A 72,089-nucleotide genomic window follows, 5' to 3' on the forward strand; every position below is an offset into this window, starting at 1 on the left:
GCACGGGTTGATGGATTAGTATATTTAAAGATGTACCAAAAATATTGATATTCTTGGAAATACTTAGAAATCAACGTAGATCTACCCATGACTCAGTTGTGGATAGGTGTGGAACAATGACATAATCTAAGGTCAGTTGTGGTGGGCGACAATAGTGGCGCCACTGTTGCCTATTGGAGGTGGTAGCAGCGGGGGCACTCGAACATGCATGATGGTCGCGTGGTTGGCCGGATTCGAGGAAGCCTACAAGATTGGGAACAAGATAAGAGTGTCAATGTGGGACCCACCCTCTCGATGGGGATGGAGGGCATGTATCTAGACGGTCTACGGTTATCAGTAAATGCAGCGGTCCAAGCCGGCATGTGCATATGAATTAGGGCCTTTTTAATATATGAGCTAATGTGGGACCCTCCTTGAGAAAGTTTTATGTAGTAGGGTATCTAGCTAAAAATAGTCAAAATTAGCTATAATGCATCAAATAGGAGGGCCATTAGGTGAGCTATTTTTTAGTCATGTCTTTAACTAGTTGTTGTCCAACCACAGCTAATTTGGGCTATTTTTTTAGCCACAAAAAGTAACTAGGCATGTGTATCAAATAGGCCGTTAGTACCTTAGTTTTGCCATCCCAGTCATCAAATGGGGCTATCATCGACCAACCATTAAAGCAAGCGTTCCTGTTTGCTGCCAAAAGAACTTCCCATCAGTGTTCTTTTCAATGTCCTTCCAAGGACGTTGAAATTTCTTCTACCTATGTCACAACAAATAAATTGCCGATGGAAAGCAACAGTCTAACGATTATTGGGGTCCTTCATTACTATATGCTTGTGTGATATCCATTACTACCATACCCTGGACGGACGACGGAAGAGGAGACTTGCCTGGTCAGCTCAATAATGCATATGCCGTCTTCCTCATAGAAAGGTCAGGTTTTCGCTGGAGGCTGGACTCCTCCACATGTTAAGTTGCTTGATGGTGATGGCTGAGATAATTACATGTTTCCAGTATATATATTCGTATTGTGATTAGTTAAGATATACATCGGGTGGTGGTGCTGAAGTAGAGCAGAGGCAGCACACAAACCCTGCCTATAAATACTACTACGAGTACTCTGTAATTCGTATTGTTTTTTGAAACCGACAGAGAACTCTGCTTTGCAAGAATAAAGAGAGGACCCCGGTCCTTTTTTCCTCCACCCACTGCAAACATCAGGCGATCCCAAGAAACCCCTCACTGTACTGAGGTGCATACTCTCTCTCTCTCTCTCTCTCTCTCCCTCTTTCTTTATCTCTGTATGAAATGAGGAGATGTTTCAGCTCCTTGGGTTGAAACCACTTATGTCTTTTCATTTGGTAATTAGTGCTTTATTAGATTCGTACTTTCAATCAACCTTTATCAGTATGAGAAACTGCACGAGTTGCATCACCTGCCTCACCGGTAAAGAACAAGCAGAGAATCAATATTTTAGCAATTATTGAACTTTTCAGTAGAAGACATAAGATGTTTCACTGGATCAGTGTACTAATTATTTTAAAAAATGATTACTACTCACAGAGTACAGCCATTCTAATAGCCGCCTGTTTGGATCACCTAGACTATATCTTAGCCCAAGTAAAGTTTAGATGAGTAAAGTTTAGTTTTGTGCTGACTATATATAAAGAGTCTAGCAGCTAGTTGGGCTGAATTAAAAATCAGTTTCCCCTGTTTTGATAGCCTATAATGACTAAACTTTACTTAAGTCTTGGTATCCAAAGAGGCTTTAGTCTAATTTTTTTACAGAGAATCCCGAAGCTACCTAGCTGCCGATAATTTTGTTACCCCGTAACATTTTTTCTTACTTCTAATTCTCGTAAAGAAAAAATTCTGCACAAATGCCTTATAGTGTCCTTTCAAAGAGAAATATATATATATATATATATATATACATACATACATATATATATATATATACATACATATATATATATATATACATATAATGTATTGAGGATTGACCCTGTGCGCAAGCCGTCTGTGGTCTATTTTAGTGTGTGCATATACTAATATATTCAGCTAAACAACCGAAGCGCGCTCCACACAGGAGGATTAATGTATAGATAAGCCGGATGGTGAAGCGGCTCAGTTAATTGGCAGACACTTGAACAGCCTTGCATATCCTAAGTTAATTCTCTCTAACCATTAACCACTTCCACTTAGCACACGGTTACCGCCTCATGGAACTGCCCTTTGCTGAACTGTTACGTCTCTACAACTGTTTATGCATAGCTAGATCTGTGTATTGTTATGTAGTTGTATCAATGGTTTCTGGTTTTTTAAGGACAAGGAAAAAATATGCTACGTATTTTCTTATTAGTATGGTTCTAGATAACCTAAATATGGGATCCCGGTTTCTACCAGATAAGAATGTGACTTTGTAATTAAAGAGTACTAGAAAGTAGTAGTTTCCCCATGGCTGCATTTATAGACGGCAGATGATTGATATCTTTGCTGTAGGAAATTAAAATACGATGATGGTGTTGACATTTGTTCTGATTTTGTTTCATAAAAAAAAAACAAAAAAAACAAATTGCCATTCATGGTGGGTGTCCTAGATGCTTTGGCCCTGATGCCGGATCTAGCGGATCCACGAGCCCCGACGCCGAATCCGCGAGCCCCGACGCCGGATCTAGCAGATCCACAAGCCCCGATGCCGAATCCGTGAGCCCAGCCCTGTGCTCCGCCGCCGGAGGCCCCGTGCCACTGTCGGAGGACGGGAGCCGTGCGCCGTGCCGATGCCGGAGAGAGACGAGCGCCTCCACACTACTACATAACGGGTAATCACCGCTGCCACATTCACCGCCGGTTCGTATTACAAAGCATTGGTGAAATAATTTTCACCGTCGGTTCGTGTTATGAACAGTTGGTGAAATTTTGGGCGGTTATCACCGCCGGCTAGTAACACGAACCGGTGGTGATAAACCTATCACTACAGCCGGTTTGTGTTACCAACCGGTAGTGATGGTCGACCCATTTGTACCATCGGTTTGTGGTACCAACCGGTGGTAAAAATCATTTCACTAATGGTTCGTAATACGAACCGGTGATGATGAGTTATGCTGCATCACAATAAAATTCATAACTTTTACAAAAAAAAGTCGGATCAAAACAAACTTTATATCGAAGTTGTCGATATCTACAACTTTGTAGTTGATGATTTTTTTTATTTGAAATTATTTACAGTCCCAGAAATCTGTTTGAAGCTCTTATATTTTAAAATTCAATTTTTTTGAATTATACAAACAACCTCAGATGAAAAATGATCAAAAGCAAAGTTACAGATCTCGCTGTGATCTACAACTTTGTATTTGATAACTATTTCATTAGAAATCATTTAGGGTCTTAAATTTCTATCGTAAGTTCAAAAATTTTGAAATTCAAATTTTGCAAATAACCTCGGATGTAAAATCAACAAAAACCAAAGTTGTAGATCTCGATGACTTTTTCATTTGAAATCGTTTGATGTCCCAACAGTATGGCTAAAGTTTAGATGATTTGAAATTCAAATTTGTCAAACGACCTCGGATGGCAAAACCACCAACATCAAAGTTGTAGATCTCGATCAAAACAACAACTTTGTATTTGATGACTTTTTTATCTGAAGTGGTTTATGGTTCTAAATATTTATTTTAAAATCATGAGAAGTTAGTACTAAAGGAATATACATGTTGTATGTACACAAGTGACTTAGGGGTGGAGTGGTTAGAGCAGCTACGTGTGACGGCATAGGTCTCAGGTTTGAATCCCAGCACCGCGCAGCGTGCGGATTTTCGCGCGAAAATCGCGTGACTTGTGACAATGGGCATTCCCGGGATTAAATCAAATTTTTTTTGCTACTTTTTTATCTGATTTTGGAATTTCTGAAAATCCCTATCACCACCGGCTGGTAACGTGAACCGGTTGTGATAACTTTGCATCATGGCTGCTTAGGAAACCGACGGTAATGACAATGGGCATCACCGCGGACTTTCACTGCCTAGAGCCAAAACCATCGGTAAAAGGGGGGTCTTGAGCCGGCGGTGAATACCTGTTCTGTAGTAGTGCCAGAAGCCCCGCCCCGCCGCACTCGCAAGCCGCCACCGCCGCCTGGCGTGAGCAGCCTGCCGGGGTGCGAGCACCTCCCACCGCCTCCAGGGAGCGCCCAGCGCGAGAGGAGAGAGGGAGCGCCCGCTGGTGAGAGACGAGAGAGAGGGAGAGAGCGGGCCATGCATGCACGAGAGAGAGACGAGAGGGAGAGAGCGTGACATGCATGCGCGAGAGACGCGAGAGAGACGAGCGCGTCCTCTCATGTGAGGACCGAGCCGAGAGAGGAGAGAGAGTGCTGTGCGGCGGCGGGTGAGGGAATGAGAGAAGGCTATGGATAACCCGAATTATATGATGTATCTATGCGTGTCAGGCCGAGATGGGCTGCTTGCTAGGCACCATTTTTTTTTGGAGGCGGCGCCTTGGTTACTATCGATTAACCGAGGCGGTTGTGTTAGGGCAACCTCCTCGGTTGCATTATTGGAAGCATGCGAGCCGGCCACTGCCAAGTTGCATTATTGGTCTGTTTATCCTACCAACGCTGTGAGCGAGTCTTTGCTTGTCATCTCGTGCGATGAGAAAGCATCTTGCAGTACCCCCGCGCTACTGCACGCAAATGCATTGGCCGCCGTTTCACGTGGTGGCTTAGAGCTACTCTAGCATCCAAGGCTCTGCTGTGGAATTAATAAGGCAGGACGCCGTCCGAAAATCCATCGAAGGCAGTCTTGCTGGTCGTGTAGCCGGCGACCAAGATCCCAAGCTTGGGGGTCGTGGCCTTCGTTGGCTTGGTTGGCCTTGGAAGTCAAGACCGTAGTCGTGAGCCCCATCCCGCAGTGGGTGTGGCCGTACGCCTGTCCCGTCGGGCTGTATTTGGACAGTGGGTTACCGTACCCGTCGTCACCGCCTGACGGTTCTGTCTTGTTTGTGGTATGACGCAGGCATGGCGCCTACTCCGAGATGGCTGCCCCTCGGTCATGGCGGACTGAGTAGGCGTGTCTGTCCTTGTCAGAACAGGCGTACTTGGTGGCGCTCGATCCCTCCCCGTCCCCCCCGGGGGTCGGGACGAAGGATAGGTCGTGCGGCTCCGTGCGGTGTGTGGTGAGTGGGAGAGGTCGTGTCCCACCACCTGCCTTGGTGTTTGGACCAGATCGGCACGGCTTTCATGGGCCACGGTTGTTGGGCTTGTGCTAGCTTGTTTGTCGTTGGCCCCCTGAGCGGCTAACTAATGTCTTAAGATTCTTGGGGGTATCATAACCCCGACAAGAATGGTGCGGCGAACAGGTGCCCCTTTATGGATCGCCGTCGTGGCTGCCGCCTCCACTCACCATAGAGCAGCGGCGGCAGCCAGGGAGCAGCCGGTGGTGGGGATACGGTTCGGTGGAGGGCCAGCGTACCCGAGTCACCTCACGGAGGAGACGAGGCGGGGTCCGTTCAGGTTTGGATAGTTTTTTTTAATATATATAAGAGAATAGATGGCTATTATTAGAGATGATGATTGTAGTCTACCAAATTAAAATTTGGACGTTCTTGACTATTGTGAAATTTCTATAATATATCTTTTTTTATAGCGCGTGAATTAACTTCTCGGTTGAAGCCTCCGATTACTAATAGAAAGATAAGGTTGCTCTTGCCATCTTGTGCCTGTACGTACTAGTGTGCTCTGCTCAATAGATGAGTGTGCGACAGGTGCGAGTCGCGCGACGACTTGGTGCCTTCGCCGCTGGTCGTGCCGTCCTCCTGAGGCGAGCAGGTCTCGGGGCTTCCGCTACATGCCGTCCACCATTATTGCCTTGCCGGTGGCTTGTACAGACAGCTCTAGAATTGCTGGTTTCAATGAGTGCTGGTAGACAAGGCATCAATATATGATGGTCCGTCCTTTTGGTTCGTTGGATCAATAAAACCACGTACTAGGAAGTGATTGCGACAGATACTATGAGTATGAAGTCCATTTGTTACTGCACTTGGTGATGGCATCAGATTCAGATAAATGAGGAACACAAAGCGCAGCCAAGTTGTTAGTGTTTGGTTTACCAGTTACAACATTACCGACCTTTCTCATGCCCGCGATATAATATCATCGTCGTGGATATCATTGAGTATATTTTCTTATCCGCAACGTCCCTGGTATCTCCATAATCATTGCTGAGCAATGGCCTCAGTTCTTAGGCGAACGTACAGTGTCGCTCACACACCAGCTGGCCTCCACCACTCTCTGTAATTATTGTTGGGCAGTGACCTTAGCTTTTATCCGTACGTCAATCATGCATACTCCGTACACCAATCATTCTATCCGAGCTGCCACCAGCAACTCTGGGCGGCCATGACCAACAATAAGGTCGCCTCCGTTCCCCATCTCATAGCCCGTTTGGTACGCTGGCTGGGCTGGCTGGTTACCTCGCTCACCAGCGTAGTTACCTCGCGATCCTCCGTCACAATCCTTTACCACCACTGCCGCTGCCGTGTGCCTCCGACGCACACCGCGCCAGCATCCGTTCCTGACCGTCACTGAACTCGCCGGCTGCCTCGGTTAGTTTCCTACAGTTTTGTGGTTTTAATTTCATGCATATGGGTACCGTACGAAAATTAGAAATGTTGTAGATAGCCCATAGCACCTATCTTTCTGCTAGACAAGAATACGACACTAATCTATAATGAATAATCAGTACTGCTTTCTAGATCGAGTCATCTTTGTTGTAAGCAAATGGGATATTTGGGGATGACATTTGCTCTAACTTTACAGCAAAAACCGAAGTTCCCATCTCAATTCACAAGCAGCCACTTCATTCATGGCTAGCTGAACTCCACGCGATCCTCCACCGCCACCAGCCTTCACCAGGCAAATGCATTTGCCGCCGTTTCACGTGGTGGCTCAGAGATACTCTAGCATCCAAGGCTCTGCTGTGGAATTAATAAAGTAGGACGCAGTCCGCAAATCCGTCGAAGCTGTCACGCACTTTCCTGCCCACCTTGCAGTGTTATTACCACGACCTACGTACTCCAGTCCCCACCTTCCCTGAATCATCAACAATTCCTTCCTAGCTCATACACCCAAAACAAGCCACCAAGCAGCTACTCCTCATTTCTTCACTCACTGGCGTGCCGCAATCCAGCAGTAATATGAGGTGGGCTAGGTCGACGATGTCCATGCCGATGCCTGTCTAACCATTAACCAATAGATCCTGTTCCACGACCAAGAACAACAACAGTGGCACCACCTCACCGCTTCTGGCCATTGCTCAGCTCGTCAACCTCTGGTTCGTTCCTTAACCGTTACGTTTCTGCAGCTGCTTATGCGTAGCTAGATCTGCGCATATAGTGCCCACTGTGATGTAGTTGTTAGGTTTCTGCAGCTGCTTATGCCTACCTAGATCTGCGCATATAGTTGCCACTGTCATGTAGTTGTATGAATGAACGAGAAGTTATTAGTAGTGCCGCGATGGCTGCAATAATAGATGGCAGATGATTGAATCTTTTATGTATAAAATTAAAATGCCGTGTTGAAATCAATATCTGTTCTCATTTTGTTACAGCAAAAATCGAAGTTCTTAATCATGGCCGGTGTCCTAGATGCTTTGGCGTCCTACATCCAAAACATGCTCATGCAGATGGCGGCAGATGAGGTGCTTATGTTGCTTGGAGTGTCCGGTGAGATTGATAACATGGACGTCAAGCTTCGGGATCTGAAGAACATCCTTGCTGATGCTGATAGGAGGAACATCACAGACCAAAGTGTCCAAGCATGGGGGATAGAGCTAAGGAACGCTATGTATGATGCCACTGACATCCTCGACCTGTGCCAGCTCAAGGCCATGGAGCGAGGCCAAAGGCATGATGCCCGATGCTTCAACCCGTTGCTCTTCTGCATACGGAATCCCCTACATGCCCACGACATTGGAAGCCACATCAAGAACCTTAACAAGAAGCTAGATGACATCAAGGCACGTGGTGCATCATTCAACTTCATGAACCTTGGTACTTATGAGGACCGTGGAAGAAACGTCGTATCGTATCCTTCTGGTACCTGTGAGACATCAGGGGGGCTTGACGAATCTGGTTTGGTTGGTGAGAAGATCGAAGAAGACACAACAAATCTAGTAGAGATGCTAACAAAGAAGTATCCAACTGACGACGACAAATCCAACAAAATAATCATTTTCTCCATTGTGGGAATTGGTGGGATTGGTAAAACCACCCTTGCTCAAAAGATCTTCAACAGTGAAGTCATAAAACATGAGTTTACAAAGAAAATATGGTTGAGTGTCAACCAAGACTTCAACAATACTGAAATGCTAAGGAGAGTTATTATCGAAGCTGGTGGAAACCACCATGCTTGTGGAATTTCGAAGGAGGCACTGGAACAGACTCTAATAGAAGCTTTGAAGGGACACAAAACCTTATTAATAATGGATGATGTCTGGGACTACAGTATATGGGAAGGTGTGCTTAGAACTCCCTTTGTCAATGCCATGCTAGCTCAAGGTAGCCGTGTGCTGGTCACCACAAGGCATGACATAGTGGCACGTCAGATGAAGGCTGAGGAGCCCTACCATCGTATTGACAAACTTGGGCTTCAAAATGCATGGTTGCTGCTCAAGAAGCAGGTACAAGTTAATCCATACATTAATTACTTTTCTTTAATTATGCATTTTGTTTTCTAGGTGCATCACTTTAGTTTTGCTTCTATCTTAGTAGTGGGAACTAGATTCCCAGTCCTGGCAACAACTTCTATTTTTCTTATTTGTTTCAACATCTAGTTCTACGGTGGTGACCTTCGAAATATATTATAAAGAAACAAAATGCCATACTTCCATATGTTAGTATTGTAATATCCTGCATATGCAGTCATGCAGACTCCACATAGGGCAGGTATTCACATTTTTTTGTTAAAGCAATTAAAATTTGGACATTGTATTACACTTCCTCAATTTTTAAAAGAACTTGAGATCTGTAGGTTCGATTGGATCTGTCATGGGCTGTAACGTAGGCAATACCACATGGCGAATTAGCAATTAAATTTAATTCACAAACTAAGGCAACCATAATAAGTCTGTTTAGCACTATGCTTTTTAGAGTAAAATAAAAAAACAGTTTTCGAACTTATTCTGTATGATGTCATCTGGGTCCCTAGACTCTCAAAATGCATGCACTGTGAGGTTAGCGAAATTGTCTTTGGGTGTAATGTAAGTCCCAAGCTCTTATAATGCTACTTTCATGCCCCCCACACTTATACTAGAATATCATTAGGATCCCCAGACTTGTCACATGCTATCTTCTAGTTCTAAATGAGCCCTAACACACTACACATCCTTATGTGGCAGGCCACAATTGATCCATTTGTGGATCGGTATTGACCAGTAGTCCAACGCGAGGGTATGTATGTCACACATATTGGGCTGCTGCACAATATCAGAGCGAGAAGAGAGAAACAGAGAGAGAGGGAGGGAGGGGGAATCGAGACGGTAGGCCAAAGGCCAACATATATGTGTGGTTCCCATGGGTTGGATCCACTAGTAGAGATATTATGAGACATATAGATAGCATTTGGTTGGGAGATAAGGTGGGATGGCATGGTCTTGTCTCTGGTTTATGGGATGCGGCGACCCTATTTGTTTTCTGGTTGGGGAGGGATGGGATCAACCCGTTTTCTATTTGGTCTTAGACATAAAAGTGGGATCCGCTACTGACATGCGGGGCCCATTTGGCAGTTTTTATTCATTCTTTTTCTTCCTTCTCTCCATCTCTCTCTTTCCCCAACCGTAGCCACCCCAAAGGGCTCGCAGCGTGACGCCCTACGCCTCCTCCTAGTCAGATCGGCGCCCACGCCCCACGCCTCCTGTTTCATGCGGCCCCCCGAGCTCGCACGCAGTGGCTCTTCAGAGGTTGCACGACGACGGCCTCCCAAGCTCGCGCGCGGAGGCTCCTCATATCTCGTGCACGGTGGCGGCCCCTCGAGGTCACGCGTGGCAGTGCCCCCCCAAGCTTGAGCGACGGTGGCCCCCGGAGCTCCTCTTCTTGGTCGACCGCCCCTACGTGCACCTCCTCTCCTTTTCTTCCTCGCCAGCAAGCGGGCTTGTCCCACCTTGGGCGACCCCCGTCCGTCAAATATCTAGGGACTGGCCAACCCGCATCTCACGGGAATATTCCCATGTGGGATGTCCTCGCCCCTTGTGGCCTCCCAAACAAACACCACTCATCCTGGAGCCATCTCGTCATGTCCCTGCTTGTCCTTGCATCCAAACACACAGATAATGTTCCACCATGGCACGCCATGTTGAGGAATGGAAAAGGTCTAGGTCTGTTTGGATGTGGATGACATCGTGTTACATATTCTAAGGCTATAAATAATATTTTGATGAGTAAACTCCATGGTTGGTCCTCCAACTTGTGAGTTGTGTCATCCCGGTCGCCAAACATAAAAAGTATGTCATTCTGGTCTTTAAACTTTGTTTGGGCCTCATATTTGTACAAACGGGTATGGATTCAGGCCCGCGTGCAGAGAAAAGACTCGCTTGCTTGAAAATAAAATATTGGCGGGGGTTATATAAAAAATCACCCAGATACATAAATTGCACAAATATTAACAAATTTCATGAGGGACTATTTTTTTTAAATATCTTCTTCCACATTAGAAATGCTACATGAGTTCATCTCGCTGTCAATGCCGCCACTGCTGCCGAGGAGCGCGAGAGCATGAGCCATGGCCACGGTTGCACAAGCGAGCCGCCGCCGCCGCTGCACAAGCACGAATGTGAGCAACCGTCGTGGCCGCGTAGCCGCCGTGGCTGCGCAGCCATACAGAACTGGGGTACTTAAATAGTTTAAGGATCTAAATGTGCAATTTTATATTTAGTGATATGATAGAAGGCGTAGTAGTTTAGGGACCACGGTGTAATTTACTCTATAAAAATATTATTCTCCACTGTACCAATTATCATATGACTGGAAGTATACGTGAGAAGGCATCACATATGAAATTGTCTACGTCCGCATTTAAAATTGATTTTTCAACGTGAACCTAGTGGAAGCGTGATATAGCAAAGAATCCACATGCCAACACCAAACTTTTGGTGGCAATTAGGCCCCGCTTGGTACAGGTCAGCTTCACTAGTGATTTTTTTCAGCTCAATGAGCAGCTTTACAGGTGAAGCTGAGTTGTTTTATTCACACCGTTTGATAAAAAAGCTTCTCAACAGGGAAAAAAGAATAAAGTACCAAAATACCCCTAGCCTTTTTCCTTTTCTCCCCCTGTTGCCATCTTTTTCCCATGGACGATGCCTGATGCCTAACGTCCAATCCCGATCTCGGATGGCCGACCGCCGAGCCCCGGGTGCCCGCGTCCCCATCCCGGCGGCGCATGACCCCTACCCCTTGCATCCCGGTGGCTATGGACACTAGCCCCGCACATCCCGGTGCCCCAGTCCAGAGTCCCAGGCGTGCCGGCTGCATCCGCGCATCCCGGCGGCCGCGCGTGGCTCCGGCAAACGCGCCCGCACATCGCGACGGGGACACAAGTCTCTTGGAGAGTTCTTTCCCCGGCGGCCGGTGCGCCTCCATCCCTCTACGGTGCTCGAGCCCGCACTCCCGACGCGGGCCGCGCTGGCAAGGGTCGTGCTCGTGGCCGGAGATGACGGAGCCCGCGCTCTCGGCGGCGGCCGCTCCCGACCATGGCCAGAGATGACGAAGCCCGCGCTCTCGGCGGGGGCCACGCCCACCCGCGGCCGGCGAAGATGGAGCCCACCATCCGGGTGGCTGGTGACGATGGCCCATGCTCTTGGCGGGGGTCGCGCCCGCCCGCGGCGGGCGAAGACGGAGATTACATGCTGTCACTTGTAATTGAAATATTTTTTATAATATTCTTGCTTGGCCATACCTTAATGCGCACCCTGTAATGAATATTTTTCCTTATTATTCAGTTTTGTTTTCATGAGAGCACTGTAACTTCATTATACAGATTTTATAATGACTGATCACAGCAAGTAGTGAATCATTCCGGCGGGTTCAGAATTGACGCAGTGGCAACTACTGTGCGGACAATGTTGCATCAGATTAGGAAAGGCCGTACTTCCATAGGTCATAGGAGCAAAGAAGGGGAATTCATCACGATTCATGATCACTTCTTTTGTCCCCCAAGCGACATTCGTGCCTTTTTTCTTTCTTTTACTTAGTTGCACATGCATAAAGTACTAAATCCGTTTCAAATTATAGTTCGTTTGACTTTTTTTGACCTCAAGTTTGTCCACTCGTCTTATTCAAAAATTTGTGCAAAATATCACTTCTTTTGTTGCGGCTTGCTTTATTAACAAAAGTTCTTCAAGAATGACTTAAATTTGACTATGTTGGCACAAATTTTTTGAATAAGACGAGTGGTCAAACTTAGGGTAAAAAAAGTCAAACGAACTATAATTTGGAACGGAGGGGTATAATATAAAAAAGGCTGACCAAAAATTATGTGCTAGAGACCGCATAGGTTTCTTTCTTGATGTGTTTTGCATTGACAGGATATCACGACACTACACAATAAATTATTGTCTGTCTAATTAGCCTAAAATTCTTGCAGGTTGTTACAAACGTAAATGATGAGCCCCAGGTTGAAATACTAAAGGATATTGGAATGAGACTTGTTGAAAAATGTGATGGTTTACCTCTTGGGGTCAAAGTAATGGGAGGTCTCCTGCGACAGAAAAGGATAAGACGAACCGACTGGCAAAATGTCTTAGATGATTCTCTAGGGTCAGTATCACAAATGCCTAAAGAGCTAAATTATGTAGTATATCTTAGCTATGAAGATCTGCAGCCTTGTTTGAAGCCTTGCTTTTTGCACTATTCCCTCCTTCCGAGGGGCACATTGTTTTTTGTTCATGACATTGTTGGCATGTGGATTAGTGAAGGGTTTGTTCATGGAACTTTACGTGACCTAGAAGAAATAGGAAGGGAATACTATGATCAGTTAATACAGCGGAACCTTATTGAGCCAGATAAGACATATCTTGATCAAGTAGTTTGCAACATGCATGATGTTGTTCGGTCATTTGCTCATAGCGTGTTCAGAGATGAAGCACTCATAGCTCACAATAGTACAATTGGTATTGACAAACTTAAATCACAAAAGTTTTTTCGATTATCTCTGGAAAGCAAAGGATCAGAAGAACATGATTTGGAGTGGTGTTCTCTCCAAACACAGACATCACTGAGAACACTAATTTTAGTTGGTAATATAAAGATTAAGCCAGGTGATTCATTTGTTTCTCTTTCAAGTCTTCGAACACTATATTTGGACAGTGTAAATATTGATGCAATATCCGAATCTTTGTATCAGCTGAAACATTTGAGGTATTTGTCAATAGAAAACTGTAATACATCCAAGTTACCAGAAGACATAGGCAAGTTGAAATTCTTGCAGTACATTAGCCTTTCTGGTTGTCAGAGTTTGGCTAATCTTCCCAGTAGCATTGGAGTGCTACAAGACTTGAGGTTTCTCAGACTTGTGCGGACAAATGTAAGTGTTATACCAAGGGAATTTAGTGGCCTAACTTCTTTGAGGAAATTATATGGATTTCCAGCCCACATGGACTGTGATCACTGTAGTTTGGAGGAACTAGGGCCTCTCTCTCAGCTAACTAATCTTCATATCAGTTTCTTGGAGAATGTAGCTTCTTCCTCATCTGCTATACAGGCCAAACTTGGTGGGAAGAAGCGCCTAAGGTATCTCTCACTGGGTTGCACCAGTAGACTTGGAGATGATGGCCTGTTGGTAAAAGAGGAAGATGGGATCTCTGAGAAAGCCAACAGACAAATCCAGGAGGTTTTTGATGAGCTCTGCCCTCCGCTTGGCTTAGAAAACCTTAACATCAAAGGGTATTTTGGTGAGCGGCTCCCAGGTTGGATGATGCTGACAGCAGTGACGCCCCTTGGGAGCTTGAGGATTCTAACGATGGATGACTTGGCCTGCTGCACAGAGCTTCCTAGTGGCTTGAGTCAGCTCCCCTGCCTGGAGCTTCTGCAGATTGTTCGTGCCCCAGCGATCAAGCATGTTGGGCTTGAATTACTACAACCGAACAATCAGGTAGGTGTTGCGTTTCCCAGATTACAGAAGCTGTGTTTTGTGGGAATGGTGGAATGGGAGGAATGGGAGTGGGAGGAACAAGTCAAAGCGATGCCTATCTTGGAGAGGCTTAAACTCAGTTTGTGCAAATTGAGCCACATGCCTCCTGGCCTTGCCTTCCACGCAAAGTCTTTGAAGGGATTATACATACCTGATGTCAAGAACCTAAGGTATTTGGAGAACTTCACTTCTGTCGTCCACCTCGACGTGTTTAGGAACACTGACCTGGAGAGGATCAGTAACCTACCGAAACTGCAGAAGCTCGTCATCGTCATGTGCCCAGAGATGAAGGTATTGGAGGGCATGCCTTCACTACAGAGACTCAATCTGCAGGATTATGAAATGGAAACAGTCCCTAAGTATCTGCAGGATGTGAACCCAAGGTATTTGCAGCTAGATTGTTCCTTATCGCTGCTCACTGCCATAGCAGCAGGGAAATCTGGTCCTGAGTGGCACAAGTTCAGCCACATCCAGCTAGTCAAGGCCTATGCAAATGATAAAGGCAGTCCAAGGAAGTGGTATGTGCTCTACACAAGGGATCCTTTCCGCTTTGAGACAAATATCAGTCGCTCTGCAATTGCTCAAGGTGCTTCATCCGATATATTTTTATTTCCAGATACCGTGTTTGGCTTGGTCTGTTTTCTTGGTTCCCTCGTCTCAATTCTAATTTCTGTATCTTGTGCAGCACGCAACCGCCGGACGTGGTTTCCTTACAATAAAATATGTCCGATTGAAGAAGAGTGGCTGGTAGAACGACGCACAAGTGCGGACAAACGTCTGCCCCTCTGCCTACGCTTCCGGTAAATTTGGCTGCACAAGATAACTGCTTGCCTCCATCCTGACAATATCTCCTACTATTTCATTAATTTCTTCTTGGAGTAGTATAACATATTGGGGCTATCCCCCCTGCAGGTCACTTCATTAATTTGTCTGCCCCTCTGCCTATGATCACTTGATTTTCTGGCTGCGTCGAGCGTGCCAGCACTGCAGTGAAGCCGCAAGGGTAGCGGCACCTTCGAACCAATGGACTGAAGCACAAGGGTCCGCATGTACTCGTTGGCGGATCAATGGATTGACTGCACCGCAGCAACAAAAGGGTAGACCAAGATCGTAATGTGAACATGCATTTCGATGCTCAGTACTTGTACAAGCAACGCGTTGAAGCAGCTTTTGAACCTTTGACACTTTGTTCAACGAATCACGCCTGAGAACAGAGACGGATGTACTATGTACATGCCATGCCGCGACAGAGTCATTTGTCACCCTGTGTTGTCAACTGATTGTGCATAAATAACAGGATTGTTTGGGCATGACTGGAGGACACATCAGAAGCATAGTGTGAGTATATGCATTCTGGCCATTCCTTGATCTTCCGCTAACAAGGCTTGCTCTGTTTTTACTGTTTGTTCATTCTGCTTTCTTTAGGCACAACACTTGCTTCGGTTAAATTCATGGGCTTTAATCTGGACATCTGCTCGCGGCAGAGATTGCAGCTACACACAGCGTCCTGGTAACACACACCATATAATAATAAATAACAAAAAATGTTGACTCTGTTTTCGTGCACTATTATCAGGGTGGTGAGACGCACGACTATACACAACTAGCAACCCTGCTGGTTGATCGAGGGATCTCTGTTCTCGGGTGGCTAAGGTACAAGGATTGAGTCCGTGTAACCAACGCCAACCAACTCATGGTTGCACCCCTTTCCGCTACGGCAAATAAAATGTGAGCCCTGGCCCCTGACGAAACCGATGTTTTTCGTGAGGCTAGCCACGCAGTACACATCTCCTCATCTGATCCAGGAGGTGCTGACGGAAAGGCCTCTGCCAGCATGCATACTCCTACGTCTAGAGTCTATATATATACACACCTACGTACCGAGTGTACAACAAGCACATCGCATGCCGGCACCGAGTGAGCACGGAGCTGCATGCTACAGGGACATTGCCTCGTTCATATAGTGAGAAAGCGATAGTCCCCGTTGCCGCCGACGATCGTACGTCGGCGATGGAGCGCACACAGAAAGAACGAGATAGCGATATCGGGAGGAGGAGAACCTCGATCCCTTTTCTGTTCCGATTCAGAATAGTCTTGTCTTTTACAGAGTTCACAGGGTCACAAGTACATCTGTTTATTTACCCTCTCCTCCCACTGCCCGTGGGCCCAACACAACTAATACATTAACGACTAAGTAATGGAATTAACAACTTGTAATACGCCTTGTTCATAAAGCCAGCTCCCGCTCTTCTTCACGTCACGTGCTGTGCTGGTACAGTACTGAGAGAAAGGTAATCCGAGATCCTCTAGTCTTCCGGTCAAGGTGTTTGAATAACATTTGGTAGCTTGACACTACGGGAAACAGGGCCTTTGACGAGTGCAACTTTCTTTGCCGAGGGCTAAAAGTCGGACACTCGGTAAAGAGTTATTTTGCCGAGTGCCGCACTCGGCAACGATATACACTCGGTAAAGAAGGCTTTGCCGAGTGTCAGGCACTCGGCAAAGCCAGACACTCGGCAAAGGCCCTCGGCAAACCCTGACGCTCGGCAAAAAGCGGCGTCAGGTAACGGCCGCCGCCTGCCGTCCAGGTTTGCCGAGTGCCAGACCCTGACACTCGGCAAAGAATAAAGGCAAACTATTTTTTTCCACACTTTTGAACTCCAAAATTTTTGTGAGTCCTCCTACAGTACATAAAGACTCCATTTTAAAATTTGGTATATTTTTATGGCTTTTTGCTATATTTAGTTGATTTATTTCATCTCCAGATATCACATGTGGAGATGTCCTGGTTTGTAAGCATCGTACGTGATAACGTGCACCAAACCTTCTCAATTTTTTTATCACATCCTCCACATACGATATCATGACATCTCGACAAGTTTCATGATTTTCGGACTTCGTTTGCATTTTATAGAATTTAAAAACAATTCGTCCACAAATTCGTGAACAAGATGTTCGAAATTTCGGGTATATTCCTGGATACGGCCTCACACTACACTCAATACCATGAATATCATTTTTTGAATCATTAAATTCCATTATTCGATGCACGTGCAGTTCAAATTTGCATTTTCCGAAAAAATTCAATTAAATGAAATAAATTAACTAAATATAGCAAACATTTCAGGAAATGTACCAAATTTTGACATGCAGTACCAAGTACTGTAAGAGGACTACAGAAAAAAGGTTGGAGGTCAAAATACAAAAAAAAAATTGGTTTGCCGAGTGTCATCTTTTGACACTCGGCAAACATGCTCTTTACCGAGTGCCAGCTGTCAGGCACTCGGCAAAGTGTTCCCTTTGCCGAGTGTCCGTGGGGACACTCGGCAAAGAGTGTGCCAATTTTTTTTTTAAATGTTTGTCGAGTGCCTCTCCGCCCGGCACTCGGCAAAGTGGTATTTTTTAAAAAAAAATACGATGCAGTGCGGTTGAGGGTTTAGATTTCAAAAAAAAGGAAAACACGTTTGCCGAGTGCCCCGATCTGGCACTCGGCAAACCGGCCCATCCACACTTAACTGTGACCTCCCTCCCTCCCACACACGCACACGCGCGCGCCGCCGTCCCGCCCTGCCCAGCGCGGCCGGCCCACCGTCCCGCCCCGCCCCAGCGCACGCCCCACCCGCTCACCCGCCGGCGCCCCCCCACCGCTCCGCCGCCCGCGCACGGCGGCGCGACCCTGTCGGCGTGCCCCCACCGCCTTCGCCCACCCCGCCCCGCCGTCGCGCCCCCACCCGCCCCACCCCGCCGGCGCGCCCCCGCCGTCATGCCCCCACCTCCTTCGCCCGCCGGCCTGCCCACACCGGCGTGCCTCCGCCAGCCGCCCCGGACACCGCGGCCCGCCGGCGGCTGCCGCCCCACGCCCGCCGCTCCAACCCGTGGCCCGCGTCCCGGCCCACGGCAGCGCCGCCCCGGCCCTCTCGGCGCGACCCCGGCCGTCCTCGGCGCGCCCCCGACCGCCGCGGCCATCCTCTCCCCGTCCTCAGCGCGCCTCGGCCGACCCCGACGCCCTCCCAGCCCCCGACACCATAAGTGAGTAGTAGAGTAGCAGTGGTAGTATGTTTTAGTAGAAGTAGAGTTTGGTAGAGTAGTAGTAGTAGGTGGTTGTGGTGGTGGTAGTAGTAGTACAGTAGGTGGTTGTGGTGGTAGTAGTAGTAGTAATAGGTGGTGGTGGTTGTAGTAGTAGAAGAGTAGAGTGGCGGTGGTGGTGGTGGTTGTAGTAGTAGAAGAGTAGAGTGGCGGCGGCGGCGGTGGTGGTGGTGGATGAATGTGACTTGGCAATGATATGTTGAATTGAATGCATATGTATATGTGGTTGTCGACCATCGCGCCGTATGTTTTTTTGCAGGTTTTGGATACCTCACCGTGCAGGGGAGGTTCTGCCGAAATTTTGAACTGAGATAGTATTTTGTTCTTTTTTTTGCAGAGAAGAGCCGTCGTAGCCGAGCCAAAGTATCTCGGCGACCCCGATCGTCTTCCTCGCCGCTGCGGGTCTACCTGCACCGTGTCGCCTTGCCACGGCACCGACCCACCACGGCCCCGCTAGCCTGACTCCGCTGCCACCCTAGGTATAACCCCTCTTTCCGTATCATGGTCGTAGATCGCGTAACCCAGTTAGGCGTCTCCCGTTCGAATGAGATACGGTTGGAGGTATGCAGATCTTTGCATATCTATGATCGTATCTGTTTTGGATTGTCCACATTTTTTGGACAGCCCGCGGATGCATAGATGGGTTAGTTTCCATGGTCTGCTCCGGTCCGAGATAGAGTTTCGGCATCACCTTCCTATTGTTCTCCGGATACGCACTCTTCTTTGGCAGGACATGTATCTGGAGAACAGCGGGGATGTGCTGCCAAAATTCTGTCTTGGATAGGAGTAAAGCATGGAAACTAACCTCATCTACGCATCCGCGGGTGGGATTAGGACCTATCCTCACCTATTAGACAGTAGGAACACCATGTAGATGCAATTGATGGTTACATTACTCGCTAATACATATGTTAGAGGATGGATGACCGTCAGTGGATGTACACGGTCTGGAGAAGTCAGAGTGATTACACCACGGAATGGATGAACAAGATCAATGCTTTCTTGAATAGTGCATTTGGCAAGGCTGCTAAAGGACATTGCCTAGTTTTGTGTCCCTGCAACAAATGTGGAAATAGGAGAAGGGTAAACAAGGTGGAAATGGGTAAACATATTGTGAAGAATGGATTTACACCGGACTACACCCAGTGGGTCCACCATGGTGAAGCCCATCGTATGAGAGAGGAGGTGGTGAGACCACGGGTAGAGGCTTTTGATGCTGATGCGGGGGTAGCAGACATGTTAGATGACTTTCACCAAGGACAGTTCGATGAGGGACGTGAGAAGGAGGAGATGGAGGCAGCCGCACAGGCGTTCTACGACATGATGGACTCGGCACAGAAACCCCTTCACGATCGGTCAACGGTGTCTCAACTGGATGCCATTGGACGCTTAATGGGGTTGAAGTCCGAGTTAAACTTGAGTCGAGAAGGCTTCGATAAGATGTTGGCCGTGATTGGCACCCTGCTTCCGGAGGGCCACATTCTGCCAAAGAGCATGTACGAGTCACAGAAACTCCTTCGTGCACATAAGATGTCGTATGAGCAGATACATGCTTGTCCAAAGGGGTGCGTCCTATTTAGGAAAGAACACGAGCATACAAAGTTTTGTCCAAAGTGTAAATCCTCCAGGTACCTGGAGGTAGACTCTGATGATGGCCAGAAGAGGCAACTTACGATCCCCATGAAAATCCTACGGTACCTTCCGTTCCTACCGAGGATCCAACGGCTATACAGGACCGAGGAATCCGTGAAACAGATGACATGGCACAAAAATGACAAACGGTACAATCCTAACAAGATGGTACATCCATCCGATGGTGAAGCTTAGATCCGCTTTAATGACATACATCGTGACAAAGCAGATGAGGCTCGTAATGTACGTGTCGCGCTAGCAACAGATGGGTTCAATCCTTATAGAATGATGGCTGCCCCATACACATGTTGGCCCGTCTTCGTTATCCCCCTTAATCTCCCCCCTGGTGTCTCCTTTCAACGACATAACGTATTCTTGTCGTTGATAATTCCTGGACACCCAGGGAGTAATATGGGTGTGTTCATGGAGCCCGCGTTTGATGAATTGGTCCGTGCTTGGGACAAAGGGGTATGGACATACGATCGAGATACAAAGACAACCTTCAAAATGCACGTTTGGTACCACTACTCCCTGCATGACTTCCTGGCATATGAGATATTCTGCGCCTGGTGTGTTCACGAGAAGTTTCCATGCCCAATATGCAAGGAAGGTGTGAGGTTCATTTGGTTGTAGAAGGGTGGCAAGTATTCGTCATTCGACAGACATCGTCAATTCCTACCTCTTGACCATCCATTCAGACAAGACATCACACTACTACATAAACTTTAATGGAGGCGGGCGTTTTTGATTTTCCGCGGCGGGCAAAGCTGTCCGCCGCGGCCTAGAGGCCACGGTAAATCGTGGCTTAACCGCGGCGGGCGGCTTTGCCCGCCGCGGTTAACCTATTTACCACGGCGGGCGGTGTAACGTGCCCGCCGCGGTAAATATACTTTTACCACGGCGGTCACGTTGAACCGCCCGCCACGGTAAATTATTTTACCGCGGCGGACACGGTACACCGCCCGCCGCGGTTATGTTAGTTATCCGTGGCGGGCATTATTATTTGCAAGCCTCGGTAAATTATTTCCTGAATAAAAAAAAATACAGCAGCATATAATTAAATTCAAATTCAAATTCAAATTCAAATCACATCCAATCACATCCAGATTTCACAGATTAAACTTAAAAAGTATGCAGTCATTACACATGAGATAATATACATATATATACATTCACTTAGTCGTTCTTGTCATCGTTAATTCATTACATTTACATATTAAAGTCGTTATACATGCCTGGGTCATTGCTCGTGAAGGCTTCTTTTATGGACCGACTGATCATTTCGGCCACGCCTTGATCATAGCCCTTCTGAAAGATGCCCTCCTTGTACCTCTGCCTTGACCGGTATGTGGCAGCGTCGGATTGCCATGACTCCACTGAGTTCCAGCTCATCTTCGACGATATGCCACGGACGCGACCACGGTGCTCGGGGGTTCCCAGCGCCAGGGTCAGCAAGTCCTGGCCCCTGCGAACCTCGAAGCTGTCCTTGGATTTAGCGGCCTGGATGAGAGCCCTCTCCACCTCCTCGAACTTCGGCTCATTGAACTTGCTCGCGCCCTCCTTGAGCTTCTTCGGCTTGCGGGCATAAATGAAGTCCTTAGCCCTCAAGTCTACACCGTCGTACGGATCGGGAAGCCCGGCGGCAGCTCTAGCCCTTTCTTCCTCCCGCCACTGGGGCCTCTTACCAGCAAACCCAGTCATGCCCAAGTGGTGGGGGTGCAGGTTCTTCTTCGCGAGTGCGCTGAACTTGGCGCTCTTTGCCTTTGCTTCTTCTGTTGTTCTTTGTTTGCAGAACTCTTCCCAGTGATGTTCCTTCACCATAGTGTATTTGACACAGGGTGACTTGCCTAGCTTCAGGTAGTACCTGGTCAGCATGGACTTGAAGTTTCTAAAGGCTCTTCCTACCACGTGCATGACCCACTCCCTGCACTTGTCCAGATCGGCGTCCTCGGGATAATGGAAGCTCCTCATCACCTCACCCCAGATATGTGTCTTGTAGTCGACCGGGACATTGTTCCACTCCGCCCAAGTGATCTCCACCTTGTCCTTGACTATACATGCCACCTGGTTGCTGAACTTGGCAAGGACCGTGGGTGGCGACAACGGGTTTCCCTCTGGTCCCACCTCATGGATCACATGGACTTCGCCGTGGATTTCCCTCCGGTGCCTCCCGTGTTCCCCCCTTCTTAGCTTTGTCCTCTGACCACTAGACTTGCCTGAAGTGGTTGGAGATGGAGCGGGGGGTTCTTTGTCACTGACTTCTTCCTCCTCGAAATTCAATTCTCGAGGCACCACCGGCATCTGTTCAGGGTTTGGAGACCACGCACTTTCAACTTCGTCGTCCCTCGGTTGGTAGGTCGGATCATCATCGTCCTCTGTACGACGTTTCTTTGTTGGCCTCGGGGTCACGGACACTTGGCTCTCGAGGCTAGTTGATGATGTTTCACTAGGGGTAGGGTCGCGCCATTCGCTTATCGGTTCCTCCGCCATTGGAAAGCTACAATGAATACATATTTCAGTTGTATAGACACAATTATAGAGTAGTAAAGTAGAGTAGTACTAGAGTAGTAAAGTAGTAGTAGTTGGCTCAGATTTGCCCCATTGTCATCACATCGCTTTTAAACTGGTTGCTTGTATCTGGTATACAAGCCATCCTAGTTTAGAGGGGGCACTCGATCATCATCGCCGCTGCCTCAGCATAAAAGGGTTCACATCATTGCATATGCCACTGCCTCAGCTATAAGTTTAAAAGTTCATCATTGCATATGCCAAAAAAGGAAGCAGCCCCATTAAATAAAAACCTTTCACAAATCAAAAACAGGAGCAGCAGTAGTAGAATAGTAGTATAGGAGGGAGTAGAGGAGTAGAGGAGGAGGGAGTAGTAGTAGGCAGTAGTAGTAGTATACTAGTAGTAGTATACTACTAGACAGTAGTAGGCAGTAGTAGTAGTATACTAGTAGTAGTATACTAGTAGTAGTACAGGAGGGAGTAGAGGTAGGCAGTAGTAGTAGTATACTAGTAGTAAAGGAGGGAGTGACCAATTCATCTCAAAATTCTCACAAATTATATCAAATTTGGCAAAATTGCAGCAGAGTGACCAATTCATCTCAAAATTCTCACAAATTTAGCTCAGAATTAGTTTAAAGGCAAGGTGCATCATAGGCAGTGGCATATGCTCAGAATTTTGTCATAAATTTCTTTGGCATCATAGGCAGCAAAAAGAATTGAATTCAAATGCTACGGTTCACCAAAAGCATCATAGATCAGTAGTATAGCAGTTCAAAATTCACCAAGTGTAGTACTGCTTTGTTCAGTTGAATTCAGAGTAGCAGCAGCAGTAGTAAGACAACAGTGGTAGAGAGAAATAGGTAATACAAGTACCATTTTGCATCAAGTAGTAGAGTACCAGTAAGGGGATAAGTAGTAGCTAGCCATCTCAAAAAACTTTCACAAATCAAAAAATTTGCATCAAGCTATAGAGTGTAGGCAGTAGACAGTAGAGTGTAGGTAGTAGAGTGCAGGCAGTGGATTAATGGGCATAATGGCAATTGGCAATGCCAAACTGCCAATGACAAGCAAGAGAGGCAAATGCCAAAAAAGTTCATCATTGCATATGCCAAAAAAGGAACCAGACCCATTAAACAAAAACTTTCTCAGGTAGAGGAGGAGGGAGTAGAGGAGTAGAGGAGGAGGGAGTAGTAGTAGGCAGTATACTAGTAGTGTTCACAGGCAAAAGCTATAGCGTCAACTGCATATAAGCCTTCATGTATCTCCTAAGCATGCAGATTGACAACAATGAAAACTTTCTCAGGTAACAGCTACAACATACATCTTCGACTATCAAAGCACATATCCAAGGAACTATCAAAGCACATATCAAAGCATGCAGTTCAGGTGATTATTCGACTGATCTAGAGGGGGCAAAGCAAAGAGACCAAAAGCAACAAAACTGACCCTAGACATACAGATCCAAATTCAATAAGCCCAGTTTAGGTGATTATTCAACTAAAAAGATTCTAGAGGGGCAAAGCAACAAAACTGATTTTTACTTGATACGATTCATATCTAGTACAACTACAAACAGTTGGAATTGGAAATTAAGGAGTAAGACAGGAGTGAAATGTACCAAATTGTAGGTTGCAGCTGTACCAGAGCAGACGAATAGGAGTGCAACCTTGAAGGCCCGACCGCAGGAACGGAGCTCCGGCCACCAGCCTGCGCCCTACAAGCCGTGGGTGGTGGCGCAAGACAGCCGGGGCCCGGGGGCGGTGCAGCACGGCGCCGCTGCTCTGCCTACACCTTTCCGGTGGTGACGCCGGCCGGGCTACGTGAGCACGGCCGTGGGCGAGAAGGGAGCACTCGAGATGGTGGCGGCGGTAGGATCCAGTCACTGCGAGCGGAGTCGTGGTGGCGGCGTCGGCAGCAGCCGAGTCGAGAGACTCGAGAGCAGGTGCTAGGGTTCCGGTGACGGGGCGCCGGAGGAGCACGGGGGCGGGGCGCGGGCAAGGGAGAGGAGGACGGGGGCGCGGACCGGGCACGGGGAGGAGAACGGGGGCGGGGGTCGGTGCGCGGAGGAGCTCAATCGGCGGTGGAGATGGTGGCGGCGGCGTGAGATTTTGGCAGCCCTTCGGGGTAAAACTGAACCGCGCGAAAGACTTAGAATGTTGAGGGTGGGGACGGCTTATATAGGTTGCGATTAACCGCGGCGGGCAACGTAACAGCCCGCCGCGGGAAATGTTTACCGCGGCGGGCGGTTACGTTGCCCGCCGCGGTTAATCTATTAACCGCGGCGGGCTATGTTATATGCCCGCCGCGGTAAAGATCATCCGTTCAGAATTCATTAGCTATTTTAAGTCTCATGAAGATGAAACTAGTCTATACTAACATAATTCATTAGCTAATTCATTAGCTATATAGAGTATGCATATAGAGTATCTGGGATTGTTACATATAGAGTCTCTAGGATACATTATTATATATATGTCTCTAGGATACGTATAGAGTCCACTACATTATTACATATATATATATATATATATGTCTCTGGGATACATAAATCATTTTGGTGCAGGTGCTTTCACCGTCCTCTTCTCACCATCGGGGTGGGCCCACGGCATCATCCTGGACTTGTTGAATCGGTCCTCGACGGCCTTGATCTTCTTTGGGTGATCGGTAAAAAGCTCGAGCTCTGCGTAGTTGTTGTATTGTTCGGGACTCTGCACCCCATCAGCTCCCACAATCCGCTGCTTTCCGGACACAACCACATGCCTTTTTGGGTCCTCTGCATATATATAGTAGGCCACTTGTGCGACATTGGTTGCTAGTACCCACAGGTCATCTTTGTAGCCGATACTTTTGAGGTCCACGGTGGTTAGCCCATAACTGTCCACTGCAACCGCATTCGGTTTGACCCACTGGCAATGGAAGACGGTTATGCGTAGGTTCTGGCCGTAGTCAAGTTCCCATATTTCTTCAACTTGCCCATAGTATTGCCTCCTCTGGCCCGTGTACTCTTCTTCGCCCTCATATCGAACACCGCAGTTCTGTGCCGAGCTCTTCTTGTCCTTGTCTTTCGTGTGGAACCTGTAGCCCTGGACGTCATACCCTTGCCACGTGGTGATTTGGCTGGATGGGCCTAACACAAGCCTCTTAACGGTCTCCGTATCTTCATCAGGGCATCCTTCAAGGGGTATGTGTTGCTCTTTGAGCCACTCTACGAAATTGCTCTTGTGATGGTTCTGGACCCATGCCTCCGTGCGTTGTCCATCATTAGCGGCGCGGATCTCTTCCAGGTTCTTTTCAATATATTTCTCCATGCTCACTAACTGATGAAGGGTGCTGTAATGAGCTTCTTGCACCATTCGGTTTGGCACATCGGTGCGCACTTTTCAGCCTGTGCACCCCATTCCTGAGGTTTTGCCTTCGTGGTGATGGACAGGCAACCCAATCACCCTCCCATCTCTTATGTACCTCATACACCAGTTCACGGCCTCCTCCGTTGTGTATGCCTCGATCATAGAGCCCTCCGGGTAAGCGCGGTTATGGACGTATCTGTTGAGGGTGGACATGAACCGCTCGTACGTCCACATCTGGTGTAGGTACACGGGGCCTAGTTGATGGATCTGATCGACCATATGCATCATTAGGTGTGGCATAATATCAAAGTAAGATGGTGGAAAGCACATCTCGAGCTGGCAAAGGGTCTCCGCGATGAACTCCTTCAGGGCAGGCAGCTCAGCCTTATCAATGACCTTCTGAGTGATGCGATTAAAGAAGTATGACATCCGTGTGATGACCATCTTCACGTACTCTGGACGGATAGCCCTAATCGCAATTGGTAGGAACACCGTCAGCATGACGTGGCAGTCGTGTGAGTTGTAGCCGGTCATTATGAGGTCTTTCATGGAGACCAGGCTCTTGATGTTGGAAGAGAAACCAGTCGGCACCTTGATACCCCTAAGCAACTTAAGAAAAGCCGTCCTCTCGTCTTGTGTTAGGTTGCAGGCCGCACCCGGGATATCGACTTTACCATTCTGAGGCGGTCCCGGGTGAAGGTCCGGCCTGATGCCCAGATTGACAAGATCCATCCGTGACTTAATACCATCCTTTGTCTTGCCCTTGATGTCCAGCAGGACACCGATCGTGCTTTCGAAGACATTTTTCTCCAGGTGCATGCAGTCGATGGCATGGGGTGTATTCAGTGTTTTCCAATACGACAGGTACTTGAAGAAAATTGACATCTTCTTGAAAGGAACGGCGGAGGGGACTTCCTCCGTCTGGTCCCGCTTTCGCTTCCTTATCTGCTTGCTCCCCTCTTCAGGCGGCTTCTTCTTCTTTCCAAACTCCACCTGATCCATGTCCTTGACCATCTCATACACCTTTGTCCCCCAACTAGTCTGTGTCGGTTGATCACGCTGCGGCTTGTCCTGATTGTCAAAGTATTTGTTCATAATACTTCTTCTGTACCTATGATTTTTTGCGAGGAACCGTCTGTGCCTCATGTACACCATCTTATTGGATCCCTTAAGGTAAGTGTAGCAGGTCCCGTCGATGCAAATTACGCAGCCGGTCTTCCCTTTGATCTGCCCCGACAGTGAGAAGAGACCGGGGTAATCGGTGATGGTGACAAAGATGATTGCTTTTAGTGTGAACTTCTCCTTGCGGGATGCATCCACCATCTGGACCCCAACATCAAATAGTATCTTCATTTCCTCCATGAACGGCTCCAGGAACACATCTATATCGTTGCCGGGCTGCTTCGGTCCGGAGATAAGCATGGTCAGCATAAGGTACCTACGCTTCTGACATAGATGGGGAGGTAGGTTGTACATGGTGAGCACGACGGGCCAAGTGCTGTGCGAGCTGCTAAGCTCACCGAACGGGTTCATCCCGTCGGTACTTAGCGCGAACCTAACATGCCTGGGCTCCTTGCCAAACTCCGGGTAGGCCTCGTCGAAATCCTTCCACTGCTTGCCATCGGATGGGTGCCGTAGCTTGCCATCGTCGTTCAGGCGGTCAGCAGATGCATGCCAGGACATGAGCTTGGCATTGTCCGGGTTCCCGAATATTGCACGCAGGCGATCGGTCATGGGCAGGTACCACACCGACAGTGCTGGACTTTTCCTGTGCGTGTAACCCTCTTCTTCATCGTCCTGCTGAGCCGAGATCTGTTTGGCCACACTGCTCTTCTTTGCCCCCTTCTTGTTCTTCTTCCGACCACCCCGCAAGCCTCCCTCGTCTTCTGCATCCACGCGACAACCAGCATTTTTCTTGTACCGACTAAAGCCGCAGTGCGGACAACTCGTCAAATTCTCATACTCATTGCCCCGATACAGGATGCAGTGGTTAGGGCATGCATCAAACTTTCTAAGCTTCATCGCCACTGGCCGGATCAGCTTCTTGGCCCGATAAGTATTGGCGTGCACCTTGTTAGCCGTTGGGTACATGGTGGCAAGGTAGCTTAACAACTCATTGAAGCTAGTGTCAGACCAACCATGACGAGCCTTCAACATCAACATATGGAGGTTAAAACGGAGCGCCGTGCAGTCCTTTGGACAATCGCCGCCGTCCTTATAGAGAGGATCAACTGCCGCCTGTTTCAACTCTTTGAAATTCTCCAACCACTTTGGGCAACCCAACACAACGTCGTCTTCATCGAAGTGTTTGACTAGATCTTCAACAAGCTGCACATCCTCGGGTTGGCTCACAGTATCCTGACCATCAACACCGTCGCCGGCTTCATCGGCCATGTCTTGCATTACATCATCCACCGTGATGTAATCACGACAACTGTTGTCACTGTTGGCTGGCGCAGCTGCTGCGGAAGGATCTTTATTCACCGGTGGTGCTGTCGTCGTCGGCGTCGAAGAGGTAACTCCAGATGCAGCGCCACTCGCACCAACTCTTTCGCCGTGAAATGTCCAGACTGTGTAGCCCTCGATGAAACCATACATGATCAAATGAGTTTGCACCTCGCTGTCTCGGTGGGCTTTCAGGTTCTTGCAACGAGAACATGGACATATGGTTGTCATCCGCTTCAGTCTCTCACGGTGAGCTTTACCAGCCGCAATAAACTTCCTTAATTCAAAGAGGTACCGCGGATCATTCACTCTATCGATCCGGTACATCCATTCCGATCTATCCATCGTATCTGCGAACATTATCCATCACAATCAACATTAAATAAAGAAGAATTAGGAGAAATTGATGATTTTTACGTCCAAAATCATGAAAAAGAGAGGAAATGACGATGTGAAAGATGAAGCATGCATCTATGATGAATCTAAAGTTAAAGAAATACATGACATCATTTTTTCCATTAAAATTGATCTAGATCTAGATCTAGATCTAAAGAGAACTCTAGGTGATGGAAATAAAGAGAGAGGATGGAAGGAGAGAGGGAGAGCCTTTATGAACCTCTTATGATGTCCTCCTCCCTCAAATCGAAGCCCTTCAACTCAAATCAAAAGTTTCCTCAAATTTTAGGGCAAAGCCTCCCCCCATGAGTTTTGAGAGAGGAAGACCCGTGGAGAAGAAGGAGGGTCTGAGGTTTGTATTTGTACAGGCTTTACCGCGGCGGGCAACATAAAACGCCCGCCTCGGTAAATCAAGTATTTACCGCGACGGGCAGTTTAAAGAGCCCGCTATGGTAAACCGTATTAACCGCGGCGGGCTATTCATACCGCCCGCCGCGGTAAATAACGATTTCCTGCGGCGGGCAGGTAAGGTTGCCCGCCGCGGTAAACCAATTTCCCGCAGCGGGCGCCCCGGTGGCCGGCCTCGCTGGCCGGCCACCGGTTAACCGTGGCGGGCAAAAAAGGTGCCCGCCACGGAGCGTGTTTTGGCCACGCTGCGCAAATTCATTCCTGTAGTAGTGTCAAGAACTTTACGAAAGGTGTCAAAGTGACAAACCCTGCACCGCGGATGATGACTGGTGCCGAGGTTCATGCTCAGATAGATGCTCTCGTGCCCAATGAAGAAGGTGGTTTTGTGGGATATGGTGAGCAACATATGTGGACTCATATCTCGGGCATGACGAGGCTCCCCTATTTCGATGACCTTCTTCTGCCACATAACATTGATGTAATGCACACTGAAAAGAATGTCGCCGAGGCACTTTGGGCAACACTCATGGACATTGAAAAGTCTAAGGACAACCCTAAGGCTAGAGTGGACTTGGCAACGTTGTGCGATAGCAAATCAAGAGATGCAGCCTCCTAGTCATGGCAAGACCTGGAGAAGGCCTAAGGCCGATTTCGTCTTGAAAAAGGACCAAAGGAGGGAAGTACTTGAATGGATCCAGACGCTAATGCTCCCTGATGTGTATGCAGCGAATCTAAAGAGGGGAGTGAACTTAGGCACTTCCGGTGATGGTTCGAGGCTATGTCTCGGAGCATGTCTGGTAAGTGTTGGCAGAGTTAAGCTACTTATTCCGAAAGCTTTGTGCCAAGGAGCTCTCTCGGATCATCATTGATGACTTGGAAAAAGCGGCACCCGTGTTGCTCTGTAAGTTGGAGAAGATCTTTCCACCCGGCTACTTCTTGCCGATGCAGCATTTGATTGTGCACCTCCCGTATGAGGCACGGATGGGGGGGCCCATGCAGGACCGTTGGTGCTATCCAATCGAGAGATGTCTGAAGACTCTTCGCAAAAAATGTAGAAATAAAGCCAAAATTGAGGCTTCCATTGCAGAGGCATACATTCTAGAGGAGGTGTCGAACTTCACAGAGAAATACTACACTAAGAACCTTCCTAGCGTTTATAATCCACCCCCTCGTTACAATGCTGGCGAAGATGAATCGAACCTCAGCCTTTTCCAAGGGCAACTCGGAAGCGCAAGTGCATCGACCACTAAGGAATTGAAAAATCAAGAGTGGTGCAGTATCATGCTATATGTGTTGACCAACCTTGTCGAGGTGTAGCCGTTCATTGGGTAAGTTCTGAACAAACTTGTTTCATTTCGCCGTATGTCCTTGTTTCTTCGTCCAACCCCCTTGTTTCTCGTTGGTATAGGGAATTTCTTCGTCAATCCTGGCATGGATCAAGGCAACCTACCCCGCAAGAAAATGATACCCTTCTTTCACAGGGTGCGGGACCAGAGAGCCCCGATTTCATTTGTTGGTTCAAACAGAAAGCCCAAACTGATGCGCCTATAAGTGACGAGCTGAGACAGGTTGCAAATGGCTGTGCCGTTAGGGTCAAGTCATTTACCGGTTATGACATGAATGGATATCGTTTTCACACAGCAAGCTACGAGCAGAGTCGGCCCAATCGAAAAAACACAAACAGCAGAGTTGTTATGCCCGGCACTGATGAACTCGACTATTATGGAAGAATTGAATAAATCTACGAACTATCATTCTATGGTTCCAAACCTCTTACTCCTGTCATATTCAAATGCCACTGGTTTCATCCTAGAGTAATGAGACAGGCCCCTAAGCTTGGGCTAGTCAAGATTCGATAGGATTCCGTCTATCCAGGAAAAGATGTCTACATTGTGGCTCAACAGGCCGTCTAGGTTTATTATACGTCATACGTGTGCAAAGCTGCCGAGCATCTTAAGGGTTGGTCTATTGTGCACAAGGTATCGCCATACGGTAAACTTCCTGGTCCAAATGATGAAGATTACAACTTCAACCCAAACACATATGATGGAGAGTTCTATCAAGAAGAGGGGCTACAAGGGAGGTTTGACATAGACTTAACCGAAGAGATAGGAATGGAAGTAGACAATGAAAGGGATGATGACAAGGACGCTAGAGACGAGGTGCGAAATCTGAAGGACATACAAATGCTTGAGCGATTACGTTTAGGCAATGACAATGAAGACAACATTCCTCCTTCGGATAGTGTTGATGAGTTGGACAATGTTGATAGTGATGACGAGACCTATGATCCAGCTAATCTCAATCATGAAGATTATTTCTAATACATGTAATACTATGTTTTTTGTAATTATGTTTTGTTCATTTTTGCATATATTTCTAATACATGTATTACTATGTTTTTTTGTAATTATGTTTTGTTCATTTTTGCACCTATTTCTAATTACGTCTTGTTTTTCTTTTTTATTACAGGTGATTGAACAAAGATGGCGGGCGACCGTCATAGGTCCGTGAACTCGATTTACCAAAGACCACGCCGGCTGCAGGAGGAGGCGGAGGGGCGGCGCAGGGATCGGATAGGAGGAGGAGGAGGACCGCCAGCCGCAGGAGGGGGCCGTCTCCTCCCACGCCACGTGAGGAGGAGCTGGAGGAGGAGGTGGTGCCCGTGGACGAGTCGGACGAGGAGGAGGGGCCGCACGAGGACGACGAGGCGGAAGGCACGGGTTCCGCTTCCTCCAACTTCTCTTCGAGTGTCTACTTGCGAGGTCCCGTGAGCCTCCCACAGGTTCCGCTTCCTCACCAACGCCCAGTGATTCGCCCCGAAGGGCAAAAGTAAGTAACTTTATATGTTATCACCACTACTTCAAATGATATGATGAAAAAAACTAATAATTTTTCTTAATCACTTGTGCAGGAACTGGGTGGTTGTGTTGGGTGGTAGCGCACGGCTAGTCAATGGTATCCTGGGTTTTCTGTGCAGGCAACACTTCCCCGGCATTGTCGCGTACGCATCGAAGACGGAGCCGGCCTACTCATTTGACCACTACGCTGTCGCCCTCGATGCAGAGTACCCCAACAAGGCGGCGCGGGTGAAGGCAGAGATTTGGGTAAGTCTCCCTCGCACAACATTGCTTAATACGTCGCATTCATTGAACTTTTCTTGAAATAATGAATGGATACATCGCTTTTGTATGCAGACTTATTACAGATGTGAGGAGGGATTTGAGGCCAGGGAGGAGCAGGTGACTACCAAAGCCTGTAAAAAACTCGTCACCGACATGCATCACGAGGTACGCATCCAGGCCATCGTAACCTACTATGGGTTGAAGCTTGGAGAGAGGAAAACCAAGAAAGACGCAAGAGAGATGCAGCTGACCCGGGAGCAGTACCTTGAGGTAAATGAAGAACATCAATATTGATTCGTTTTGAGATTAAGTTGGTTTAATTTGATCTTCTTACATGTCCAATACTTGATGACGTGTAGATGATTCCCTAGTGGTGCCAAGCGTATCCCGAGTGCTGGGCGGTGATGGTGGAGAGGTGGTTCACGGAGGAGTACCTCAAGATGTACAGGGATGCCCGGGATCGTCGTTTGTAGATGCAAGGTCCAGCACACCATCAGGGCAGCCGTAGCCTCACCGGATACAAACAAGCATGGGTACACGAATTCATTCATCTATTGTGACGCTCAGTTCTGCCTGATTTCTAATCATCGTGTTGTCTTTCTCGCAGTCGGCGTCACATAGTGGCCAGGCTTGCTTGGACTTCTAGGCATGGTGTATGGCCCACAAGGGCAAGGCGATGTCCGACGTCTCCTTCAACCTGGAGGACCCGCCCGAGGCAAACACGAACTCGAGCGTCCACTCCCGCATCAGTGAGTACACTGAGGTGGCGAGGTCGCTCCATGGGTCAGACCACGATCCGAGCACCCAGACTTCGATGGAGAGGCCGTCATGAGGGCAGGGCAGGGCAAGAAGCATGGGCGCATCTGGCTTGGCGACGGCGTCATCGACACGGCCTCTACTCCCTCTCTCTCCTAGATCCGAGCACGGAGCACGAGCGAGAGTCTGGCCATTCGCACACGGCCGACCGCTGCACAGCACCGGGTCGACGCACTTGAGGTTATTCCTATTTTACTCGTCATACATTGATCTTTACACACCTTAATTAGCTTTGCATTACTGAAATATTGGAGTGAAATATTGTAGGCCTGGCTGGAACAAGAAATGAGGCAACGTCAGAAGCTAGAGGCCGAGCGGGCCGAGCAATAGGCCCAGGCGCAAAGGCTGACGGACATTACGGAGTTCCTACAAGGGTTTGGGCAACGTGTGGGCTTCTCTCTGCAGCTGCAACTACTCCTGTAAGTATGAAATTTTTTTACTTTCGCTTGTGCTTTGCTTGTATGGCCTCTACCTTCCTAGATTAGCTATCCAAATAATCTTGTCTCACATGCAATCTTTTCTCCTTTGTGCAGTCTCCATCTGACGGTGGTTCGAATAATCTACCTCATGCACCTCCGAATGATGGAGCTGGGCCTTCACCACAGTCACAGTGGCCGAGATGAGTGCACGTTGTATTTTTTTTTCATTTGTTGTTCACTTGGTGATGGACTTGTGATATACTTGTGATGCACTTGTGGACTTTGATGGACTTGTGGATTTATTTGAATGGACTTGAGCACTTATTATTATATATGTGATATATATTGTGATGGATGTGATATGTGCGGATGGATGTGTGGATGGATGAGATATATATGTGATGGATGAGATATATATGTGATGAATGAGATATATATGTGATGGATGAGATATATATGTGATATATGTTTGTATGAATTTATTTGTCATGATGGAATGTAAAAAAAATTAAAAATTGCCGTTTTGGGTCACTTTGCCGAGTGTTGCACTCGACAAAGGACCCCGTTGCCGAGTGTCATGGTCACAGCACTCGGCAAAGCTGGAAAAATGGGCGCTCGGAAAACCATTTTTCCAGCTTTGCCGAGTGCCATGACCATGATCTTGCCAAAGAATTTTTTTTAAAAAAAAATTCAAACTTTGCCGAGTGCCGGCCAGAGGGCACTCGGCAAAGAATTTTTTTTTAAAAAAAATTCAAACTTTGCCGAGCGCCGGCCAGGGGGCACTCGGCAAAGAATCTTTAGAAAAAAAAAATAAAACATCTTTGCCAAGGGCCTGATAGAGGGCACTCGGCAAAGGAATTTTTTTTAAAAAAGAAAAAATCTTTGCCAAGTGCCTGCAGGGTTGGCACTCGGCAAAGCGACCGTCAACGGGGCCGGCGCCGTGACGGTCGCTTTTCTTTGCCGAGAGCCCCCGGGGCTCTCGGCAAAGAGGGCTTTGCCGATCAATTTTTTGCCGTGTGTTCTTTGCCGAGTGCCGCACTCGGCAAAGGCTTTGCCGAGTGCAATTTGGCCTTTGTCGAGTGCCTCAGGCACTCGGCAAAGAACCTGAATCCAGTAGTGTGAGGCATCGAACCTCTAATTTGAACCCTAGAGTTTGTACCAAAATCTTCAATTTCAATGCTTTCTCCACAAAATTCGAACACTAGATATTCTAACGCTTTGGAATCATACTTCCTAGCGGTGTTGATGAAGCCCGCTAAACAGGAGGCACTACTACATCCGGCCTTTTAAGAGGCCATTGGAAACCTTTGCTGAGGCGGCTATCCTAGCATGTGTTGACGGAAGTGACAAGTCACATGATTTTTCGTGCGAAACACGTGCGTGTGTGACTGAGACAGCTCAAACTCACGACCACTATGCCTCAAAGTCACTTGTGTCTATGTAGCAGATACATTTATATTGTATCCACTTATTGAATATTGTAATGCATAACCGAGAGCCTAAAAAAGTTTAAATTAAAAAACATTGAATTGGAAAGTTTTCGAAATTTTTTGAGTACTACAACTTTGGTTTGGGTCGGCAATTGAAAAAATTCAAAAAGTATGAATTTCAAAAATTTTGAAAACAAAAACTCAATATTGGGGCACTCAATAGCCTCAAGTCTTACAACCGGTGCAGATGTTTCATGAAAATCTAATCCCACAACTTGAGTATAGCCCTGTGCAATCAATCTTGCTTTGTTTCTTACAATTATGCCATCTTCATTTTGCTTATTTCTAAGCACCTATTTAATACCACCCATACTGTAGTTCCTGGGTCTCGCAACTAGCTTCCAAACGTAATTGGGGGTGATATTATTCAACTATTCTTTCATAGCATTCACCCAATCCAGATCTCTAAGCGCTTCATCAATATTTATAGGCTAAATGGATGACACAAATGCATAGTACTCACAAAATGATGTAATCATTGATCTTGTTTGAACACATTTTGATATGTCACCGACCATTTGATCAATTGGATGATCCTTTGCAATAGCTTTATTGATCTTGGATTGATAGTGATTCATCGTGATATTTTAAAATTTTTGTTCAGATTCAAAAAATTTGGAGATCGTTTGATTGGATTTTGCCTTTTTCTTCAAAACTTACTCAGGTTGTTCTAAGAAATCGTCCAGGGTGGTTTCTAAACTAGGCCATGCCAATTTTGAAACTATCGAGTCATGTTTCTAAATTATATCGGCCAAAATAGTTTCAGCTATGTTTTGGCGGTTCAATTTACAGCTGCCGCTACAAATGCATTTATAGAGCCAGGTGTTGTTCCAAGTCACCTCTACAAATACCCATATTTTTAGAGACGGCTCTATTTCCAAATGCTTCTAGAATTTTTAGAGGCGGCTTTAGTTTTAGCCACCTCTATAAATCGATTTGTAGCCGCCTCTAAAAATAAGAGCTGCATAGTAAATTTAATTTTTTTTTTCAAATGACAACGGATGAAAAAATGACAATAACAAAAGTTGCAGATCTCGAAAAGTTATGCAACTTTGTAATTGACATCTTTTTCATTTGCAATCATCTATGCATCAAAAATTACATTTGAATTTCTCACATTCAAAATTCAAATTTTGCAAATGACCTCAGATAGAGAAACCACCAAAACAAAAGTTGTAGATCTAGAAAAGCTATGCAACTTTGTAGTTGATAACTTTTTCATTTGAAATCATATATGCATGGAAAATCTACGATTGAATTTCTCACATTTCAAATTCGAATTTTTCAAACGACCTCGGATGGAGAAACGCCTGAAACAAAAGTTGTAGATCTCGAAATATTATGTAACTTTGTAGTTGATAATTTTTTTATTTAAAATCATCTATGATGGAAAATCTAAGTTTAAATTTCTCACATCTGAAATTCAAATATGTCAAGCAACATTGGCTAGAGAAAAGACCAATACCAAAGTTGTAGATTTCGAAAAGTTATAAAACTTTGTAGCTGACAACTTTTCCATTTAAATTCATTTAAGGTTCCAAATACTTATTTGAAAACCGAATTAAAATAACATGAAGGAATATCCCAAATAGACACAAATGTGTTGTGCTTGGAATGGTTAGGGGACGAACGCGTGAGGCCAGTGGTCGCGGGTTCGAGCACTGAAGCAATGGTATCCAAGGAATTGGAGGCCCATCCCAACACCGAGGTCAGCTCCGAACCGATGGAATCGGAGGAGCGAGGAGGGAAGATCCACCGACAGTAGTGAGAGGATTGTGATTTCAATCTAGGGGCAAAATGGAAAGTACAGGTCAACTTTTTTTACAAAATGGTTAAATGAGAACCAAAACGCAGAAATGGCGTTTCAGCAGTGTTTCATAATGGTAGTGTGGCGAATTAACCATTTTGATGCTATTTGAGCCAACTCCACTTCTTTTGAGGACACATATCTTTCTCATTGGGACCTAGATGCGTACTCTTTGGGTAGTAGGAGGAGTAAATCAAACCTCAGAAAATCATTATTTTTAGGAAAACACACTGGAACAAGTTATGGGATCGGACCTCCTTGCATGAGTTGGGAGTTTGCTTCTGTTTTTCCGTTGTAGCTAGTCTTCGTGGAAACCCAGCTGCGCTATAGCACATCTTGTATCTCTGCATGCAGTTCTCGTTTGGCTTTGGAAGATCTTGTTCTCTCGATTGGTTATTTGCGGTGGCCACTGCACAGTATAATATTTCCTAACTAGTGAGTACTGGTACACGCTCGACAGAATTTTCAGTCACCGGCTGTCCATTGCATTAATCTGAATCCGAATCTGATCGATCCGACTTGCATTGCACCTACCAATGCTAGCGAGAAGTAGAATAATTCTGCTGGACTGACCTACCCGCGTGCCTTGTCCTCGTCCCAGCGCGGTGACAATATTATAATACTCGTGCATTAGCACCCTAATGTTCATTTGTTAAAGCAACCCGATGTCCTTACTGGCATGGTACCTGCACCCGATGCAGTCACACGTGAAGCTTCTAGCCACTCGAGGCAGGTGAAGCCGTGAAGGTTAGTGTAGAGCACCATGGCATCAACCCGGTGCATACATCGAGACAGCCAGATGGGCGATCAAATTATTTTTAATTTAATTCAACTTGCTTTTGTGTTAACTTGGTTTGCTAGCTGCTGAGGCTCCAAAGTGGAATTGGTACCAATACGAGGATCCGTCTGTACGCTGTGATTTTATTGTAAACTGAAAATCCCGTATACCTTTGTTAATTAGCCTCCAGCACCATGCCATGTCCACTGCCAAGCTGCATTGATTTTTTCATCCCCATTGAGTCTTGGCTTGTCATCTCCTGCGAGGAGAAAGCATCATGCGGTGGCTCCACGCTTCTTCACGCAAATGCATTGGCCAGCGTTTCACGTGGTTTGGCTCAGAGCTACTCTAGCATCCAAGGCTCCGCTGCGGAATTAATAAACTAGGCCGCACGCAATTCGATGGATGCATGTATGCATGTCAGATGATTTATATCTTTGTGCCGCGATGGATGCATGTATACATGTCAGATGATTTATATCTTTGTTGTACAAAAGTAAAATGCCATGTTGGCATTCACATTTTTTCTGATTCCTCAAAAAAATCACAGTTGTTCTGATTTTGTTACAGCAAAAACGAATTTCTCAATCATGGCCGGTCTCGTAGGTGCTTTGGCGTCATACATCCAAAACATGCTGATGGAGACGGCCACAGAAGAGGTGCATATGTTGCTCGCCGGTGAGATTGATAATATGGGCATCAAACTTCCAGATCTGAAGAACTTCCTTGCCGATGCTGATAGAAGGAACATTGTTAAGTAATCTGCTCCTCCCTGTATGAACATGTGGAAGAGATAGGCGTCGAAAGGCTCCCTGCTGCTGCACTGTAGCCGCTGTAGGAGCAGGCGTCGAAAGGCTCCTCTGCCGCACTGTAGCCACAGCAGGGACAGACGCCAAAGACTGCTGTCACATCGAATCACTATAGCAGCATGGCAGCCTGGTATGTCTGTGTACTAGAATTAGATGGGTAGAGTTGTATATATAGTTTTCCACTGCAACTCAGTAAAGATAGCGAGTTCAGTTTTGTCATCTTCTCTGCAGAGCTCCCGCCAACGCTGGTGCTTATGATGTGTGTGCGCGCGCTCTGTTCTTCCTCTCTTTTTCTACCTCTAGCCGTACCGGAGATCCAGGGGTCAACAAGTGGTATCGGAACCGTACAAGCGCCGTCGCCGGACTAACCGTTGGCGATGACGGACGGTTTGGAGATGGACGACAGCAGTGGCGCTGTGACTGCCCAGCCACGACACGAGGTTGCCGTGCGCACGGTGCGGAAGGTCTGACTCGCACCAACTATTTCATTAATTTCTTCTTGGAGCAGTATAACATATTTGGGCTATCCCCTGCAGGTGGCAGGCCTATGCTCACTTGAAATTCTGGCTGCGTGGACGAGCGTGCCTGCACTGCAGGGAAGCCGCTGTTATGAACGACGTATAAGAATATGAAGTAAAGAATCAAGTCACAGAGGACACACACGATTTAACGTGGAAAACCCCTCCGATGTGAAGGGGAAAAACCACGGGCACCAGCCAGCAACAATCTCACTATCTCAAGAGTTTTGGGTTACACGCCTATGGCAGCTTACAAGAGAATCAAGTCTCCACGAAACCCTAGCAAGGGTGTATATACCGTACCGTACCGTACCTACGCTCCGGCCCAAGCCTCCGGCGACGGGCCTCCGCTTCGCTCCGTCAGAAGCCCGGCCTATATGATGGAGTGAATTTGGAACAACTCCAACAAACTCCACCTTGAAACAAATTCATCTTGTATCATAAATCAACCCTTCATCCTGAACATAACAAAGATAGAAAACCACTAGTGCCAACAATAGTCTCTTGGACTATCCAATTAAACCAACTAAGCTTGAGCACAGCTCAAACTTAGCAACAGGAACATGCTTTGTCATCATATCAGCAGGATTATCATGAGTACTAATCTTGCATACCTTCAGCTTACCTTCTTCAATCACATCACGCACAAAATGATACTTGATATCTATGTGCTTAGTTCTCTCATGGAACATCTGATCTTTAGTGAGGTAAATTGCACTTTGACTGTCACAGTGCAAACTTATGCAAGATTCAACTCCACAAAGCTCAGCGTACAAACCTTTCAGCCAAATTAATTCTTTGCACGCTTCACAAATAGCCATATATTCTGCTTTAGTAGTAGACAAAGCAACAACTGACTGTAAAGTAGCCCTCCAACTCACAGCACAACTGCCAACAGTAAACACATAACCTGTAAGTGATCTTCGCCTGTCCAGATCAGCAGCATAATCAGAATCCACATAGCCAATAAAACCCTTATCAGTTCTTCCAAACTTTAAACAGGAATCTGCTGTGCCTCTGAGGTACCTGAAAATCCACTGAACTGCCCTCTAATGTTCTTTGCCAGGATTAGACATATATCTACTAACAAGACTCATAGCATATGACAAATCTGGACGAGGGCAAACCATGGCATACATCAAAGACCCAACAGCACTAGAATAAGGAACCCTTGACATGTATTCAATCTCTGCATCTGTACTAGGACACTGAGCAGCTGACAACTTAAAGTGAGGTGCAATAGGGGTACTAACAGCCTTAGCATTTTGCATGTTGAAACGCTGAAGAACTTTCTTGATATAATTTTGTTGACTAAGAAATAGCAAACCAGATTTTCTGTCTCTACTAATTTCCATACCAAGAATTTTCTTAGCACTACCAAGATCTTTCATATCAAAACCACTACTCAATAGCTTCTTTAATTTAGTGATTTCAATCTTACTCTTGGCAGCAATCAGCATATCATCAATATATAACAGCAAATATATAGGTGATCCATTAACATGCTTGATGTAAACACAGCTATCATACTTAGATCTTTTAAAACTGTGTGCTAACATAAATGAATCAAACCTATGGTTCCACTGACGAGGGGACTGTTTCAAACCATACAAGGATCTCTTCAACTTGCACACATTTTTCCTTGCCAGGCACTATGAACCCTTCTGGTTGGTCCATGTATATGTCCTCCTCAAGCTCTCCATGCAAAAACGCAGTCTTCACATCTAACTGCTCAAGCTCAAGATCATGTGAAGCAACAATACTAAGGAAAGTACGAATCGAACTGTGTTTTACCACTGGAGAGAACACATCATTGTAGTCAATACCCGGAATTTGACTGTAGCCTTTAGCAACTAACCTTGCCTTATACTTTGGAGGCTCGCTTGGAGATAAACCCTCCTTTCTCTTGAAGATCCATTTGCAGCTGATGGTCTTCTTATTCTTAGGCAAAGGTACAATCTCCCATGTACTGTTCTTCTCAAGAGACTGCATCTCCTCATGCATAGCAGAAATCCAATTCTCAGTAATACCACAACGAATAGCTTCTTTATAGGTTGCTGGCTCATGAACATTCTCCACTACGCTCCGGCCCAAGCCTCCGGCAACGGGCCTCCGCTTCGCTCTGTCAGAAGCCCGGCCTATATGCTGGAGTGAATTTGGAACAACTCCAACCGCCGTAAGGGTAGCGGCACCTTCGAACCAATGGACCGAAGAAGGCTGGGAAGCGGGTACATGTTGTCCTATCAATGGATTGACTGTACTGCAGCAACAAAATGGTACACCAAGAGCGTAGTGCTAAATAATATATACATGTGGCATGACATGCTCACGACACGCACGACCATAGACAACTGATAACCCTCACGGCCTCTGCAATGGTATCATTTGCAGACCGCTTGGAGACTAACCCAACCCAGCAATGCAAATTCTGCCTATCTCCGTCTGGATATTCCGTGCCCAAAATACGCATGCCGGCTCTACGGTGTTATTAGCAGCCCCATCTCCATCTCGTGGGCCGGCTGTCTTGTTCGACAGCCGTCGTCACCTCTGCTCTTTAGATCATCCCATCCACTGCACGCCTTCTTCTACGCCTGTCGAGTTGATCTCTCGTGACAAACGTCCAAGGGTCGCGTTTATGGTCCAAGCTGGCATAAATGCTATAAGCACGGAGGCTTGTTCTGCTTTTCCTTATACAATTTTTTTGTGAAACTAACTTGCACCTTAATCCATTTCAACGCATGTAAATCGAAGTGAATACGGCTATACCAGTGCATCCAAATAAACTCTGTAGAGGTCCGAGCTGGCATATGAATTAGTCTTCATATCCCAGTCATCAAATGGGCCCATCATGGACGACACGTAAAGCTAGTGTTCCTATTTGCTGCCAAAGGACTTCACATCGGTGTTGAAATTTCTTCTCCCAATATCACAACAAATAAAATGTCGATGGAAAGCAACAGCCTAACGAATATTGGGGTCCTTCATTACTATGTGCTTGTGTGATATCCATTACTACCATACCGTGGACGGACGATGGCAGAGGAGACTTGCCACGTCTTCCTCGTACACTGTCCTCCACATGTTGTTTTGCCAAGTTGCTTGATGATGATGGCTGAGATAATTACAACTTTATCGCTACAACCAATACCACTATGTCACCGATGGATGCATTCCATGCTTCCAATATATATATATTCGTATTGTGATAATGTGATTAGTTATTAGGATATACATTATACAACGGATGGTGGTGCTGAAGTAGAGCAGAGCCAGCACACAAACCCTGCCTACAATACCGCTACTTCATAATTTGTATTGTTCTTAGAGAGCTCTGCTTTGCAACAACAAAGAGAGGACCCCGGTCCTCTCTTCCTCATTGAACTGAGGCAGGTGCATACTCTCTCTCTCTCTCTCTCTCTCTCTCTCTCTCTCTCTCTCTCTCTCTCTCTCTCAAAAGGAGATGTTTCAGCACCATTATATTACTTGAAACAGCTTATGTCGTTTCATTTGGTAATGAGTGGTTTATTAGATTCGTATGCGCTCCAACTTTCAACCAACCATTAGCAATACGAAACTGCATGAGTTGAATCTTCTGTGCCTCACCGGTAAACAACCTCTGGATTGAATTAGTTTTGTAATATCTTATATTGGTATTTACATGTAGATTTGAGAGATACTTGTGTTTTTTTTGTAATGGGTGGTATGGGTAATTTAGGTACAAATTAAAAGATGTTACTTTATATTATCTTTTATAATGACACATATGGATAATTTAAAAGCAAATTTAGCTATAATTTACATTATCGCTAATAGTAGCATATGTAGGTGATTTTGATGGGTGGTTATTTTAAATTATCTGTTAGAATGGTAGAGGGAGATAATTTATATGCAAGTTTAAGGCTTACATTGAATTATCACTTAATGGCAAAAACGGCTAATTAGAAAACTTAGGGTTTTAAATTATCTTTAATAATGCTAGAAGTTGGTAATTTTTAATCAAATTTAGGAGATTGCTATATCTATTTTTCATATTGATGGTGGCGGATAATTTTTTATATTATAGAATAGATCCATTGGCTTAGAGTTTACCAAATTAAAGGTGTTTATGATTATTGTGAAATTTCTACAATTTATTTTTTATACACCGATGTCGTGAGACTTAACTTGCAGGTTCCATAGCATCCTCTTGCTATTATGTGCATGTACTTCCTCCATCCCAACTTAAGAGTCATCTCAGGAGATGGCACAGCTAACAACGTTCAAGACAAATGACCTCTATGCCCCTACGAATCGTAGCACACCACCATCAAGGACATCCACGCTCGGACACCTCTGGTTGCTGCGGAGGCCTCCTGGCCATGCCTGCCCCGCCGACCCCCCGCACCAGTGCGGTCCTCTCCTAACACGGTGGCATCTCTGGCCCCTGGTCCGCGACAATCCTCGACGGTGGAAAAGAGGAACCCAGCGGAGAAAGACGATGACACTGACGGAAGTGAAGAGAAGGGAGCCGCCGGATCCTGAATATCTCGATAGGAGGAGAAGAGGAGGGAGGGCGCCAGCCACCTCATCAGTGCTCAGGCCATCGCCGTCCCGCTGGTTTCCTTGTCGAGGCTTGCGCCATGCTCGTCTCGTGAACCCCCCGCGCTCGGACACTCAGGGGAACGCTTGTCACCGGCATGCGGTCCTCTCCCAATGGCCCGGCATCTAGTAGTGAAGAAGAGCAGGAGGGGCGCTAGTCCCGGGAGGCCCCATCGATCAGCCACACTCCCCCCGTTGTGCATTTTTTTACGTGAAAATTGAACGCTTCGCGGCCGCCGGGGTTCGAACCCACGACCTCAAGCTCGTGTGCTCACTGCTCTATCCACTACACCGAACACTCACTTGTGTCTATCTTAGATATTCTTTCTATTCATATTATGCTCAACCGAACTTGAAATAAGTGTTTGAGACTCTAAATGAATTCAAATGAAAAAGTTGTCAACTACAAAATTGCATAACTTTTGAGGATCTACAACTTTCATTTTTGTTGTTTCTCCATCTGAGGCCGTTTGAAAATTTTGAATTTCAAATGTTGGAAATTTAGACGTGATTATCCTCAGTTAGATAATTTCAAATAAAAAAGTTATCAACTACAAAGTTGTATAATTTTTTGAGATCTACAACTTTCTTTTTTGTTGTTTCTCCAATGGAGGTCATTTGAAAAATTCAAATTTCAAATGTGAGAAATTCAAACATAGTTTTCAAGATCTACAACTTTTATCTTGGACTGATGTAGGATGAAGGGGAGATCAATGAGGAGATTGTTGGTCGCGTCGAAGGCCAGGCTACCAAAATTCTTGGCGCGATGTCCGACAAAGAATAGGCTTGTAGGATTTCTATCGAGACCGACTGCCTTGGTTAAATCGAGTATTCGAGGAGATGAGCATTGAGTATCAGAAGCGTGTCCCGCCTCGTAACCTGCAGGCATCAGCACCAAAGGCTGGTGCGTCGAAGGCCAAGGCTATGAAGACTATCACAGCGAAAGCTGAGGCCATGAAGTGGAAGGTTTTGCCTCAACCTACTGATGTTTGAAATAAGGTGAAGGCATTTTATACTTGGAAATATGTGAAGGCTGTTGGGAGTGAAGATATGGAGGCCGGTGTTGTGCTCGCTCTAGATGTCAGAGGTCGAGGTCTGGTTCTGGACGGGGCTGAGGAGCCAAGGTAGTGGATGAGGACCTGCGCGGAGGAGGGGATGCGTCTCCTACTGCAAGGGCTGTCATGACTAGCTCTTGCTTCGCTTGCAACGTCTGAACCTGTGGATGCCGCGATCTCCAACCTTTCTCGCCCTCATGATGATGACATGGATTTCAGCTTCGTTGATGATGCAATGGAGTCTAAGGTTTAGGAAACAGGACAATTGCTGCTGAGCTTTGCCAAAGTGGAAGTTGATATTAACGGTGGTGAGCCATTCATCGATGTCGAGGATGTAGAACAACTCCCAGCTATGACGGCAGCTAGCAAACTCTTGTCTGACGACCCTTGAACACAACATAGTGGGGATTCATCTCAAATCTGTACAACCCAAACATATTGCCTTAGTTTTCACAATTAGAATGTCAGTGAACAAGTGGTAGTGATCATCATCAGTAGCAACATGTGCAGCTAAACATTAGTGGCCTCAGTCATGTGAATGATGGACACAAAGCAGTGATGTGGCATAATACATTCAAGAGCCATGTAGACATCATTGGCACAAAAATATAACCTTAGATATGTTACAAGTTCAAAATACCATAAGGACTCACTGGTAGCACTAGAGCATATGAAATAGAAATATAGAATCAAGCAAGCACTGGACACAAAAAATAGTTTAAGATACAAGCAAAGGTCCTGTTTGTTGCCTAGATAGATAGGTATAACGAAGCAAGCATTTGATAATTAACAGGCCTCGTTGCACATAGGCATTTACAGTAAGAACACTGAACATATGCAGAAAATCAAGACATCAACGGAAAACCAACCAGTGCCACCTCCTAATTCTTTTCATCATCATTGGCCTAACTAGATCTTCAATGCTAGAATGTTTCTTGTACACCTCATGGTGAAGCAAGGACAAAAATAATGAAGCAAATAGGAAAAGGCGAGAAAGGAGAACTGCGGATCAAATCTATCACATCTGTCGTGGCACACAACTAATGCGGACACCAATGCCGCCACGCTACACTGGGAAGGCTCTGCCGCCTAGCCTCTAAAAGGATGCCTGAGCCACCACAGCACACCAGAGATCCTCTGCTGCCGACGCCGCCACTGCCACGGCAAGTCCAACGGGCACATATTTGTTTCCACTTGGAGGGGATATCCAATTTAGGTAAAACAGTAGGGCATCCACATAGAGAATAGCATACAATAACGACTTGAAAGAGATAACAACATAGCCGGGCGTCTAGCGCAATGGTAAAGATGTTCCATTCCTGATCCAGATCTCGGGTTCGACTCCCAGGTATCATACTTTTTTAAGAAATTAAACCCCGACGGCACCCATGGTACAAATGCCACGCAAGCCATCGTGTCCCACAGATTAAAAAGGCCACAGGACCCATGGTAAAAGTACACATAGAAGGAAAAAGGACCACACAATTTTATGACGAAATGCACGCATCACGGATGAGTAACTGTAGGTCCCACAGGTACACGTCGGATGGAGAAAGGTCACATTGGTACACGTTGGATAGAGAAAGGATGGAGCGGAGAATTTATGATGAATTGCAAGCATCACGGATAAGTAACTGCAGGTCGGACATGTACATGTCAGATGGAAAAGGATCCCATAGGTACACGTCGAGACTTTGTGACGAAATGAAGTTCGTTATAGCTGTAAAACCGTTCGTCATGGATGAGTGATTGCGGTTCACACAGGTACACATTGGATGGAGAAAGGGCCGTGTGGAGATTTATGACGAAGTGTCGTTTGTCACAGTTCAAAAACTGTCTGTCACAGATGTGTAATTAGTATAATGACGAAGTTCTGTTCGTCACAGTTTCTAAAGGAGATCGTCACATATAAGAAGAAACAGTCGAGCGAGTGATATGTAACGAAACCTGTGGTGTTCTATGATGATTTTTTTGTAATGATATCGGTTTTCATCATACATAGGAAGGGCCGGAGGATCGTCACCAATGATCCATAACGGAACGGAAATATTCGTCATAGAAAGCGATCTTCTATGACAGTGTTGGATTCATCGTTATGATTTTCATCATAGATGTGCAGATTTCTACTATTGCAAACCGCCGGCCGACCCATCTCCTTTCCAGGTAGTTGACCCTATGGGAACCCATAGGATCGTTGTTTGTCTAGAGACAGGTGATACTTTGTTTCAGCTTCCCTTGGGAAAGATACTCTTCCGTCCTGAACACATACTAATGACTGCGTTGATAGACCGAGTGGGTGGCTATTGTGATAGAAGGAAACGCTTGCGGCTATAAGATGTATGTTTGTTTTTACCTGGAACAACTACTTTACTTGAGATCGCCGATCCGCCGATCATGCCACCTGACCTCCACCGCTAGCCGCTTGCCGCTTGCCGCCACCACCGTCGCCGCTGGCTGCCGGGTGTCGTGTGAAGCTAGGGCCTAGGATTTCGTTCACCAAGAGTGTAGAGAATACACAGGCATGGAGAGGGAGTCAAGTTCGAGTGCCTCCATGCGCGTGCGGGAATAGCAGGGCAAGAGGAGGAGGAGGAGGATGAGGAGGAGGAGGTAGGAGCGCGTCTTTGGGCCTCAGCTAGAGAAAATGGGCCAGGGGCAGCGCTGTGCCTTCGATGGGAAGGGAAAACGAGTTGAAATTGGGCTAAATTGTCTGTACATATATGCAGTTCACGGTATTTTTCTTTGTTTCATATATAGACTTGTGTATACAGTATATATATGATTTTTTTTGTCAAAAAAAAATTGGATATTCAGTTGAATACCCTTGAATACTGGTTGGCCCGCTCGCTCCTGATGGAGTGGAATGCGGAAGTTAAGGTGCTGCAAAGGATTAGTCGTATATGCTCAAGGTGTGTCTGCCGATGATAAAACAAGAAGCAAAAGAGAGACCCGAGAACGTCATTTTACAGTTGGACAGCAAGAACAACAGTCCGCAGAAGATGCAGAGTCAGGTCGATCCGATGTTCAGCTTTTGAGAGTCTCCCGCGCTGCGTTTACAAATCAGTTTGAGAGTAATTATCGGTATTTTTTTGTCGTTTGTTTGTGACGTCGAGGCTTTCTCTTGTTGGGTGGTTGCACCGTTACATCGCATCTTATCTTATCTATATCTATATCTATATCTGTATATCTTATATTTTTAAATCTCATTAACAATTTATCTTACCATGCAAAGTGTCCACATCAGCATCCACTAGAACAACCTACTAGCACATGCAACTATTTCACCATGCAAAGTGTACACATCAGCATCCACTAACACATCCAACTAACACGTGTCATTATGTCTTCATTCAAGCTACTCACATTAATAAATCATATTATTTACTAACATATATACTTAGTTATCCATATCAGGATGCTAAAAATCATCCACTAACATGTAGTATGATATTTATTTATTCATATTAGTAAATATAAAGAGTATAATTTCAAATGTCATTATTCTTGCAGTAACGCGTGGGGCGTTCTTCTAGTACTCTTATAAAGCAAAATCCACTAGTTATTTATCTTAACATGCAAGCTGTCCAACTAGGCAATGCACTATTCCATACAATTAAAATCCACTAAGCAAAACCACATTAGCTCTTTATCTCAACATGTAAGTTGTCCAACTAAGCAATGCACTATCACATACAATTAAAATCCACTACCATATGTAACTGTAATGTCCACATCAGGAAGACACAAGCATTTTGTTGTGCACGTCATCATACCATGTAATCTACTAATCCACAATTTCCGCAGCAACGCGCGGGGTATTATTCTAGTTTCATGTATCTTGACACCGAATCATAAGCTCGAGGAAACCTTTCGATCAAAAATTTAGAATCGTAAATATTCTTTTTATTCTTTTAGATTTTGAAATTCAAAATTTAAAAATTCAAACGACAGCAATATAGATCATGTCAACATCCAAAATCATTTAAAAATTGTAAATTTTAAATTTCAAATCTAAGACAATAAAATGGATATTTAGGACTCTAAATTACTTCTTGTAAAAAATTATCAACTACAAAGTTTTATATGGTATTGACATTGTCACAACTGAAAATATTATTTTAATTGCCACGCATAGTGTCACAACTGGATGTGTCATCTAGCAATGACAATATTGAGCAATCTCCATGAAGAAAATACCAATATTGAAGACTGTTTTATTTGCAGTAAATTTACCGGATATCTAATTAACGAGGAAGCTCCCAAAGTCGACGACTTCGATCGACGACTCGGTGTATGTTCTAATAGCACCGCAATGGCAGCAAGTGGCTACCAACAAGACGTACTATATCCTCAAATTCTCATTTCATCCAAGTTCCTTCACACATACTGTGCGTACTTGGTGGCATTTCTTCCCGAGCTACTCCCAGAGCACTCTCTGAAAGTGAAGGTCGTCTTTCAACGAGTCTTGCAGCAACCAAGAGACCTACTAGGAAGAACAAACATGTCTATGGCGGAGAAGAGAAGGATGATTCAACAACTTCATCTGCCAGAAGACGTGGTGTCTAGCCTCACCACATTTGAGAGAGGTGTGCGGCTCGGACGGCAACTTGAGCTTGAGCAGCAGATAACAGACGTCTCATTACGATGGAAGGTGATGGCAGATTTCTGGGCTGTGATGATCCTGTATGCAGCATCATCTGATAATTGCCGCTGCACACATTGAGCAGCTCGCACGGTGCGGGGGGGGGGGGGGGGGGGGGGGGGGGGGGGGGGTGGGGGGGGTTGAGTTCCTGACACACCTCTGGGCCTTGCTCTGCATTGCCAGCATCCTGAAGCTGGCATGGAAGCGACACCACAACATCCTGAGGATATTCCATCTCAGCCCAACATGATGAGGGAGGAGAAACCCTCCATAATATTTCCACGAAGAACCGTATGTGCCAGAGCATGAGGTTGTTTGGATCAGATGATCCACATTGTCCACATTGTTTCGGTTAGAGTACTAGTACTGTACTACTTTCGATGAAGTCAAGCTGTACGTGTTGTATTGTTACTCTGTTAGTAACGTGTGTGAAACCAAGTAGTGTGATGTTAATAACTGCTTTGCAATAGACCAGTAGCCTGTAAGGAATTTGGGGCCTTGCCATGTTCTAAAGTCAGTGATTGTGGTAGGTTGGAGTGCAGCCTTGGCCCTTCCAACCCGTGTGGATTTGGGTCTGGATTCAAGTGTAGCAAAACAAAACCTTAAGGACGTTGAAAACTTTAAATTTTTAGATTGCAGCACACAAAGGATGGAAAATCAACAGTTTGACAGTAGATGAGACTTGCCTGGGTCAGCAAAATAATGCATACCGCTGTCCTCGCTCCTCATACACAAGCCGGGCAGTGCTATAGAAAATACTACTTCACCAGAAAAAAAAAGGTCGTAACATTTTGTCAAGGTTGGCATTGGATGGCTGCAGTCATCTACACGTATTGTTTGGGTCTAGTTGCTTGTTGATGATGGCTGATATGATTATATAACTTTATCAACTAGTATATTGCAACCTACAATGGCGTCTAGAAAAAATAAATCACAATTAAAATAAATCATAAAACTAAAAAAGAACCAAACCAGACGCTACTACCAAAAAAGTTCTTTGTTCTCTTTGAGAAGGCAAAAGAACCAACAGCTCTCAGACGGCCTTTGCCAATGCCAATACAGCTCGTGGTAATGCTATAGTGACATTTGGTAATGCAAATCAAACAACAAAACGTGATCTACCTGCATAATACTAGCTTCAAAACATCTTGATGGTCGTTGACATTTGGTGATAGTGAAGGTCGTCTTTCAACGAGTCTTGCAGCAACCAAGAGACCTAGTAGGAAGAACACACATGTCTATGGCCGAGATCAGGAGGAGGATTCAAGAACTTCATCTGCCAGAAGACGTGTCTAGCCTCACCACATTTCAGAGAGGTGTGCGGCTCAGATGGCAACTTCAGCAGCAGCTAGACGTCTCGTTGCGCTTGAAGGTGATGGCAGATTTCTGGACCGAGGTGATCCTGTAAGCTGCGTCGTCTGATAATGCCGCTGCACACATCGAGTAGATCGCACAAGGGGGTGAGTTCGTGACGCACCTCTAGGCCCTGCTCTGCAACGGTAGTATTATGAAGCCGGCAACAGAGGAATGGACACCACACGATCCTGAGGCTATTCTGTCTGACGCCAACATCGACAGGGAGGAGAAATAATCCTCCATAATAATGTTTTCTAGCAGAAACAAGTCGCACAGCATGAGCTTGTAGTATATATCCAAATTTTGTGCTTGTTTGTCCTTCGTTTACATGGTTGTTTGGCTCCGGTGATCCGCATTGTTTCAGATAGATAGGGTACCATATTTTCCATGAAGTCATCACTATTAGAGAACAGACTTTCAGTTTTCGGCTTTAGTCCCGACCATTTTTGGACCCGGGACTAAACATAGGATTAGTCCCGGTTGGTGGCTCTAACCAGGGATAGAAGTCCACCTGTAGTCTGAGTTTGAACTACAAACTGGGACTACAGGTCCCAGGCTATATACTCTCCTTCCTCCCCTAGCCTGAACCATTCCAAGCTCTCTATTCTTGCTTGTCTCATCTATTCTTGCTCGTCGCCGGCCGCCATTTCAAGACTTCATTCGATTCCTCCATTCATTCTTCGGTTCTAAAGGTTAGAAACTTCATCCTCCCATGTTTCATCACTAGCATGGCTTATTTCGTGGTCTAGAAATAGAGAAATTTGTGCTTTTCTAGATTGGGAATAATGGTGGATATTTTTTATTTATATGCCATTTGAGCTCGAAATCAATTGACCATTTGTATATGTAGATGAAGGAATCTTATAGTAGCTCATCAAAACTAGTATGCACTTTTCACTGCCTCGTTTCATGGTTTACAGATAGAGAAATTTAAGGTTTTTTACAATAGAAAGAATGGTGGATTTTTTTGGATTTAAACACCATTTGTGCTCAAACTCACTTGATAGTTTACAAATGCAGTTGAAGAAAGCTTAAAGTAGCTGATTAAAATTAAACAAGTATCCAGCTTTCTTTGCTAGTATATAGCTCATTTAATTTCATAGTTCACAAAATAAGAAATTTATAGTAGTTGATGAAAATGAATATAGAGAGTCATAGATGACGACTGCTTCCAGGTCCTTGGCCTCGCATGGGGTCTCTAAGTGACTGAGACTGAACCTCCCTCTCATTGCGTGCGGTAAGTGTAGGCAGAAGACTGTGAGGGAGTACAAGGTGAAGAAGAAGGGTATCAACCAAGGGCGCATCTTCTACATGTGTTCGGATCGTGAAGTGAGTTATTTTTTTGTCGTGTTTTGTTATAGTTTGTAGCCATTTTTTGTGATGATTTTGATTAAAGTTCTTGATTTGTCGTTATAATTTCAGTGGCATGGCACTAGATCATGTGACGGTTAGTACTGAGATGAAGAGTATGTTGTGCATGTCCAAAAATCTCTTGCAAAAGAGACTGAGGCGGCTGATGACAGTGCACCTATGTTTGATGAGACAGTGAACCAGTAGAAGAATGATCTGTCTGTTTTAGTTGGAATTGGTTGCGAAATCCTTATTCTACTGAAGTGCATTATAGGTTTAGTTTGTTTAGTGCTATTTAGGATTGTCTACATTGTATCAAGGCTTTAATAAATTAATGTTCGAGAGTAAAACAACTATGTGGTATAGGATATTAATTAATCTTATTGATTGATGGATATTTGGGATATTTTAATTAACTACTAATCATGCATGTTGTATAATATGGGTTATTACAAGTTTTTGATATGGTGTACGTCATGTAATGCAGATGAACCGGCAATGGATGTACAACGATGACCGCCGCTCCCCAGAGCTCAGTAGGGACATGCTTGATTTCTTAAATGTGGCTGAGGCAAACATGTGGAATGGTTTCATGTGCTGCCCATGTGTTCTATGTAAGAATGAGAAGGATTATTCTTGCTCAAGGATCCTGTCGACAGAATATCGTCGGCAGTCTTCCGAGGGGTATCCCATGAAGGTAGATTGATCGGCAGAGATGCGTGTAATCGAGAAGAAGAAGGCAACAGAGACACACGAGTTAGACAGGTTCAGGCCGTCAGTATGACGTAATACCCTACTCCCGTGGTCTGTTGGATTGTGTTGGCTATCTTATGATATTGCGTGAGTTTGGAGGGGGTCCCTGCCCGCCTTATATAGTCCGAGGGGCAGGGTTACAAGTCGGTTAGATTTAGGAGTTAACCAGAAAATAATAACAGATTACAGAAATCATGGGATCATATGTATCCTAACAGATCTTGTAGTATCTTCAGGATATCTTCCCGGTGTCTTACGGGAGGCGCCGAGCAGCATCGTGCCCCGTAAGGCTTTGTCTTGTGGGCTAGGCCGCCCCTGGGGGCGTAGCCCATGTGGTCTGCCGTGGGTATCTGGCGTCGTACCCCCCACAGCTAGTCTCCGAGCGCCTTGTATCCGTTGTGCAACGCCATCTTGAGCTTGTCCGATTAGGTGCGAACGAAGCCGAGTAGTCAAACTCACAGTCCAACCACCGTGATGAGTTGCCGAGCAGTTGTGAGCCATCGTCGAGCCGCGTGAACCATCGCCGAGCGGTGTGAACCATCGCTGAGCAGCGTGAACCGTCGCCGAGCAGCGTGAACCATCACCGAGCAGTGTGACCCAAATACGGCTTGCCATAAGGATGTAAGGAGCTCAAGTTCAGAATAAAAAAATTCTTCGTAGTGGACCAAGTGTGCCCACTTAGAGTCCGACCACGAGAAAGGGAGATAATCTTCTTCAGCTTCAAGAGGCGCGGAGTCTTCCAGATTAAAGCAAACACACTCACCGCAAGGTGAAGTGTGCCCACTTAGTCCTCGAGCCTGACAGTAGGTGACGTAGTCACATGGTGCCAGGGTCCAAAGTAGGAGAAAAGTAGAAGACCAGCCGCCGCACCCCATGCTCCCACCTCTGCCACTTTGCCACTTTGTCTTTCTCCTCAGCCCTCACACTTCCAGATCCATTCGCGCTTTCGCCGCCAATCCCAAATCAGATCTGAGAAATGGCGCCGAAGAAGGGAGCTGTGAAGCCGAAGAAGGCGCCCGTCGTAGCCAGTCATGACGAGGAATGGGTGCCATCGAGGATGGGGGAGGCAGAGATCAATAGAATGGTGGAGGCAGGCGTTCTTTCATACTGAGTCATCGCCGGATGGTGGCCAGCCAGTGGTGAGCCCTTCCCAATGCCTCATACTGATAAAGTAGTGGTGTTTGAGGATTATTTCTGGTGCGGGTTAGGATTTCCTGTTCATCCTTTCCTGAGGGATCTGTTGGAGTTCTGGGTAATTAGTCTGTGCAATCTCCACCCAAACACTATCTTGCTCATCTCAATCTTTATCCACTTCTACAAAGCATATTTGGGGGTTCTTCCGCACTTCAACCTCTTCAGAGACCTGTTCTGGTTGAAGAAGAAGGGCGGCGGCGGTTCCAAGGTGGTTGACGGCGTATATCTGCAACTCGGGGATGGGATGGCAAGCGAGTACATCACTATATCGCTGACTACTTCACTGAAGGGGTAGAACGCTAGGTGGTTCTACATGAAGCAGAGCCATCCTACAATCCGCTGCAACGTCAACCACATCCCGGAGAGCCAAAAGAGCTGGTCGGAGAAGCCAAGCAGTGCCGACATGGAGCAGGTGAGGGAGCTCCTCGACTTGATAAAATGCATGGAGATTAACGGCGGACTGGTGGTGGCGAGCTTCATTGTGCACCAGGTCCAGCCCTACAAGGAGAGGGCCCACCTGAGCTTTGACTTCAAGGGCGACAACAGATGGCACCCGGGAGAGCACGGGGAGGCTGTCGAAGGATGACATGCTGGAGCGGGCCACAGAGCTGTTTGCTCCAAATGCCTTGTTCAGTGTGTCAAGGCAGACGAGGGCCTTCAACTGTACAAATCTGCCTCCTCAGGTAACCATCTCATTTGTTTTGTTTGTGATGCTTTTTATCCATTACCATTGTCGAGCAGTGAACTGATTCACTTATGCAAAAATCCATTCATAGGAGAGAGCGGTGTACTTCTCAGGCATGCCGAGGGTCGATTGGCCATAGGCAGTAGATGCCCGGCCACTGGCGCGGCCTGAAGACGATGCGGCCAGCGCCTCATTAGAGTCCGAAGGCACAGATGCTGGTCGGACAGAGAGTACCCCCCGATGTCAAAGAAAGTCCGAGGGAAGAGGGCAGTAGCAGATGAGCCGGACCAGAAGAAGAGGAAGACGGCGGGTGCCGCCACCCATAAACTAGGCGGCATCTCGCTTGGCGGTGACCGAACCACTCGGAGGCAAAGTGCGGCGATGTCTGAGTGGTCATATGACAACGAGGCTCCCGTAGCTCCTTCGAGCACTAAAGCGCCTCCGCGCAGCTCATGCGCGGACGAGCAACCAAAGGGAGGGGAGAAAGTCCCCAAGTAGTAAGCGAAAGGAGTCCCCGAGCAGCAGGCGAAGAGAGTCCCCGAGCAACAGGCGATGGGAGTCCCCGAGCGGCAGGCGACGGGTGTCCTGGAGCGGCAGGAGGAGGCGAGGCCGCCGACGAAGGCCGCGAGACCTCCACCCTAGGGCACGGGAGTCAACCCCAAGGCCACGCCTGGGGTCAGGTAGGCAGTGCAGGTTTAGAAATGTGTACTGGCAGGCCAACACGTAAGTACCCTTGCCTCGGAGTTATTTTATTGTTGGATTCCTTGTCGCGGTGGCGACTGATGAGCCGATCTAATGCGGAGCGAAGCGTACAGAGGATTTGACCTTGCCCATCTAGACTGACGAGCAACTGAAGGCTGGTCCCATGGCGGAGGCAATGCTAGTAGACCCCGTCCCATAGTCCTCGGGTGATCGGCGGCCTGCGGAGGAGTCAACCGCCACTGCTGATGCACTTGGCAACGGTGAATGGTTGGCGGCGACGGCGGACGAGTCAGCGGCGAAGCCCGTGGCAATGGCGGAAGCCGCTGGGTCTTCGAAGGTGGCAGCTGGAGTTGCCAATGCCATTCTGGAGTCTGCGACGGATAAGCCGATGGCGCCTGAGGAGCAAACAGTGCTCCCTGAGGCGCCGGAGGGCATGGTTGGACATGCTGTCCGGCCACCGAGCCCCCTGGTAGTGCCTCCCGCTATGGAGGAGGCGGACGAGGTGGAGGAGATCGAGCGTGAGGAATCACGGCGTCAAGCTGTCCGAATCCTCTGCAAGCATGGCGATGAAGTGGTGGTCATTAAGGAGGAGGGCACCACCAGGGAGATTAGGAGGATGGAGTCTGCCCTTTCCGGAGTGATGAAACAGATCAAGGTCAATACGGCGCCTGCAATGCTAGTCTTTGACATTATAGATCGGCTTTGCTTCATAGTCTTGGTGCGTTTGCAGGGGATAGCTTAGGCTGCCGAGCAACGGCACTAGCTAATCAAGAGAATGGAGCCCCTCACCATAGAAAACGCCAAGCTGAAGGACGTGATGAAGTTAATGGAGAAAAACATCCAAAGTTAATGGAGAAAAACATCCAGAGGGCCCAGCGCGAGCGAGATCTTGCTGAGTCTCAAGCGCGGGATCTGGAATACCAAAAGGGGGTCCTATCCGAACAGCTGGCGATCGCATCCGAGCAGCTGCGGGGCAAGTCTGAGCAGCTGGAACAAAGCTCTGAGCAGGTGATGAGTCTTTTCATGCAGCTGGAGCGGAAGTCCGAGCAGCTCAAGATCATCTCCGAGCAGAGAAAAGGTATGGCGTATCGGCAATTCTGCTTTGCATTGTTGAACAGTCATATTGTTGCTGACCACTTTTATGCTTGTAGAGCAAGATGCGAAGCTTGGCTAGCTATGCCAAACCATTGGACAACTCCAGGAGGAGGAGAAAAAGACAGCTAATCGGGCAGAGAAGCTGACCGAGGAGCTGAAAGGTGAGTTCTTCATGGTCGGAGTTACTACTAGAGTAATTTCTTGGCATGACGAACCCTTGCAATGCCTACAGACTACTGTCAGAGGGTCAAGGCACAGTTCAATGTGCTGGAGCAGGAGGCCAGGACCCAGAGGAGCAAGCTTGAAGCCATAGTTGCCGGAGTCAAGCCGGTGCTCGACTGTGTCGACCTAGAGGTGGCTCCTTAGCTCGATGGTAGGTCGCCGCGTCCAGACGCCATCATCGATAGATTTAAGGCGGCGTGGGAGAACTTCAAGAGCTTCAACCACAATGCCATCATCACTGTCGTTTCACACGCCCTTGCGGTGGTCCGGTCCCACTATCCTGCCGTTGACCTTCAAGCGATAGGAGACAGATTCACTAGAGGGACGGGCGAGACGGAGCACCAGCAGCTAGAGGATGAGGTGGAAGACATGGCGAAGAAGCTGGCCGATGACGTCGACCTATTTGGCAAGATGGACGGCAATGGCGAAGCCCGATGATTTGCTCGGAGAATATGCTGCGAAACTCGATAATCTGCTTAGAGAACATGTTGCGAAACCCGATGATCTGCTCGGAGAACATGCTGTAATAACTGAATAGGGTGGTTAAAACACGCAAGGGCATAGACAATCATTTATATATATGTATAAATGTTGTGAGATCACATGTGCATGTTTATGCAATTTGCTAGTATTGCGGTGAAAAAATCGTTGTAGTGTTAACGCTAACACAATTATACATAGTATAAGTAGTGTTCGAGCAGTTAGTTCATTACTGAACTCTTTGGCCTTGGCTAGCCCATAGTCCATAACGTCGAGCACGGAGCCCGTGCACATGTAGGAGGAACAGGCGTGACCAAGGAACTACAGCCGACCACCCATAACGCAGAGCGCGGAGCCCGTAGCACGTGTAGGGAGAGATCGGAGACTGAGTCTTATCCATAGAGAACAGAGCGGAACGTATGCTGCTCGGTGGTTGGCAAAATAACCTGGTGTTTACACCAAAATTTGAAAGAAGAGTCACAGAGACTCAAAAGCTCCCAAGGTCATGTCAGCTAGGAATCAATTGCGTGCGGATCGGGATCAGCTGATTTGAGTGTAGCACTGGAATCGGTTTTCTTCAGGCAGCGCTGGTAGATAATGACAAAGGCTACGATCGGCGCCAGGACGAAACATGATGGACTCTACAAAAGGGGAAAGATTAGAGTCCAAGTTATCTTAAATTAGGAATGTTTTCCCTAGGGTCAAAAATTGTGATGAGTCGTGCTTAGACAGGAGTCATGCACAGGTCCTGGGTATAAATATCAAAGCCCGGATATTGTAAGAGACACAATCAATCCAATATACAAGTCATTTACTTTTTTGGCTCTGGCCACCCCTTAGGAGTTGGAGTAGAGTAGATCTCGGCGAGTTCTTCAGCAAGTATGGCTGCATCGATCCGGTCGACCTCCACTGCTTGTTGTAAGTATCGTCATGGCTTATACCTCTATTCGTACGGCTGCATCGATCCGATCGACCTCCACTGTGACTCTGGTATAAGTTAGTTATCGATTCTTGCCTAGTTCAAGTATGAACTAGATCAAGGTCAAGTTATCGGCTCTACCTTAGAATGGCAGTCTTTGGTAGATTCATTAAGTTATCGATATTGCTTATTGCTTTCATTGTTTATCTAAATTACAACAATATCACTCTGCCCGATTGGGATTGATCTAGATCGGCCTTATATCTTGTTTAGCCCATCGTTTGTTAATCTAAAACTGATCTAATCTACATATTAAATGATGAGTTATGTTTTATCGGCTATTTTACATCAATCTTGATCGTGCATAGCATGCGGTTAAAGCATGTTGCGTCTTGAGTAGATCTATTGGCTAGTGAAAACCGTTCCATGGCCCGTTATCATGGCCTGTGTGATTCTGCCTCACACCCTGCTGTTAGCACCATGGAGTGGGGATCGTTATTTGGTAGATCTATTCCTGATAAGGCATGACTTTAACTGTGCGCTATGCCTGAATCGGCTATTTTAGCTGATATCGAGTGCTTTCACGAATAGTTCGCATCACAAGACCGTTGAAGTAAAGAAAGGTTGAAAGATGTATTAGCCATGTGATCTTATTATTGTATTACGGCCTGCATGATTCTACCTCATGCCCCACTGATATTAGTAATGAGTTAGGGTTGTCGAGTCTATTGTTATTTCTACGGCCTGCATGATTCTGCCTCATGCCCCACTGATTATAGCGATAGATGAGATCTAACATGTTCATTAGATTTATCTTTATTAAACGGTTAAATGGTGTTGAATTGTCTCTTTATATAGAAAGGGGTTCGATTACTTGTAATCATTGGCTTAGCATAAACCAATCATTGTTGACATCTTATTGCCATTGATTAATATTTGTTCAAATAACGACATTTATCTTGAATGATAATCGATTCTTCTTATACAACCCAATGAGCTTTAACCGATTTATTCTCATGAATATGCTGGAATCGACTGTTTAGTCGATCTCCTTTCATATCGGCTCTCAGAGCCGCACATTCGGGACTATCTGGCAACACCGGCACGTTCCACCCTTAATTACTGATAAACTTTCTCTCGTTGTCAATTATAGGGCCAAATTGATTGGCACATCTCGGGAGGAGTTTGCAGGATCGACCATCCCTGCACTAAAGCTAGGCGGATCTACAGCTCCATCGAGCAGACCCTTCTAGTTTGCTACATGTGTCCTCGGCACGGGACGAAAATTCTGTGTCGACACATGTTTCTGGCACGCCCGGTGGGACCCCACAATCGTCATGGTGGTTCACAACAACAACGACATCCTTATGCTGCATTATGAAGATCTACCTGATGGGGATAAGGGTATCATAAGCAAAGCTATAGAAGAGTTTCAGAATAAGTGTTTGTTGTCCTACACCAAAACACGTGACAACATGATTGTTCAGAAATTTCCACTACCAAGAGTTCTACTACATGGGCAGACAGATACAACTGAAGATGAAGACATGCGTTCCTTTAAGGAAGTTGTAGACAAATCTTTTCATGATGCCATATTAAGCCATAACGAAGCTTTTGTGGACATATTCTACAACGCCATGAGAGAGGTGATTCATGGATTTCCAGTTGGTCAAGGTGGGCTGGCTTATTACAACATTCCAGATCCGTCGACCCAAGGGACTAATCAAGTCGGTACCAGCCATCAAGAAGCAGCACCAGCTGGTAGCGGTGATGTCCAGACAGTTCAGGGTTCATCTGAACAGGCTCAAGGAACTACTACAAATCAGATACATTATAATCCTAGACCGTCAATACTGCATGTGCAACAGCCGGCAGGGCAAAGTCAGAACCAGGTGATCAATTTTGGCACATCAGGCCACATACCATCATCGGCTCAAAAAATAGCACCATCAATTTAAAGGATCCGTAGAGATATAGATCCTTATGTCTACAATCAGAGACTTCAAGCAACAAGCCAGCAAAGGACCCAGTAGGTCAAGATTCCATAAGGGTATCACTATGGCACAGATTATAACACCCTTCATATGATGCCAAATCCAGGATATCAAGGCACACGGGATTTCAATCCACAGATAGGTCAGCAGGTGCAGAGGAATCCAAATCCGCAAGCTGATGAATTATTGCTAAGGGTGACCGAGATGACGAAGAATCAGTTCGGTCTGAAGCCAAAAGGGCTGACCTTTTTGTACAAACGCCCATATCCAGAATGGTATGATTTGGTCGCTCTTCCCACAAATTACAGGCTCCTAGAATTCGCTAAGTTCACTGGCCAAGACAGTACAGGCACGATAGAACATATCAGTCGGTATCTTACACAATTGGGTGAACCATCAGTTGAGGACGCCCATTGAGTTCGTTTCTTCTCCTTGTCCTTATCAGGGCCAGCCTTCACTTGATTTTCATCACTACCAGTCAATTCCATTGACAATTGGGCTAACCTAGAGAAGAAGTTTCATACAAATTTTTACACTGGGACTGGAGAAAAGAAGATTACTGATCTGACAACTATAAGACAGAAGACTAATGAATCAGGCACTAAATTTCTTTAGAGGTTCCGAGAAACCAGGAACTTGTGCTTCGCCTTAAACTTGGCTGATGATCAACTAGCTGCTTTAGCTGTTCAAGGAATGCTGCCGATGTGGAAGGAAAAACTGCTGGGACAAGAATTTGACAACTTGGGTCAATTGGCTCAGCAAGTAGCAGCGCTCAACAGCCAATTCCAGAGTATGCGCAGAGATACCCGATTCCAAAAGAGTACTACAGTAGCCGAAGCTTATGATCCATACTCAGTCGATGACGGCTATGACGATGAAGAAGAAGAGGTTGCTGCGGCTAAATGGAATTGGGGCAAGAAGACAGTAATGGTGTCAAATCTTTGGGGAAGAGGAATTGAGGAAAACTATGACTTTGATGTCACCAAATCAAACAAGCTCTTCGATTTCTTGCTTGAGAAGGGGCAGATCAAGTTGCCCGATGGTCATGTTATGTTACCCCCTGATCAGTTGAAAAATAAGAAATTCTGCAAGTTCCATAACACTACTTCTCATTCCACTAATGAATGCAGAATCTTCAGGCAGCATATACAGAGGGCTATTCAGCAGGGGAGGCTCAAATTTGGTACGCCTCGGAAAATGAAAGTTGATGATAATCCTTTCCCAGGAGAACAAAACATGGTTGATGCTGGGCTGCTCAAAGGAAACACTAAGGTCCTAACATCGATCAAATCGAAAGAGGCTGGAATAGTCGATCCCAAGATGTAGATATCGGCTGACGAGTACAGAGAATTTAAAAGACGTCGCGATGAGCAGAAGAGCCGATATGAGCAGGGAGGAACGACAAAAGCAGAGACGACAAAGCCGTGAGTTACATCTCGGATTCTGTTGAATAAATGGCAGCAGCAGAAGGAAAATGATTATTAGCGTTGGTTAAAGGATTAAGAATACCAGCGTCAACTAGAAAGAGAGAGGTATGAAAGGAAACACGCTGAATCACATTGGAATTGTCCTTTCTTCAGACATTGCTGGAATGAAGGTTTGAAGTTGCCTACCAGACACGACTGTCTAGAATGCAGCAATCAATATTGGGAGTTTAGGCAATCTCAAACCAGCCGCCAGTCTATCCATGCTCAAAATACATATCATCATAATAACATGGATCGGCGCTTGAAAAATAAAAGTGTTCATGATCGGCTTGGAAAGCGAGTTGTTGACCAAGACTAGGCTGACTATGAAGAAGAAGGCAACGAAAGAGAATATGATTGGCAGGAAGGCCAATACAGTCCAGGAGGTTTAACAAGAAGCCAGAAGAGTAGGGTGCAGCGCTTAAGGAATAAAGAGTTGGAACAGACTCAGGCATCCGGTAAACCTCAAGTATGGCGTACTAAGCAAACAGCCGATAGAAAGCAACAATCGGCTAATATCCAAATGGCTTTTCTGTTGCCATCAGAATTCAAAGTCAATGGTGAAAGCCAATAGCCGATCCAAGTAGTCGGCTTTGGAAATTTATATTAATGGATAATCCAATAGATGGTATAGATGGCAAACTAGGACATGGCTTCACGTCGGCTGATGAATTGGAAGAAGTAGATATTGGTTCTGGAGATAGACCTAGGCCGATGTACGTAAGTGCTAAGTTGGATCCAAAGTATAAGCGGGAATTAATTGATTTATTAAAAGAATTTAAAGACTGCTTTGCTTGGGAATACTATGAGATGCCTGGTTTAGACCGGTAAATTGTTGAACATCGGTTGCTAATCAAACCTGGATATCGGCCGTTTAAACAAGCTCCAAGAAGATTCAACCCAAACGTGCTCGACGATATCAAAAAGGAGACTGAAAGGTTACTGGAAGCAAAATTTATCCGACCGTGCCGATATGTAGAGTGGATATCGAATGTTGTCCTTGTATATAAGAAGAATGGAAAATTGAGAGTTTGCATTGATTTTAGGGATCTGAACAAAGCCACACCCATGGACGATTATCCGATGCCGATAGCTGATATGTTAGTAGATGCAGCAGTCGGGCACAAGGTTATTAGCTTCATGGACGGTAATGCAAGGTACAACCAAATTTTCATGCCTAAGGAAGACATAGCAAAGACCGCTTTCAGGTGCCCCGGCGCAATCGGTCTGTTGGAGTGGGTTGTGATGACCTTTGGTCTAAAGAATGCCATTGCAACTTATCAAAGGATGATGAATTACATTTTCTATAAGTTGATCGGCAGGATTGTTGAGATATACATCAATGATGTGATGATAAAGTCCAAAGGGTACAAAGAGCACCTGGCTGACTTGCGTGAGGCTCTGGAATGCATGAGGAAGCATGGTTTGAAGATGAATCCTAATAAGTGTGCTTTTGGAGTATCAGCCGAACAATTCTTAGGATTCATGGTCCACGAGAGGGGAATCGAAGTTGGTCAGAAAAGCGTGAAGGCAATTGATGAAGCAGTTCCCCCGACTACCAAAATAGAGTTGCAATCTCTGCTTAGTAAGATTAATTTCATCAGAAGATTCATTTCAAATTTGTCGGAAAAGATCATGTCATTTTCCCCCTTGTTGAAGCTGAAAAATGATCAAGAATTCAAGTGGGGTGACATACAACAAAGGGCGTTTGAAGAGATAAAAGAATATATGAAGTGTCCACCTGTGCTGGTCCCTCCTCAGCAAGGTAAGCCGTTTAAGTTGTACATATCGGCTGATGACAAGACAATTGGATCGGCCTTGATGCAAGAATTTGAAGGAAAAGAGAGAGTTGTTTTCTATCTGAGTAGAAGACTACTGGATCCAGAGACAAGATATTCTCCCACCGAAAAGTTATGCTTATGCTTATATTTCTCTTGCACTAAATTGCGACACTACTTATTATCAGCCGAGTGTACAGTTGTTTCCAAGGCTGATGTGGTTAATCACATGTTATCAATGCCAATACTGAATGGAAGAGTGGGAAAATGGATTCTTGCGTTATCGAAATTTGACTTGAAGTACGAATCAGCTAAAGCAGTCAAAGGACAAGTAATGGCTGATTTTCTCACCCAACATCATAAGCCAAGCATTGGTTATGTAGAACCGATGCCTTGGACGTTATTCTTTGATGGATCATCATGTAAGCAGGGTGGTGGCATTAGTATTGTTATTGTTTCACCTCGGGGGCAAGTTTTGAGTTTGCTCTTCCAACTGAGCCAATGATTACTAACAATCAAGCGGAGTACGAAGCTATTCTCAAGGAACTTCAACTTTTTCATGAAGTAGAGGCCGAAGCAATTGAAGTTTTGGAGATTTGCAGTTAATCATTAATCAGTTGATCGGCCTATATGAGTGCAAAGAAGAGACTCTGAAAGGATACTATAATGAGTGTCAAAAGTTGCTCAAGGAGTTTCTTCATATCTCTTTCCAACATATTCCGAGAGCACAAAACCAAGAAGCTAACCGTCTAGCTCAAAGTGCATCAGGATATCGGGTGTTCCAAGAAGTCTTAAGTAGTGAAACCTCAAGTGATGATTGGAGAGTCAAAATAGCCGATTACCTTAGAGATCCATCTCAGAAAGGTACCAGAAAGCTAAGGTATAAATCAGCTAAGTATGTTTTGTTAGATGATCTGTTATACTATAAAACAGTCGATGGGGTGTTGCTCAAATGCTTAAACCAGGAAGAAGCTAAGGTGTTAATGGGTGAGGTGCATGAAGGGATATGTGGAGCTCATCAATCGGCCTATAAGATGAAATGGATTATCCGAAGAGCTGGATATTTCTGGCCAATGATGTTGGAAGATTGTTTTGAATATTACAAGGGGTGTCAGGACTGTCAACGTTTTGGTAATGTCCAGAGATCGCCTGCCTCGGCCATGAATCCAATAATCAAGCCATGGCCATTTCGAGGCTGTGGAATTGATTTAATTGGCCAGATTTTTCCGCCTTCAAGCAAAGGACATAAGTTTATATTGGTAGCAACAGATTACTTCACTAAATGGGTTGAGGCAATTCCTTTGAAGACGGTAACCTCAAAGAACATGATCGATTTTGTCAAGGAACACATTGTGTATCATTTTGGGATTCCTCAAACTATAACTACAGATCAAGGAACAATGTTCACATCAGAAGAGTTCGAGGATTTTGCTGCTAGTATGGGGATCAAGCTACGAAATTCCTCTCCTTACTATGCCTAGGCTAATGGCTAGACAGAGGCGTCCAACCAGATTATGATTAAGCTGATCAAGAAAAAGATCGAGGAACAGCCAAGGACAGCATTCGATGCTAAATGAGGCACTGTGGGCATATAGGATGGCCTGCCATGGATCAATTAAAATGTCACCTTACGAACTTGTGTATGGCCATAATGCAGTTCTTCCTTGGGAAGTTCGGACTGGATCGAGGCGTGTTACGCTGTAGAATGATTTGTTAGCTGAAGTCTACAAGGATCTTAGGATAGACAATTTGGAAGACTTGAGTTGCCTTCGGCTACGTGCTCTTGAAAATATCAAAGCCAATAAACTGAGGGTTGCGAAATATTACAATAAAAAGGTCAAGATTAAGCAATTCTCTGAAGGAGACTTGGTCTGGAAAGTGAAATTGTTGATCGGGTCAAAGGACAGTAAATTCAGCAAATGGTCACCTAACTGAGAAGGACCTTATCGGATCAAATGTTGTGCGCCTAGTAATGCTTATATTTTGGAAACACTAAAAGGAGAGGAAGAATTTGCCCGAGCAATCAACGGGAAATATGTAAAGAAATATTATCCTAGCATTTGGATCAATACTTAATAAGCGATTTGTTCGGTCGATAGCTTTAATAGCCGATATTGGGAAAGGTATCGCCTCCAGTGCAAAAATGAACCCAAAGGGGTAAAAGCCGGTACGATGTGTATCGCCTATAGAAGCAAAGCAAACATGGACGAAGTGATGTGTATGAAGCACGAAACGAAGGAAAATCACTCAAAATGAAGAAGTTGTTTGCTAGACATCACCTATTACAAGCTATAGGCCGGAAAACACTTTGCCTACTATATCATTGGCTAGGGTGTTGAAGGCTATAGAGTTGGCGGCGCTTATGAAGTCCTCAACCAAGCGCTCATGCTCCCCAGGGTATGCTGCGTCTGGGAAGCCTTGGGAAAGAAGCCTGTGGCTTTCCCGGTGGGCGTTTGGAGGAGCAAACAAGGGGAAGGTGTCCACACATTTTAGCCCTCACAAACATTAGAACAGCTTTGCGAGCATGGAGAGAAGACTCAGGTGATATCACAAGAATTCTTCTAACCGCAATGACTGGTCTTTTTGCTCAACGAGGCACTAGAATGAGCGACACAATCACCATATGCACAAGAATTCTTCTAACCGCTAGAGATCTTCTAGAGACCATGGAGGGTCCAGCGGAGTCGGGAGCACTCGAGGAGGCAGATAGAAGAGAAACATGGCTAAATTGTTGAGTTGCTCCCACTAGGGTCGGATAGGCATTTTATAGCCGGCCTGGAAAGATGAGTCCAAGTGCCCGTGAAGCAATGATGCTCTCGTAAAAGTTTTGAAGCATGGGCTCATGAGCAGACATAGACGAGGACAAACAGTAGACCCCAGATCAAGATTCTTTACCCATGACTGCGGACCTATAGGGGGCACTGACGTGATAATTTTGGAATAAAATTACTTTTATCCCAAAATTGGGGGGCATGTGTTTACACCAAAATTTGGAAGAAGAGTCACAGGGACTCGAAAGCTCCCAAGATCATGTCAGCAGGGAATCAATTGCGTGCGGATCGGGATCAGCTGATTCGACTGCAGCACTGGAATCAGCTTTCTTCAGGCAGCGCCGGCAGATAATGACAAAGGCTATGATCGGTGTTAGGACGAAACATGATGGACTCTACAATAGGGGAAAGATTAGATTCCAAGTTATCTTAAATTAGGAATGTTTTCTCTAGGGTCAAAAATTGTGATGAGTCATGCATAGACAGGAGTCATGCACAGGTCCCGGATATAAATATCAAAGCCCAGATATTGTAAGACACAATCAATCCAATATACAAGTCATTTACTTTTTCGGCTCCGGCCACCCCTTAGGAGTAGGAGTAGAGTAGATCTTGGTGAGTTCTTCAGCAAGTACGGTTGCATCAATCCGGTCGACCTCCACTGCTTATTGTAAGTACCATCATGGCTTATACCTCTGTTCGTACGGCTACATCGATCCGGTCGACCTCCACTGCGACTCTGGTATAAGTTAGTTATCGATTCTTGCCTAGTTCAAGTGGCTGCATCGATCCGGTCGACCCCCACTGCATGAACTAGATCAAGGTCAAGTTATCGGCTCTACCTTAGAATGGCAGTCTTTGGTAGATTCATTAAGTTATCGATATTGCTTATTGCTTTCATTGTTTATCTAAATTATAGCAATATCACTCTGCCCGATTGGGATTGATCTAGATCGGCCTTATATCTTGTTTAGCCCATCGTTTGTTAATTTAAAACTGATCTAATCTATATATTAAACGATGAGTTACATTTTATCGGCTGTTTTACGTCAATCTTGATCGTGCATAGCGTGCGGTTAAAGTATGTTGCGTATTGAGTAGATCTATTGGCTAGTGAAAACCGTTCCATGGCCTGTTATAATGGCCTGTGTGATTCTGCCTCACACCCCACTATTAGCACCGTGGAGTGGGGATCGTTATTTGGTAGATCTATTCCTAATAATGTGGCAGAACCTCCTAAGTTATAGGGCCCACATGCACCTGTCACTGTCCGACGACCTTTGACATTTATGCATATGTTTCCATTAACTTAAAAAGACTGTTGGGTGTCCTCGGGGAACCCCGAATCATCCACGATTTCCGAGCAGGATCACGTTACAGAGTCATTGCAGTATTACAACATTTATTCAAATATATGCATCAGAGTAAAAACAGCGGAAGTCTTACAATAACATAATTTACAAAACAGTAGTTTCAAACCTTGCAACTAGGTTCGATGTTTATTACAAAACGAAATAGTGGAGTGGCATTATAATATAATACAAAACACACAAGGAGATTGCCCTGCCCAAGGGCCACACATTTACTTCTCATTGTCATCACAAGGTACAACTGTCATGCAGCACGATCCAAAACAGATCTGCTCATGAGGCTCACCTGCAACAAGGGTCAACGAACCCTGAGTACAAAAGTACTCAACAAGACTTAACCGAAATAAAACTGATAGAACTCAGGAATGCAGGTTCAGGGATTCAAGGTATGGTTTTAGCAATAATCGAAGTTATTTTGCGTAAAAGCTCTTTCAACAAAGTTCTTTATTTCAACAATTTAAACTTCATAAAATCATATACAAAGATGACATGATCCGTAATGAGATCATGAAACTTCATATCCAACACCTTCATCAACCATTCTCAAGTTTCAGTTATTAATACTACGATGATGAACAGTGAGTTGAGTCTCCATAACCGAGGAGCAACGATGATTCGAACCGATTAAAACCCAGCTGGGGATTCTAGACCACACGACATATGCAGGTCCCTGACCTACATATACCAACCTACCCTCGGATCCTCTAAAACAAGAACGGGTCCGCGCCACCCGAGAATACAGTACTCCACCATTCCAGCCCATGGCCACGTGGGTACACGCTATTCCCGCCATCTCTCCACTCCCAGTGCGCGAGTAGCCATTCTCGTAATAGAATTGCCAAGTTCAGGCTTACCGGAGTATGTGGTTAGTACTACAAATTCTCACCTCATGCAATTCAACAACGGACGTGCCTTAATCGACACAGGCGGAAAGAACCCGCTCACAAGACCTCCATGTCTTGTGGCTCACTCACACCGAGTCCGCCCGGTCTAGATTTATTACTCCTCATTCCCATATCACATGCTAACAGAATTAACCAATGTTCCATTTAAAACTTGCAGGTGACAGGTAATCGCCCGACTTTCATTGTTCTATGCATAGCTAAGCAAAACTAGGCATATACGAGTTTAAAACTGGTAATATGGTAAATATGGAATAACAAGGGTGGTAATGCACCAATTAGGCTCTTACTTAACTCTTAATCACTTAATGCAGTAACGGAAAGCAAAAGCGAAATTAATTTATAAAACACAAGGTAGGGTTGTATGCATCCGGGGCTTGCCTTCGTTGACGGAAAAGTCCGATTCCTGCGACGTCACACAAGTATTCGATCCGACCTCAACAGAAGGATTAACCTCCTCAACAGTTTGATTAACTACCACGTGTTCACCTTCGTTCACTACACGTAATAACAATACCATGTTTAACATGATGCGGAATACGAAACATGATGCTCGATGATGGATACAAAAATTAAGAATTTGAATACAACTTTCCTTCGCGGTACAGTTGCAAGTCAAACAAACTAAATCTTTTTCGTAACACGTACATCAACTGCCAAGGATCATTATCAACAAATGACCCAAGGTCATCACTCAATCCAAAATTTCAAACAAAACCTAAATCATTAAAGGTTACTATTTGCCTTTATGAATTAATTATTTAATTCAAAATTATGAAATAAATCAACTTATTCTAATTGAGCTCAAAATTTTAGTAAATGTTCATTACATGATAACTAAGTGGCAAAACAAATTTCATAATTTTTGGACAAGTAAATAAGCCTAGAAAAATCATGGAAAGTCGTTTATTAATTAATTGAGCAATTTTTATCATACCCCAAAAATACTGAAAATCAATATTTCAAATTTTTGTTATATAATATACATCATAGAGAATTCACACAAAAATTTTCATAATTTTTGGAGCTCTAAATAATTCTACACAAAAATAACAAATTACAGCACTATTCATTTAATTCTGAAAAATAGAAAATCCACTTAGAACGCTGAGTCACTGACAACCGGGTCCCACATGTCATCTTCAACCTCCGACGTTGACCACGGCAGCGACGGCTCTGACCGGCGATTTCTCGCCGACGGTGAGATCACCGGCGACGACCAACGTACCAAAATGATCACCAAGTCTAGGAGCATCGATTTATGGCACTAACGCGACCAATTACGGACTGAACCGAGCACTACGTCGACCATGGCGGCCACGACGGCGCTGCTGCACTACGCCGGCGATGTGAGACCTGTAAAGCTTAAACGGATGGCTCAGGAAGCACCAGCAGCTCACCCCGAACGCGTTGAAGCAAGGAGCGAGGTCGGAGAAGCAACGGAGAGGCGTGACGACGATCACGGTGATCACGGCGGAGCAAAACGTCGTCGGCGATGGTGTACCGGCGACTGCAGTGGTCAAAATGAACAACCAACTATGGAGTAAGCACCACAGTATCGAGACGAAACAGAATCAGCCAAAACCAAGGACGAAGATGCACCGTGGAGCTCTGGCCGCGGCGAATTGCGCTCGACGGAGGAGTTGCCGGCCGCGAGGAAGAAGACGATGCAACTCGAGTCCCTGACTTAGACTAGCTGAATTGGTGGGTTGGCTGGATGCGCAAGGATACGGCGGAGCTGGAGCACGCTTTGCCGAGACGGCAACGGCGCTAAGTCGACGGCGAGAGCTCGACGGAGCTGCGGCGGTGGCGACGGGAAAAACAGAGGAAGAAGAAAGACGACGACAACGGCGCCTTGGTTCAAATAACACGGCTCAGAAGCTCAAGGAAGCTGCGCTGTGGCCTTCACCGCGCCAGCGCGACGCCAAAGACGGCCACGACCGCGCCTGGAAGCAAACCGAAGATCGCCGGCCATGTAGCTTCGGCGGTGGACACTGTTCATCCAAATTACAGAATTGCCATTCGCCAAAATTCACAAATTACTCTCAAATTTTCATAACAACTCAAAAATCTCCAAAAACAAAAGTTGTTCAAAATCAAAAGTTCTACAACTTTGCTTTTATAGCCATCTTCTAATTCGGTCTAGATTTTGAAATGATCTTTTAAATTCAAATAGGGGATATTTAACGAATTACGCCTTTTTGAATTACTCAAAATTTTTCTAAACAACTTGAAAAACTCCAAAAATAAACTTTGCTTAACTTGCCAAGCTCTACACTTTTGCTTTTGGGATCAACCCCAAAATATGCTTGGATTTTGAAATGGATTTTCAGGGTAGGATTTAAATGCTGAAAATCGGGGTTTTCTCGAAAAATTCAAAAATCCAAACAAACTTTAAATTTAAGTCAAACAATACAATTCAACACATACCACATGAATATAAACTCGTTTTAGTGTATGCATCTCAAAGTTTTCACCAAATGCCAAATGCTTTGCAATGCATATGATGATATGTCAGGTTTTAGTATTTTAAACACCCGAGGTGTTACAAATAAGGCATGACTTTAATTGTGCGCTATGCCTGAATCGGCTGTTTTAGCCGATATCGAGTGCTTTCATGAACAGTTCGCATCACAAGACCGTTGAAGTAAAGATAGGTTGAAAGATGTGTTAGCCCCATGATCTTATTATTGTATTACGGCCTGCATGATTCTGCCGCATGCCCCAATGATATTAGTAATGAGTTAGGGTCGTCGAGTCTATTGTTATTTCTACGGCCTGCATAATTCTGCCTCATACCCCACTAGTCATAGCGATAGATGAGATCTAACAAGGTCATTAGATTCATCTTTATTAAACGGTTAAATGGTGTTGAATTGTTTCTTTATATAGAAAGGGGTTCGGTTACTTGTAATCATTGGCTTAGCATAAACCAATCATTGTTGACATCTTATTGCCATTGATTAATATTTGTTCAAATAACGACATTTATCTTGAATGATAACCGATTCTTCTTATACAACCCAATGAGCTTTAACCGATTTATTCTCACGAATATGCTGGAATCGACTGTTTAGTCGATCTCCTTTCATAACAGCTCTCAGAGCCGCACATTCGGGACTGTCTGGCAACACCGGCATGTTCCGCCCTTAATTACTGATAAACTTTCTCTCCTTATCAATTAAAGGGTCAAATTGACTGGCACGTCTCGGGAGAAGTTTGTAGGATCGACCGTCCCTGCGCTGAAGCTAGGTGGATCTACAGCTCCATCGAGTAGACCCTTCTAGCTTGCTACGTGTGTCCTCGGCATGGGACGAAAATTCTATGTCAACACATGGAGATATATGTAGTATTAATAGCGTTCGGGCAGTTAGTTCTTTACTGGGCTCTTGGCCTTGGCTAGCCCATAGTCCATAACGTCGAGCGCGGAGCCCGTGCACGTGTAGGAGGAACAGGCGTGGCCAAGGAACCGCAACCGACCACCTATAATGCAGAGCGCGGAGCCCGTAGCATGTGTAGGGAGAGATCGAAGACTGGGTCTTCTCCATAGAGCACAGAACAAAACGTGTGCTGCTTGACGGTTGGTGAAACATTTTGGAGATATGGAGAAATGCGGTGGAGTGTTTATGAGGATCTCGTATTGGAGTTCGTTAAGGAGTAGCTTAGAGCTCGACAACCATAATTGGAGATTAAGTTGTAATGGAGACAAATTATGGCGGGCAAAACTTTTTTCATCATGGAGTGGAGAATACATATCTGGAGCGTTTCAAGGATAGAAACGTATAAGGTGCTGGATGTGCCATGAATTGGGGATATCAATTCTGTCCAAGTCACATAGCTGATAAGACCCTAGTCGGGTAACCTCTTTGACCATGTAAGGCCCTTCATAGGGGGAGGAGAGCTTGTGCATCCCTTCGGTTTTTTGGTTTCTGCGGAGAACGAGGTCGCCGGCAGCAAATGAACGACCTTTGATGTTGCGGTTGTAGTATCTCCGCAAGCCTTCTAGATATTTGGCTGTGTGGACACAGGTGATTAGGT

At 45.8% G+C, this 72,089-nt stretch overlaps 1 protein-coding gene across 1 annotated transcript; it reads left to right on the forward strand.

Moving 5' to 3' along the window:
- The first annotated feature begins 1,052 nt into the window (after positions 1-1,052).
- Positions 1,053-33,679, forward strand: LOC136483559 (putative disease resistance protein RGA1). The gene is made up of 16 exons (XM_066480666.1): positions 1,053-5,491; positions 5,625-6,582; positions 7,587-8,657; positions 12,614-14,744; positions 14,844-14,958; positions 15,071-15,496; positions 15,584-15,886; positions 18,582-18,723; positions 24,948-25,048; positions 31,453-31,812; positions 31,895-32,087; positions 32,178-32,375; positions 32,465-32,638; positions 32,713-33,101; positions 33,189-33,340; positions 33,455-33,679. The coding sequence occupies exons 3-6, from the start codon at positions 7,608-7,610 to the stop codon at positions 15,081-15,083; spliced, it is 3,309 nt and encodes a 1,102-aa protein (XP_066336763.1). The 5' UTR covers positions 1,053-5,491; positions 5,625-6,582; positions 7,587-7,607; the 3' UTR covers positions 15,084-15,496; positions 15,584-15,886; positions 18,582-18,723; positions 24,948-25,048; positions 31,453-31,812; positions 31,895-32,087; positions 32,178-32,375; positions 32,465-32,638; positions 32,713-33,101; positions 33,189-33,340; positions 33,455-33,679.
- Positions 33,680-72,089: the final 38,410 nt, after the last annotated feature.

Source organism: Miscanthus floridulus, chromosome 9 (assembly GCF_019320115.1).
Source record: "Miscanthus floridulus cultivar M001 chromosome 9, ASM1932011v1, whole genome shotgun sequence".
NCBI lineage: Eukaryota > Viridiplantae > Streptophyta > Magnoliopsida > Poales > Poaceae > Miscanthus > Miscanthus floridulus.

What these genes read in the sequence shown, in the direction of transcription:
- LOC136483559 (XM_066480666.1), top strand. Translation starts at nt 7,608, where the DNA reads ATGGCCGGTGTCCTAGATGCTTTGGCGTCCTACATCCAAAACATGCTC. An exon ending in GGTTGCTGCTCAAGAAGCAG is followed by an intron (nt 8,658 to 12,613) that starts GTACAAGTTAAT and finishes AAATTCTTGCAG; the next exon opens with GTTGTTACAAACGTAAATGA. An exon ending in TCGCTCTGCAATTGCTCAAG is followed by an intron (nt 14,745 to 14,843) that starts GTGCTTCATCCG and finishes TATCTTGTGCAG; the next exon opens with CACGCAACCGCCGGACGTGG.